General features: G+C 31.3%; 3 protein-coding genes across 3 annotated transcripts; all 3 read left to right on the top strand.

The window, feature by feature from the left end:
• The first annotated feature begins 834 nt into the window (after nucleotides 1-834).
• On the top strand, nucleotides 835-3,902 carry LOC115696871 (pyruvate dehydrogenase E1 component subunit beta-3, chloroplastic). The gene is made up of 4 exons (XM_030623757.2): nucleotides 835-1,258; nucleotides 1,338-1,435; nucleotides 1,579-1,622; nucleotides 2,616-3,902. Exons 1-4 carry the CDS (start codon nucleotides 1,147-1,149, stop codon nucleotides 3,586-3,588), a joined length of 1,227 nt encoding a protein of 408 aa, XP_030479617.2. The 5' UTR covers nucleotides 835-1,146; the 3' UTR covers nucleotides 3,589-3,902.
• Nucleotides 3,903-36,448: 32,546 nt separating this feature from the next.
• On the top strand, nucleotides 36,449-40,853 carry LOC133039919 (uncharacterized). The gene is made up of 2 exons (XM_061119046.1): nucleotides 36,449-37,826; nucleotides 38,430-40,853. The coding sequence occupies exon 2, from the start codon at nucleotides 39,536-39,538 to the stop codon at nucleotides 40,211-40,213; it is 678 nt and encodes a 225-aa protein (XP_060975029.1). The 5' UTR covers nucleotides 36,449-37,826; nucleotides 38,430-39,535; the 3' UTR covers nucleotides 40,214-40,853.
• A 15,945-nt stretch (nucleotides 40,854-56,798) lies between these two features.
• LOC115710521 (uncharacterized) lies at nucleotides 56,799-57,323 on the top strand. Its single transcript, XM_030638884.1, has one exon. It carries the CDS (start codon nucleotides 56,799-56,801, stop codon nucleotides 57,321-57,323), a length of 525 nt encoding a protein of 174 aa, XP_030494744.1.
• Nucleotides 57,324-72,089: the final 14,766 nt, after the last annotated feature.

Raw genomic sequence — 72,089 nt, 5'->3', positions numbered from 1 at the left:
TTAAAAACAAAAATTTTACTTTCATTTTGTGATTAAAAAATTAAAAAACAAAAGTGTTACCAAACGGCACCATAGTTTGATGTGCTTTTAAAAATAGAACATTACTATTAGTTATTAGTAGTGTCTAATACTTTTCATAGGTGACGTCTTACAATTAGTTAACAATATTTTTTAAAAATTATTTTTTCAAGTTATATGGACTCGATACTTAATTAACAATTAGTTAACAATACTTAATTACATACTATAATACCTAAAAAAAGGTACTAGACACAGTAGCTTTTAGCAATTCTAAAAATTGAGTACTCTCTAATGATTAAAAATAGTTCGATTAATGAATTGGTTGTACGAATGACCTATGAACAAAATTTATTTCCTATTTTTATATAAATAAAAAATATATAGAAATAGCTTAGTTGGTGGAATTTCCCAAATGCCAAAATTAATTAACCATTTCCTCCAACTACAACACAGCAATCAAAATTAAGTAAAGGCAAATCAGTCGGGTCGGGTCGGATCTAAGCTGGAGATGATCAGATACACAGACCACCCACTAAGCTAAACTAACCAATTACATACCAGCATGAGTCCACATCAGCAGATTAACGGACCCCACAAAGACATTACATTTACAACGACCTTTTCTTGTTAGGGTTGGTCCCAGGTAGGCTACCTAGTCCCAACCAACTTGTATCCTTTCACCCAATCAAAACCTTCCACGTATTCTCACAAAAACCATTACCTGACGTGGCAAACTTTCATTGGTTTTAATTTTTAGCTGCACGTAGTTACGGAAACACTGTTAACTGATCAAAATTTCAAAAAAAAAAAAAAAGAGAGAGAGAGAGATGGAGGCGATGGAAACTATGTGAGAAAGCTTTTGTTAATATGTGGCAGCTAAGGGCTTTCTCTCTCCTTCTCTCTGTATCGACTTTCTCTCTCCTCTTCCCATTCTTCTTCTTCTTCTTCAATTAAATCGCCTAAAAGCTAAGTGGAGCAACGTGAATAAATCCACAACACCCATTTCTTGCTTCCTCAGTTTCTCCGTCCTCTCTTTCTCTCTCTATATCTATATATATATTGTTATATAAATATACAGAGAGAGTTCAGTTTGGTTGCTCTGCTCTGCTCAATTCCCATTTCGAAATGGCAACCATTTTTCAGGGTATTGGTGCTGCCACGGCTTTATCAGCTACCTCAAAGTCTAACACTTTGGATTCGACAAAATTCCATCTCCAATCTCGTAGATCTCTCTCAGGTACGACTGATTTTCGGCATTTGGGTTTTTGTTATTATTGCTTTTTCTGAGATGGGTTTTGTTTAATTCTTTGATTCAGAGAGGAAAGCTAGCTTCTTTTGTGTCAGATCCCAGCTGAACTCTGGTTTGAATCCGAAAGCTCGACGGGCTGATCACCTTGTTATGAACGCTGTTGCTGTATAACATTCTTGCCCCTTTTCTCTTTCGATTTTTGTTTTGGGTTTGCGTTTTTCTCTTAGTTTTTTTTTTATTGAATTGAGTTTGTGGAATGCTTTGTTTGGGTTTTCATTGTTTGTTCTTTTGATTTTGGTTTTTTGTAGACCAAGACAGATAACTCTGCGGCTTCGACAGCATCGAAACCAGGGTATGATTCTCTTTCGTTAAATTAAAGCTCAAACATATTGCAATGTTTGTTTATTATGTTATTTTCATCATTTCTTGCTTTAAAATTGTTATTATAAGGACATGCATAAACTTCAATTTTAACCAGTTTTTTGTGCTTGATTTTGCTATAGAAAGATAATTGGTATGATGTGTGTTGTTACTGTTTAATATGTTGTTTAATGATATCTAGTTGTTGGTGAAAAGTGGTTTGGTTTCCTAAGTTCTGTGATTTGTAAGAAAATTATATTTTCTTTTAAAAGGAAAAGCTTTTTCTTTTTCTAGTTATTTTAATATTTCTCTCTGAGATCCATTATTAAGCTCTGCTATGTGTGATTACTTAGAATGTCATAAGTAAAATTTTAACTACTTTTCTTATTTATTTGTTTACATACTAAAGAAATGGTGTAGAATACTGACTTTTAGGTCAACAGTTTTTATTGGTTGAGAAACTAAATTTGATAAATGGTACTAAGCTTGAATAGTTAAATAAGACTCTGAGTAATTATGTTAGAATCTCTGCTATGTGTGATTACAAATATATATTTGAATCTCATTACTAAAGTTTTTTTTAACTACTTTTATTTGTTTATATACTAGAGAAATGGTGTAGAATACTGACTTTGAGGTTAACAGGTTATATTGGTTGAGAAACTAAATTTGATATATGGGACTAAACTTAAGTAGTTAAATAAGACTCTGAATAAACATGTTAGAAAATTGTATGCAGCATTTTTCAAATAAGCCACCATTAAAACTATTTTATCGGCCAAATTTTTACCATATGTTTGATGTGTTGTGTTCTTAGATAGATGTATGTTCTATCTTAATGTTTATGATATCTCTGGAATTATTCATAGTGATGTGGTCCTCGGTAATTTCTTTCTACCAATTATATTATGCTAATCCTAAGTTGTAATAACATTTGATTAATTAAGCCAGGTGTTAACTATGCTTCTGTGTAATTTTCATTCAGCCATGAACTTCTACTTTTTGAAGCCTTAAGAGAAGGTTTGGATGAAGAAATGGAAAGGGATGCTACTGTTTGCGTTATGGGCGAAGATGTTGGGCACTATGGAGGTTCTTACAAGGTGACTAAAGGTATGGCTGAAAAGTATGGGGATCTCAGGGTTCTTGACACCCCTATTGCTGAGAATTCCTTTACAGGTATGGGAATTGGAGCTGCCATGACTGGTCTGCGACCAGTTGTTGAAGGTATGAACATGGGATTTCTGCTCCTGGCTTTTAACCAGATCTCTAACAACTGTGGTATGCTTCATTACACATCTGGTGGTCAGTTCAAGATACCAATAGTTATTCGAGGACCTGGTGGAGTGGGTAGGCAGCTTGGGGCTGAGCACTCGCAGCGTTTGGAGTCCTATTTTCAATCTATTCCTGGAATTCAAATGGTTGCATGCTCGACCCCATATAATGCTAAGGGCTTAATGAAAGCCGCTATTAGAAGTGAGAACCCAGTGATTCTCTTTGAGCACGTGTTGCTTTACAATCTCAAGGAAAGAATTCCAGATGAAGAATATATCTGTAATCTCGAAGAAGCTGAAATGGTAAGGCCTGGAGAGCATGTCACCATACTAACATACTCCCGAATGAGGTATCACGTGATGCAGGCTGCGAAAACTTTGGTAAACAAGGGTTATGATCCCGAAGTGATTGATATCAGGTCATTGAAGCCATTCGATCTTCACACAATCGGTAACTCTGTGAAGAAGACACACCGCGTGCTGATTGTAGAGGAATGCATGAGAACTGGTGGCATTGGTGCCAGCTTAACAACAGCAATCAACGAAAACTTCCACGATTATCTGGACGCCCCAATTATTTGTCTGTCTTCGCAGGATGTTCCAACCCCATATGCCGGGTCACTAGAGGAATGGACTGTGGTTCAGCCTGCCCAAATCGTCACTGCAGTCGAACAACTCTGTCAGTAATTTGAAGCACCCGAAATGAGCATAAAATGGTTCCCACCTGAGAAACTTTCAGCTTAAAGTTATGAATTTTTTGTTGTAATTGAGTTCAGGTATTAGTTATTTGGTGGTGTTATAAGAACTAGTAACTACTACTTATGGTGTCTAAGGTTTCCTTCCTACGTTGGTTTTGCTTTCTTTTTTGTTTTCTTTTTTTGGTTTAGTTAAATGAAATGTAAGGCTCAGTCCCTTGGCCAAGGAAGAGTGAAATCACCATTTTATTAGAACGACAAACTAACTACTACTTGTTGCGTTCAACTAAAACGACTTTGAAGCTAGCAATATGGCTTACTTTATGAGCTGCAACATGTTTCAATTAAATTATCCTTTATACTATTTTTTTTTCCTTTCAAATTTACGGTTTAGGTTGTTCCGGTGATTTTTATGTAAATTTTACTTGTGATTTATGTTGCTTTATGTGAATTTTCGTAAAAATGCAAAAAAGAAAAATAAAAAAAAATAACTGCTTTGAAGTATAAAAATAAAAAAAATTCTTATTTTTATTTTGAGAAAAGTACAACTTAACTGAATTTTCTTTGGAAAATTTTCAAAATTAGGAAACAAACCATTAGTGATAATTAAATTATAAAGCTATATTAAATTTTAAATTTTAATATTTTTTCTAATAATGAGTCCTAAACTTTTTTTTACTCTTAGTAACACAAGAAAACAAATTAATATTGTAGAATGTTAAGTGTTCTAATTATTTTGACCTTAATAAATAATAATTTTAATTTATTTATTTATTTTGCGATTAGTTTTCTAAATGCATATTTTGATTGAATAAATTACATTGGAATTCAAAAGAAAAATCTATAAAAGAAAATTCATATAATTTTAAATTTACTGTCATCACCGTATTTAATTATTTTTATACAATAAAGAGTCATGATTCTTTTGTTAGTTATTAGAAAAAATAAAATAAAAAAGAGAAAATTAATAATAATAATAACAATAATTGTAATCCTTGTTCCCGGACAAGGAAATATGTGACATAAGAAGAGAAGTACGACTTAAAACAATCTTTCAATAAGTATCTTCCGTGAAACCAGATCATGGAGAGGAGCGAATCCAAAGATAAATCAAGGATAAAGGATACACGAAGATTTACCTAGCCTCAGCATGCCATCCGAGACACAGGAGGCTTACCCTTACTCTGGGATCCGAGGTTGCCCAGGATCAAAGTTTGCCCAAAGCGATACCTGAAGGGTTACTCGAAGGGCCTATCGTGGATGCTGACCACCTAAAAGAAAGACGGACGTCTACCTTGAGGATAAACCCAGACCGCCCAGCGACAATTATGCTTTTTTTTTTACACGGGATCAGATCTTGTCTTTTGTGTCAGGCTATGGTAGTGCGCACACCCCTACACTTTTTTTCCAGACAATTATTTCAGGGATTTACTTTTCAAGGTTTTACTTTTTTAGGTTTCTGAAGTGGTTGCAGTGCTAGTTGCAATAGGAGTTTCTATACGATTTTTTGTTGCAATTTAGGTTGCAGCGCTAGTTGCAATAGAGGTTTCTATGTAGAATTTCGTAAAAAAAAAAAAAAATTGTTTTGAAGTGTAAAAATAAAAAAAAAAAACCCAAAAAAAAAGAAAGAAAGGTAAGAAAAAACCCTAAAATCTCTCAATTCTCTTTCTCTGAAAATTATCCGTTGAGACTTGAGAGAGAGACGTTAGGGTTTCCATGGCAATAACAATCACAATCGCAATCTAATAGGACCACCATCGACTGCCGAAACCTAAGGACGGAGGCTGCTTAAATCTGGTTTCCATCCACGTCATGGAAAGGAGAAGAGATTTCAATTTCAATTAGAATTACATTGAATTAGAACATATATATAGTAATTGTATGGGGGATTAAATGGTCCCTTAGGTTTTCAATAGACCAATTGCTCAAATATTGATCTTCCGTTTGAATTTGTCTTTTCTCTGTACATTTTTGTTTGAGGTCTTGAATTTATTTTAGTCTAGAGTCAACTACTGATGATGTGAATTTGATTGATGAAAAGACCAGAAATTCTGAATCTCCAGATAAGAAAGAGTCCTCTCCTCCAAATTTGGATTGGATCAAATTCAAGACAACAGTCCATGGCATTTGATTTGATCTTACTCCATAACAGAATTACTATTTGGATTGATTCTTCTTTTTCAAAGAAGGGTGTGTGTATTGATATTTTAGTCTAACTAAGAGGTAGAGCAGTTTATATTGAAAATGTGATTTGTTGGATTTTAAAATGAAGTGAGAAAAGACGGAACTGTGTTGTTGCGTCTGCAAACATCTCGAGTAGCTTGGTAAGTTTCAAATAGAAATATGCTTATGTATTGTTCAGGCCAATCTCTAAAGAAGAACCACTAAACACCATAATCATTCCAAACACATTTGATGGAGAAGAGAAAATCTGGATTGTGTTAAAGGCTAATTTCCAAGAAAGAACCATTGAACACCATAATCATTCCAAACACACATTTGTGTGTGGAATTTCTTGTCTGTTATTGAATGAGTAAAATAATCATTGACTTCATGTTGTGTGGGTAGGTACGTAGGTCCATTATTAATTTTCACAACAAGGCATACCAATATGACACTTCCAATGTAATATAGGCAACACTTTTGATTCATCTAATGAAGTTAGAAAATGAATTGATATTATTGAAAACAAATTAGAACAAAAAAAGAAGAATTTTTTTTGAAGAAATTAAATTATACAAATCTTCTTAACATGTAATGACCAAGAGCTTTAAGTTTATCTTTTATTTATGAATGCTATTTTCAAAAATAAAAATAAAAATGGTCCATGCTTAACCCAATCATCACATCCTCTTTGAATTTCACTTAGCAATTTAGCAATATAATAATAGAACAGTGCTATAATGCTTATCTATAAAAAAATTTTCTTAGTACAATTATAAGGTAATATATTTTACGATAATTAACAATATTTTATAATAATTACTAAATTAAATTATGAGTTCTAATATTTAATAAAATATATTGTAGTGTACAAAACACTACTAATGGGTTTTAGCACAATCAAACATTACAATAAGAATCAATTCTTGATTCTTCTTTTGAAACAAATTCTCTTATTCCTTTGGCCACTCAGTTCTTTCTCCCTTTCTATTACAATTAACTCTCAAAATACAACAATTTTAATTTCTCAACTCTCAAAGTTCTATCTTTCTTGCATTACATTTTTCTTATATTATAAATAAAGAGTTAAGACTACATATATATAGTAGTTAAGTTTAGCTATCAAACCAATAAGAAAATTAAAGAATTGTATAAATTATGATTAGTAATTTATGCCTTTAAAAAAAAGGTAAATTGATTAGTAATAGTAAATATGTCAAATAATTTTGTATTACATTATAAGAATGTATAATTGTTCTTGTGTCTATGATATAAACATATTTTGAAATTAAATACATGAAGTAAGAATTAATTATTGAATCTTCATTTGTGAAATAATTATATATATGAAATTGTAGCATCCTTTGATTTGAGTTGCATTTGTTGGATGATTTGAGTACATCCCAACTAGGTTGGCACCCATTCAAACCACCAATCATTTGCAAAATTATCACTTTGTTCATTTAACGTCTATACCACAAGCATCGCCCCTTAGTCTGAATAAAAAAAAAATAATAATAAGTATTAATGTATTAATTTTATCAAGTAAGAAAGCATTAGTAATGAAATTGTACAAGTTGAATAAAATTTGTACCTCTGTTGTCTTGGGCAAATCTTTTACCTCAAGCACTTGAATTGTCTTATGCTTCTTTTGCTCTATTTTTTGGTAATTGTTGTGCAGTTTCTTTTTTGTAGACTCTAATTTCGCTTCAAGATTAACATTTTGCTCTTGTTTCATGCATATTATATGCTTCTTTTGCTCAATTTGTTTCATTTTTGTGGACTCTAGTTTTGTCTCATGGTCAACACTTTCCTGTTTCATGCATATTATAATCATATAGTAAGAACATCAATGGAACAACTTATAATTTTTAATTCTTTGGCTAATAAATATAAATATATGTACCTTTTTAGATTTATCTTGCTTAGGCACATAATCAGGAAGTTTGAGAGTGTTTTGTTTTACTTGCAAGGAACTTCTGATAATCTTTGGTACCTCCATCTTTTTGGAGTAATCTTTCACCTCAGAAAGTAGGATCGATTGGTGTTTCTTTTTTTCAATTTTTTGATAACTTTCGTGGAGTTTTTGTTTTGTAGACTCTAGTTTCGCTTCAAGATTAATACTTTGTTGCTGTTTCGTGCATATTATAATTATCAAGTTAGAACATTAATGTAAAAAAAAATATGAATGTAATAAATTATAATTTATGTGTTTGTCTAATAAGTGTAAATATTATATACCTTTTCATCGGGTTTGTTCTTAGGGAGATGATCAAGAAACTTTTGGGTGTTTGGTTCTATTGCTGGGGACCTTTTGTCACACAAGTGCTCACGAGCCTTGTTACTTTCTGGTACCTTGATTTTTTTGGAAAAATCATTTACCTCAGAAAGTTTTATCGATTTATGCTTCTTTTGCTCTATTTTTTGGTAACTGTTGTGGAGTTTTCGTTTTGTAGACTCAAGTTTTGCTTCAAGGTCAACACTTTGCTGTTTTATGCACATTATAATTATAAAGTAAGAACATCAATGTAAAAAAAGGAACATAAATGCAACAAATTATAATTTATGTGTTTATCTAATAAGTATAAATATAATATACCTTTTCGAGTTTGTTCTTAGGGAGATGACAAAGAAGCTTTTGGGTGTTTGATTCTACTGTTTGGGACTTTTTGTCACACAAGTGATCACCGGCCTTGTTATTTTCCAGTACCTTGATTTTTTTGGAACAATCTTTTTCTTCAGAAAGTTTTATCGTTGTATGCTTTTTTTGCTCCATTTTTTGGTAATTGTTGTGGAGTTTTCGTTTTGTAGACTCTAGTTTCGCTTCAAAGTCAACACTTTGGGACCTTTTGTGACACAAGTGATCATGAGCCTTGTTACTTTCCGGTAGCTTGATTTTTTTGGAAAAATCTTTTTCATCATAAAGTTTTATCGTTGTATGCTTCTTTTGCTCTATTTTTTGGTAATTGTTGTGGAGTTTTCGTTTTGTAGACTCTAATTTCGCTTCAAGATCAACATATTGCTGTTTCATGCATATTATAATTGTAAAGTAAGAACATCAATGTAATAAATTATAAGTTTTATGTGTTTGTTTAATAAGTATAAATGTATATACCTCTTCGGATTTGTTTTGCTTAGGCAAATAATCAAAAAGCTTAGGAGTGTGGAGTTCTTGTTCGGAATGTTTCTCACTCAATCTACCACCAACTTTGATTATATTTTCTTTTTCATTTTCATAATGTATCTTGAAATGTTGATCTAATACACATTCATTATACGTTGTTAAATATTCTTCGTCCATTGGGGGAGTTGGAAGTCCCATGATGTCATTGTCATCACTCTCCTTAATTCCATTAAATATGGAAGGTAAGCTATGTATCATGTCTTTATCCATCTATAATCAAAATTAAATTAAAGTATTAATAAACAGAATAAAGAAATAATAAATTTAATGATAATTAATTTGGAAAAATATATATATATATACCATTTGCAAATTTTGTAATGTAAGATGATGAATTGTTATAGTATAGGCGGAAGAAGAGAGATTAAGAGTAAGAGAGAGTAATTAATTTTGAGTGTGAAAATGAGATTGAAAACGTAATTATTACTTATATATATAAGCTTTAAAGATATACTATTAGCATTAGAATTAGGATATTATTAGATAATTATTAATAATTTGTAACTAATTTTTTTCTATTTTTACGTTATTATTATTTTATACTTTCTATTTTTATAAAAGTACTTATTTTGCATAAATATAAATTAATAAAGTTTTCACTATAGGTTTTGACTTTGTGTAGGTTTTGACTGGTGCGATGGCAATGGAACACCTGTTGTTACATCGTCATAGCCTTTCCCGGCGGTATCTTCTTCTTCTCCGGCACCGGCATCGGAGACGGTAACAACAGGAAGGGAATAACTTCGGACACTGGACCAGAGTTTGCCTTGGAAAAGCTGCTTTTCTTGAGGAAAGATCTGTTTCGTTGTTATGTACAAGAATCTGGTCGAAGGGGTTGTAAAGACTCAACCTTTAGTCGAAACAGTCAGACTCCATGAACTCCGACCGGTGCCTCCGCCGTCGGCACCGGAGAATGATTAGAAAGAGTTTGAGTACCTTGAGGTGGATAATGATGGTTCGTTGGTTAAATATAATTATATAATAATATCTTTCTTTTTAAAAATTAAGATGATTTATTCCTTAGTGTTATATAATTTCCTTTTTTAATAGTTAATTAGTACATGTAAAATACTTAAAATTTTTCCATTTATATATTACATGATTATATCAAATAGGTATATACCATCTTTTTTTTTGTGCTTACAGTCTAGTAGGATTAGATGTGAAAGTCTTAAAGTTATAGTCTAGGGACTTATTATATATAGTGTGAGATATTTGATGTTTTGAATTTCTTATTTGTGTGTCTTGAATTTTCATTTGATTTCTTAGTTGACTTATACTAAAATATATATGCACAAACATCATCTTATATATGGGTACAAACTTTTGTTTGATTTCTTGGTTATTTGGATTTGTTTATTTACGCATATACCATTAGCAGCAATAATTTCTATTGATGTTTACTCATTAGTTAGCAACAGAAATATGGTACTTACTCACTTATACTATCTTTTTCAAAAAACTCGCAATAAATTATATTGTCTATTCCGAGATTATGTTATTTTCATTCCGCAATGATGAGAATCATGGAGTTCCATCTCAAAACTAATTGGTAATGAGTACTGTAACCCATGCTAAATTATATTAAATCCATGTGTGACAATGTTTTCCAATACGCAACAAGCTATGAAAGATATTGCTACAAATTTTGTTTTAGAACATATCCCTTTTTGCGAATGATCTCGTCTTGTTGTGGCTTTCTGTGTGGAAGTGGATGTGATGGCCCATTTTCTACTATCCCTCCATGTGAAACGGCAAGCTTCAGATGAGCTCCAGAAACTCGACAACATTGAATTTTTCAATCGCGAAAAGCCACTTCTTCTCTGTACGTATCTAGGATTGGAATGCTTTGGATGAACAGCTTCACTGCCTAGTTTATAAGAACAGCAGAATTTGTTATCAAAATATCAATAATTTTGGTAACTTGTGACTAGTTTTGAATTTTACTAGTATATTGCTTACTTGCCAATGTATGCATATTGCAACTTTGTGTGGGATCAACTAGAAGTAGTAGTGATAATAACAGAAATATCTATCAACAGAAAGTGAGAAAGATATGTAACATTAACATATATATATGTTGATATATAAGATAAAATTTACTAGTAAAATTAAGGTACCATAAGGGACTGACATGCAATGGTTTTGCCATGGAATCAGATTTTGGGTTGAGAATAAATCTCACTTTTTCACCCATGGAGTATTGGTTACCTGCTCCAAAAATGTACAACTAATTAATCTCCATTGGGAAATAATCTGCTTCCTTTTACTCTAGATTACCAAAAAGAAATAGTAATCAATCAATCTGAAAATGTAAATTTAATTATATCATTTATAAAAACAAAAAAAAAATGGATAATTAGATCTTATTTGGGTAACCAATGTGACAATTGAAGAAGATCATGATTTAATAAGTTTTCCCATTATCTTATATTAGAACCCGATTACTTGTCATTTATTAGAGGACCGATTATTTCGAGTTTAGTGGCTCAACAAAACTAGTCACTACCTGACTCAGGATGACCAGTTTAAGCCTTTTCGTGTGATTGTATTATAAACATTTGACACTATTATCAGGCCGGCCTTGAAACACCGCAGTAAAAAAAAATTGGGAAATTTTCATGAGGCACCTAAATTTAGAAATTATTTACAAAAATAACTTTGTTTTTGTGAGTAAAAGGGATTTTTACATATTGTTGACCGAGGTTTTCGGCAACTAGTAAAATATGATTATAATAATGAGCTGTAAGAAAGCGAGATGAAGACTTTTTACGTGGTTGGGGCGTTAATGAGCCTTAGTCCACGAGCCACTGCTATTAATGGATATCTTTAATACAGATTCTACACTTGGGAGAATGTTTCTCTCTTTAATACAAAGAATGTTCTTGGTGAGTTTTTTCTCTTCTTGCTCTTTAGCAACCAAGATTCTCCGACCTCCTTAAATGAGCTTTGAGGGGGTATTTATAGTGTTTTGGTGGGGTAATCCCTAGAATTGTTCTTACACATGTACCTGTAAGTATCCATAAAGTTGGGCATTTCCGATGAATATACCATGGGTGATGCATGGTCAAATCCCTAGGTGTTGTAGGGCTTTTATGGAGAATGTCCTTTTTGTCTTATGATTGACGTGACTCTTCGCAGAGTAGCCGTCGCTAGACTTAAATGATCATTACTGTAGCGCTGCTGTTTGGGGGTTGTGTCGTCAGACTTTATTGCGTGTTACAGTCCCAACACGCTTCCTCCCATGCAGCATTAAATGCGACTTGACTTCTCGGGAGAGACCTGACACATCCCGGAGAGCTTTCACGCTATACTAGCTTCCGGGAGTAGCTTATACTCCGGGTGTCTCCTCCGGGACCCATGTTAATAGCGCTTCCTGGTGGCATAAAAAGACTTAGCAAATCTTTCCAAGTTATCTGATCCACGTGTTCCCTCTTGACTAGTCCACGTATATTGGGCGAATTTAGGAGCAACATTTACCCCCCAAGCCTTGTTTACTTAGTAAAAATAAACCAAGGCTTGTTCAAGTGTCTCCAGTTGGCCCCTCGTTTCCCTAGCTCGAGCCTCGAGCGCGTGGGGGCACATTAAATGATGTTATTTAATGCGACAATATGCTTGTTCGCAGGAATGTTTCCAGCCGCCTCCTCGGTCTTATGATACGACTTGGGGGCGCGTGAAGGTGTGTCTAATAATGGCATTAAATGCAGTGATTCACTTTTGCAGAGGTCGATTCGTTTCACGCCCCATGATTGATGCGGCGCATTGATGGTGTCAGGCGGATACTCAAACGTTTGCACCGCCTTAATGGTAGATTGATCTAGCCCGTTGATCTTTTGGGAATTCGAATCGTGCGTTTCCCCTGCCGTACGATTGGTAGGTGAAGACGCCTGTTCCTCATGCACTTTTGCCTATAAAAGCCACCACCTTTCCTTCATTTCGGTTACTTTCCATTCCTTACCATTTTTGCTTGAATTTCTCAGAGAGAAAATTCCTCAAAGTAGCACAAACCACCTTAACACTTAAACACTTCCTGTAATTTTCCAGTGTTCGGTTTTGCCAGTGCTTCTCAACTCCCGCTCAACCATATCCAGTACCCCCAGTTCAACAATCAACTGTAAGTTTTTTGCAATGCTTACATTTATTTTGTTTGTTTTCTGGGTTCGCACTTAGAGATTTCTGGAGTGTGAGTGTTTGAGTTCTTCGAGTTCTGCTTTACGTTTTACTGTATTAGTTGTAGAGTCGCCATTGTCATGCCTCTGTCGTAGGCGTACAGTTTTGTTTGAAGAAGGCCGTGTATCCTTCGTTTAGCAATTGCTTAGGGCATAGGAAGACTTTTCTCTTTTCTTTTCCTTTTTGCAAAACCACTTTTACTGCGATTTTACTGCACCCGACACTTGTTCAGGGATTCTCTTTTGAGTTTCCCAGGTGACACGTGTCCGGAGGGGGCCTCTTTCCAGCGGTTAGGGGACCCCCACTCCCTTTTTTCTGATTTAGGGTTTGGTATGGGGCCTAACTGCTGGGTTTTTTTTTATTTCTTTTTGTTTTTCTCAGAGCATAACATGTCTGCTTCTGGCTCGAAGTCTTCGAAGAAGAAAGGGAAAAACATTGCCACCCTGGAGGAGGTTTCTCTGGGACCTGTTGCCCAGGAAGGGTACAAGTCCCGCGCCACTGGTTGGGAAGCGGCCGAGCTTCGATCGACCCTGACCTGCCCTCACCAGCTGGAGAACATCATTAATGTGGCTGGAATCAAACCCTCTACCTCAGGGACCTTCCACCGGCCTCCTCGTGACTCGGAGACGCCCAACCTCAACTATGATGGCTTCGGGGCTTGGAGTCAGACCCATCTGATGGCCGGTGCAATGCTCCCGCTCCAGGATTATTTTGTTAATTTTCTTGTATTTGTCGGCCTTGCGCCATACCAACTTATTTCTCAAGCTTACCGCCTGCTCTCAGGCTTATTTATTTTTTACACCGCGCGCGGCTGGGGGTCTCCCAGCCCGGCGGAGATTTTATATTTTTATGAACTTGTATCCGTCCCCAAGAAAGGGGACAAACTTAAGGATGGTTTTTATGGGTTCCGGATCCACCCTGCTAACGAAGGGGTGGTTCCGTATAATAGGCAGACTCATGTTAAGGAGTACCGCCACCGATTTTTCTTCTCCTCCGGGTTTAGGGACGTGGACCATCCGGAGCTTCTCACGGAGTGGGTGCGGATCCCACCTTACCAGCGGACGCTCCCCACTCAGGCTTTCCTTCGAAGGGCCCAAGCCTTCGCCTCCTACGACCATGCTGATCTTGATGTCGGAGGCCTGGTCACCACGGAGAATTGCAGAAAGGCTAAACTTATCCTTTCTCACCAATCCGTGGATGACTCCAACCTCTCCAAGGTCATCTGCCCTAACGTGAGGGCGCCGGTTGCGGAGAAGGCCTTCCGGGATGAGCTCATTGCTACGGCAGAGAAGAAGTACCAAGATTATCTCTACCGGAAGCCCAGGAGAAGGCGTATTCTAATGCCCAGCCGCCTCTGGGAGAGGGCTTCGCGTGGGGAGCCCGGTGGTGCGAAGGAGCCAAGCCATTGGCGGGAAGTCCGAAGCAAAATTTTTTGACAAGATTCTTCAAGAAGAGATTGGGGGTCCTTCCGCCAGGGGGCCCCTTCGTCTTGAAGGTTCTTCTGAGAACCAGACTTCCCGGCCTCAGCCTTCAGCCCCCGAACCAAACTCGGGTGCTCCCGGTGCTAGCACTTCCGGTGCTGGTGGTAAGTCTCCCTTGATAATTCACTATGTCCCTTCCGTTGATGAATATACCAGTCGTAGGTCCATAGGGTTCGACGAGCGTCTCCGTAGGTTTAAGATGCCGTCGACCCGGTGGGGGGATCATTTGAAGGAATTTTATTTTACAAACTTAGGAGATTACCTAGGTCGGTCCCGGATGGGTCCCGGCCCTCCGGAACCTATTCCCTTAGGTCCGTCGGCTTACATAGCGTCCAGCTGGTTTCGGCCCTCGGACAGTTATCTTGGAGATGATGCTGCCAGCATTAAAGTTCGGGACTTTGCTAGGGCCGAATTAGGAAGTCCGGGTAGGAGTAGTTTATTTGCTGCACCTTTCGTAAGCAGTTTTTCACGAACTTCTAACACTTGCTTATTTTATTGGAACAGGTACCTCCATGGATGCCATCCTGGAACAGCTTGCCGGGGTCCATACTCCGGTGGCTCCTCCGGCTTTCACCCTGCTCCCCGCCCCCTTCCTTGAAGGTTTCTTCCGGCGCCCCTCCCGAAACCATTGACTTAGTGGATGACGAGGAGGTGCTTCCGGGAGAAGGCCAGGGGAAAGGGTGGGACTTCTCGGAGGAAGCCGCCGAGGGTGCTGGAGAGCCTCAAGCCCTTCCAGTGGTAGCAGAGGAGGACGAGGAGGAGCCTGAAGTGGCTCTGATTCGCAAGCGTAAGGGCAAGATGATTGCCCAGGATGAGCCGAAGAGGCCTCGGAGGACCGACACTCCCGCTCATGGCCTAGACGGCGGGGTTTCTCCGATGGAGGAAAATCCTGCTCCTCCTCACATTGAGCTTACCCCGATTCCGGGGGATGAGGCAAGGCAGGAGCTTCGCATAGCCAAACACAACTACGCTATGGATGAGTACTCCCGGGGATATGCCGAGGTGGAGGCCCTTAGGAGGATTCTACGAGCGGAGGTTGAGGCGAGCATCAGCCATCCGGACTATCATGATCCGTGGAACCTCAACCTGGATCCTCTAGCCGACTGGTTCCGTCCCCTCCTAGGGCCCACTTTGGCTCCCTTTGCCGCGGAAATGACCGGTGAGTTCGCTTCTCAGCTTACACGCTGTGCGCCCAAGCGGTTTGCCACTTGCGCTTCCCTGAACTCCATCTTCCAGGTCCAGGATCTCAGCCATTCCCTCACAGTGGTAAGTACTTTGCAATTTCTTGCGTTTCCTTTTTGGTGTTTGTATTTTGTTTTCTTCCTTTGGGAAATTTTTCCTTATACCCCGTTATGGTTCAGCTTGCAGCTGAGGCTGGTCGTCTCTCCAAGAACATTATAAACCATGGCTTCGCTCTGTCCGATTTTGGGGACATGAACGACGTCAAGAAGGTCCTCCAAGACCTTACAGCGGAGAGGCAGATCTACCAGGAGGCTGCCGAGCGCCAGGAAGCAGCGGCCAAGGCCAAGGAAGAGAAAGCCAAGGCTAAGGAGGAGGAGGCCATCCGGAGGGAGGCTCAGGCGGAGGACATGATCCAGGCCGAGGCTCAGCGGAGAGGCAGGATGGAGGCCCATCATCAGGAGGAGCTAAGGGCTCAAACCGAGGCTGCCGAGAAGGCTAGGCGAGATCTTCGGGAGGCCAGGGAGGCTTTGGATGAAATGGCCGCCAAGGTGAGGTCTCTAGAGGAGACTCACCAATCGGATATCGAATCCAAGGCCGCTCTAGCTGCGGAGTTGAAGGAGCTTCGGGACTACAAAGATCAGTCTATCAGGAAGGCCAAGAGGGCCGAGCTCCTTTCTCCCGTCTCCTGTGCCCGGTGCCCGAAGCGCTTTGATGATGGTGTCTACATGGCTTGGGCCACCAACGATCAGAGTATCAAGCTTTCTTTTTATCCCAAACCCGAGGACATGATTGCCAAATTTCGGGAAAAGAAGAAGAGGCTTGATGCTGAGCTTGAGGCACGGATCGGACCTCGTCTTCCGCCGCGGGCTGACTGAGCTGCCATATTATTGACCCAGATTGTACCCGTTCTCTTTATAACTCCTTTTTTTTTTCTTCTTTGCACATACTTGCTGCTGCCTTAGAACAATTTACATACAGGCGGCAACTTTTATTTGAAGGGGAGACAATTTAAGGCCTGTCCCCGGGCCATTTATATGTGTATGACCTACCCTTCGGGCTAGGGTATATTTTTTTTTTATTTATATATATATGCGATCTTTTTTCACACTTATATATTTCAACCTGTCCTTTGGCTCAGGGTTTTCATACTTACGCTCTTTATTTTTGCGCATGTTTTTTGACCTGCCCTTTGGGTCAGGATATTTTACTTAGCTTGACCTGCCCTTTGGGTCAGGATATTTTACTTAGCTTGACCTGCCCTTTGGGTCAGGATATTTTACTTAGCTTGACCTGCCCTTTGGGTCAGGATATTTTACTTAGCTTGACCTGCCCTTTGGGTCAGGATATTTTACTTAGCTTGACCTGCCCTTTGGGTCAGGATATTTTACTTAGCTTGTTTTTGTTTGTCCGTGCGGTATACCCTAGTACCCCCCTGAGTGGCATAGAAACTTTGTTTTTAAGGCACTCAGTTTTTATTTAATATAGAGGAGGCATACATTTGGACGGTACAAACCCTTTGAACAAAATCTAAGTTTAATTCGCTACTGGTAATATTTTCTGAGGTGATCGGCATTCCAGGCTCTTGGGACAGTAGTTCCGTCCATTCTTTTCAGTTTGTAAGTGCCAGAACCGATTTCGTCCTCGATTTCATATGGTCCTTCCCAATTTGGTCCAAGTACCCCCACTCCGGGTTCTTGGATGGCTGGGAAGACCCTTCTTAGGACCATATCCCCAATAGCGAATTTTCTGTTTTTAACCTTGGAGTTAAAATACTTGGTCACCTTCTTTTGATAAGCGGCCATACGTATTTGGGACTCATCCCGGAGTTCTTCGACTTGATCCAGAGCTTCTTGGAGCAGGGCCTGATTAGTGGCCGGATCGTAGGTCGTTCTCCTGTGGGATGGGAATAATGTTTCCACCGGGACCATTGCTTCACAACCGTATGCCATTGAGAACGGCGAGTGACCGGTTGTGGTTCTGGAGGTCGTCCGGTAGGCCCACAATACCCTTGGCAATTCTTCAGGCCAGTTATTTTTACAAGCCATCAGCTTCTTTTTCAAGGTGACCTTTAGGATTTTATTGACTGCCTCCGCCTGGCCGTTTGTTTGAGGCCGGGCTACCGCGGAGAAGCTTTTCACTACTCCGTGTTGGTTGCAGAAGTCAGTAAATTCCTCGCAATCAAATTGCTTTCCATTGTCCGAGACTATTTTGTGAGGTAAACCGTATCGACACACTATGTTTTTGATAACAAAGTCCAACGCCTTCTTAGCGGTTATTGTCTTCATAGGCTCAGCCTCTGTCCACTTGGTGAAGTAGTCCACTGCTACTATTGCATACTTTACTCCTCCTTTTCCCGTAGGGAGAGACCCGATGAGATCTATGCCCCAGACCGCGAAGGGCCAGGGGCTTGTCATCAGCGTGATCTCATTTGGAGGAGCTCTCGGTATGTTCGCGTACCTTTGGCACGAGTCACACTTTTGGACATAGTCTATACAATCTTTTTTCATTGTTGGCCGAAGTATCCCCGCCTCAATATTTTCTTTGAGAGGCCGGGTCCTCCCGTATGATCTCCACAACCCTTCGTGGACCTCCCGCATGATTTGTCCGGCTTCGTGGTCCGATACACACCTTAAATAAGGCATGCTGAGTCCTCTCCGGTAGAGAATTTGATCCATCATTACATAACGATGAGCTTGATACTGAATCTTTCGAGACAGTGCCCTCTCTTGGGGCAACTCACCCGTGGTTATGTATTTTATGATGGGGACCATCCAGCTGGGTTCTTGCCCAACCGTTTGTGTGGTCTCTTTTATTTTGATGCTTGGCTCTGCCAAGCGTTCCACTGGTACTACCCCCAGCTCTTCGATCTCACTGTCCGAGGCTAACTTAGCCAGACAGTCCGCGTGAGCGTTCTTTTCTCGGGGGATTCTTTCTATTTTATAGTCTGTGAACTCGTGGAGCAGTTCTCGGACTATTGTTACGTACGCGGCCATCCTTTCGCCGCGGGTTTGGTATTCTCCGGATACTTGGTTTACGACCAGCTGGGAATCGCTGTAGACTTCCACCCTCTTGGCTCCTACAGCTTTAGCCAATTTTAGCCCTGCTATTAGGGCCTCATATTCGGCTTCATTGTTCGAAGCTGTGAAGTTGAATCGGAGTGTTGCCTGGAGCCGCAACCCGGTAGGCGATATCATAGCCACTCCGGCTCCTGAACCGTTTTCATTTGAAGCTCCATCCACAAATACTCTCCAGGTGGGGATGGGTGGCTCCGGAGTATTGGCTGTTGCCTCGGCTTCATTACATTCGGTGATGAAGTCCGCCAAGGCTTGGCCTTTTACGGAAATCCGGGGCACGTAATGCAAGTCGAACTGACTCAGTTCCATTGCCCATTTGAGGAGTCTTCCGGAGGCTTCAGGTTTCTGGAGAACTTGCCGGAGTGGATGATTGGTCAAAATTCTGATCGGATGGGCTTGGAAGTATGGTCTCAACTTCCGTGATGCCATCAGGAGGCAGAATACTAGCTTTTCAATGACCGGATACCTTGTCTCGGCCCCTATCATGCGTTTACTAACATAGTACACGGGGTGCTGAATCTTTTCTTCCTCCCGGACCAATGCAGCGCTGACCGCATGCTCGGAGACGGCCAAGTAAAGGAACAAGTCTTCTCCAAGGACGGGCTTTGATAGGATAGGAGGTTGGGCCATATGGTCTTTTAACCTTTTGAATGCCTCCTCGCATTCATCCGTCCATTCGAACTTTTGGCATTTCTTCAGTATATTGAAGAAGGGTATGCACTTGTCCGTGGATCGTGAGATAAAACGGCTCAGTGCGGCTACTTTTCCGGTCAAACTTTGCACGTCCTTATGTTTCTTGGGGGATGGCATGTCCAGGAGAGCTTGGATTTTCTCCGGGTTCGCCTCGATCCCCCTTTGGCTGACTATGAAGCCCAGGAATTTTCCCGACTTGACCCCGAAGGTACATTTTTTCGGATTGAGCTTCATGCCGTATGTCCGGACGACTTCGAAACATTCTTCTAAGTCGTTTGCATGGCTATTGCATGCTTTGGATTTGACGAGCATGTCGTCTACATATACTTCCATGTTTCGTCCCAGGAGGCTTTTAAACATCCGGTTAACCATTCTTTGATAGGTTGCTCCGGCATTTTTCAGTCCGAAAGGCATGACTAGGTAACAGTATACCCCCTTATCGGTCCTGAAGCTAGTGCACTCCTGGTCTGCCGTATGCATTTTTATTTGATTGTACCCAGCATAGGCATCCATGAAAGATAGCAGTTTAAATCCGGAGGTGGCGTCCACCATCTGGTCGATCCTGGGCAGCGGAAAGCAGTCCTTTGGGCAGGCTTTGTTTAGATCTGTGAAATCTATGCAAACCCGCCAAGTCCCGTTTGGCTTGGGCACCAGGACCGGATTGGCCAGCCATTCCGGATAGTATACGTCGCGGATCATGCTATTGGACAAAAGTTTATCCACCTCTTTCTCTAAGGCCTCGGCTTTCACCGAGTCGAGCGGGCGTCTCTTTTCTTTGTATAGGAGGCATGTCCGGTTGACGTTGAGGACATGGGTGATGACATGAGGGCCGATGCGGTCATGTCCTCTTGGCGCCATGCAAAAATGTCAATGGCGCCCTTCAGTGTTTTTATTATTTTATCCTTTTCCTCCGGATCTAGGCCTCTCCCTATCCGGAGTACTTTGGTGGAGTCGTCGTCGCACACTGGTATCTCTTCGACGTCCTCCATTGGTTCTACGACCCTTTCGGATCCTATACGAGGATCCAACTCGTCTTCTTCAGCCTTCTCTACTTCAGGGGGCCCCCGGACCATGAGCACTGGCAAGTGGGTGGCAACGTTGTAACATTGCCTGGCCTCTCCTTGATTTCCCCTCACCGTTCCGACTCCGGCTTCCTGGGTAGGAAATTTTAGGCATAGGTGTCGGATAGAAGTTATTGCACCAAAGTCGACGAGGGCCGGTCGGCCTAAGATCGCGTTGTAGGCTGTTGGACAGTCTACTACCACGAAGGTGCAATACTTGAACGTGCTCTGGGGAGTATCCGGGCACAGGGTAACTGGGAGCCTGACTTTTCCCATCGGGATTAGAGTTGTCCCGTTAAACCCTGTGAGCTGCGATCCGCTAGGAGAGAGGTCCCGGTCGGTCAACCCTATCGCAGTGAAGGCCTCTTTGAAGAGCAAGTTCACGGAACTTCCATTATCAATCAGGACCCTAGCCACTACTTTATTTGCAATGGGGGTCTCTATGACCAGCGGGTCGTGATGAGGAAAACGCACCGTCTTGGCGTCTTCTTCCGTGAACGTTATGGGCTGGTCCATTAGCCGAGGCCTTTGAGCTGGGAGTTGAGTGACCTCCCACACCTCACTGTGCCTTGCGGCCTCGGCATATCTCTTCCGCTCCTTTCGAGTGTTTCCTCCGATATGGGGACCTCCGGAGATCATGGCTACCCGTCCATTAGGCCGGGGCGGTAGTCCGGGTATATGCTGGGCGTCACCTGCGGGAGCAGCTGGAGGCAATGCTCCTGCTGTACCCCCTGGTGTTCCCGAAGGCATGCCCCCTGCCACCTGCCCCGGGTTAAGGTGGGGTAACCTATTTTTGATCCACTCATAGAGGTGGCCCAAACGGATCAGATTCTCAATCTCATCTTTGAGATTTTTACACTCGTTGGTGCTGTGGCCAATGTCGTTGTGATATTCGCACCTTTTACTCGGATCTCTCCGGGAGCTGTCCCTGTACAATGGCTGGGGTCTCCGGTAATGCGTATTCTGCCTTGTGGCAAAATAGACACGCTCCTGAGAGTTCGTGAGCTCTGTGTACTGGGTGTATTGGGGTGTGTACCCCTTCTTTTGGCGCTTCTCTCCCGTTCGGGTGCTGCCCTTGGAAGACCTCTTGCTTCTAGACCCTTGGGTAGGGCCTGTTAAGCTAGCGGTTGGGGCAGCCTGTGAAGGAGTCCGTCCGTTCACCCCGGACGGGTTGCCGTAATGGGAAGATGCCGGGGGCAAAGCTTGGCCCTGGCTGTATCCGGGAGTAGCAGAAAACTGTATGCCACTTATCGGAGGGGTCGCGGTCGGGACAGTACCCGAGGGCGAAACTCCTGGTATGTATCCTGCTATTCCGGTGGGATAATAGCCTCCATAAGCCACGATCTGGGCTTCTTCGAGGTTAATATATTTTTGGGCTCGCTTCTGGAAGTCTTGAAGGCTAGCAGCGCCTTCTTGCTGTAATTCGTTCCAGAAGGGAGTTCCAGTGCGGATTCCTGCTTGGAGAAGCGCAAGCTGTTGTCCGTCGTCGACCTTCTTGGTTTTCGAGGCTTCCTCTCGGAACCTCTTGATGTAATTCTTCAGGGTTTCGGTGGGTAGTTGCTTGATGTTGGTCAAGGCACTAACCTCCAAGTTGACCTTCCTGGCGGCGACAAATTGTCTCCGGAAGTTGGTTTGGAGTTTGTTCCAACATCCCACCGATCTTGGTTCCAGTTTCTTGAACCATTCCTCTGCCGAACCGCTCAGAGTGAGGGGGAAGCATAGGCATTTGGCGTCATTGCTGACCCGCATGACTGTCATGACTCGGTTGAATCGTGACAAGTGATCACTGGGGTCGGAGTTCCCAGTATATGCCGCCATTTCGGGCATCTTGAAGTTTTTAGGGAGCTCCGCCTCCAGGATATGCTTGGCACAAGGCTCCCGGTCCTCACTGTCCGAGTCGGAGTCATCTCCCTTCTGCCTCCGGGAGACTCGGGCAATATCTTTTCGAAGGATGGCAAGCTCTGCCATAATCCCTTCGTTTACGCACCCGAGGAGACTTCGGGTCCGTATCTTTTTGATCCGGAGTGATCCCGGAGGTCACCTTGATTCCCATTGATTTGATTTCTCAGATCAATGGGTGGACATCTCTGTCCTCCTCTTCCTCTACCCCCTGGTCCCTGGTGCACGGAAACGCTTTTCCGGTCCCCTCGATCCTGAGGGCCAAGACTCCCTCTTTGGGGCTTGCCCCTCTGCGGACCTTTCCCTTTAAGGAAATCTGAGCGGACCTTACGCGGATCCTGCGCCTTTTTCTTTCGACCAGGGGCAGAAGTAGGGTTTTTTGTTTGGTTTTCCTCAGCAGGGTGCCTTATAGGGCTAGGTTCCCTAGGCCTTTGCTGCTGGGAATTAGGCGAAGACGTAGCTGGCTCCTCGTCGAGTCCAGCGGCCATTGCCTTGGGATGCACGTGAATGCCGAGTTTGCCTCCATGGCTTTCTGCATGGCTAGCATCACCTCATGCATCTTTTGATTTTGCACTTTCTGAGCTTCGATCTCAGCTTCGTGATCGATAGCTTTTTGTCTGAGGAGCACCAGCTCTTGGTAGCTTCCATCATCGTAAGCGTACTCGTCGAGGTGCTCCTCGTGGTTTTCATCTGGAACTTCTTCCTCGGACTCCTCTGCTGCCCTTGAGGCTACATCCTCTTCATTGGGATCTTGAGCGTCTTCTAGAGGGCGAGGGTGACGTGTAGCTCTTGTCTCCACCATTATCGTGAAGTTAAATGCTTGTTGTGAAGCAGCTTTCCTCAGCTCTCAATGAAAGCACCAAAATGTTGACTGAGGTTTTCGGCAACTAGTAAAATATGATTATAATAATGAGCTGTAAGAAAGCGAGATGAAGACTTTTTACGTGGTTGGGGCGTTAATGAGCCTTAGTCCACGAGCCACTGCTATTAATGGATATCTTTAATACAGATTCTACACTTGGGAGAATGTTTCTCTCTTTAATACAAAGAATGTTCTTGGTGAGTTTTTTCTCTTCTTGCTCTTTAGCAACCAAGATTCTCCGACCTCCTTAAATGAGCTTTGAGGGGGTATTTATAGTGTTTTGGTGGGGTAATCCCTAGAATTGTTCTTACACATGTACCTGTAAGTATCCATAAAGTTGGGCATTTCCGATGAATATACCATGGGTGATGCATGGTCAAATCCCTAGGTGCTGTAGGGCTTTTATGGAGAATGTCCTTTTTGTCTTATGATTGACGTGACTCTTCGCAGAGTAGCCGTCACTAGACTTAAATGATCATTACTGTAGCGCTGCTGTTTGGGGGTTGTGCCGTCAGACTTTATTGCGTGTTACAGTCCCAACACGCTTCCTCCCATGCAGCATTAAATGCGACTTGACTTCTCGGGAGAGACCTGACACATCCCGGAGAGCCTTCACGCTATACTAGCTTCCGGGAGTAGCTTATACTCCGGGTGTCTCCTCCGGGACCCATGTTAATAGCGCTTCCTGGTGGCATAAAAAGACTTAGCAAATCTTTCCAAGTTATCTGATCCACGTGTTCCCTCTTGACTGGTCCACGTATATTGGGCGAATTTAGGAGCAACACATATCATACTCTTTTTTCTATCTTAATATCATATATACCTTACTCAATCTAATAAGCTATTTCTTTGCCTTATATACATGTTTAATAACGTTTTTTTTTATTATTTTTAGATGTAGTATTTGAAATTTTCTTTTTTCTTCCTTTTCTCACTCTCTTTTTATTTTATATTTTCTTTTAGGCTTAGCCTACTTTTCTTTCTTTTTTTTTTATGCCTTCATCCCATGATATATATATTTTTTTTCATTTATTTGTTTTTTTTTTATCATTCAACATTTTATCTTTCTTTTCTCACATTTTAAAAAAATATTTCTGATCACATTACTACTTACTTGAATTTAAAAATGATATTATTATAATCTAATCTTCAATATGATTATTTCAAGACAAAGGAAACATATATATTCTTTTTTATTTCCAAAATAAAAAAAATAATAATTGAATTGCTCATAATACCAATAAAATTTTATTTTTATTTAAGTTAACAACTTAAGTTTATTTTTAAAATTTAATTCATTGGACAACTAATTAGTTTCTACCATAAAATATAATAGTATCAATCAATCAATATATATATATAAAGGAAAGCATTAGAAGAGTTGAGGTGGCTTTCTATATTTTATTTAGTCTAACTTATCTATTTTGTGAGAATTTTTTATTATTTTCTTAGAAAAATACACATATATTAAATTCTCAAGTGTGACTTTTTATTTTTATAACTTCTACATATAATATTCATTATTATTATTATTATTATTAACATTAATGATAATGTCTCTTCATTTTCATAACTTACACAATATAAACTATATATAATGTTGCTATAGAAAATATAATGTAATTATTTAAGGAATGCTAATATTTTTTTTTCTCTCTTTTCAATTCATTTTTATCTTTAGAAATATAGAACTTAAAATTGAATATGTTAAAGTTTATGAAGAACTTGAAGATGACAATCATATTGAAGATTTGATGATCTTGAAATTTATAGTCGCATGGATGATGATAGTAAAAGTAAAGGTGCTTAAAAGCTTCATTTTTGGGATTTCTTCATGTATTTATTTTTTTTTTTATTTCTATTTATATTTTTTTTTTACTTTTTTTTTTAATGTAAGTTTGCTTAGTTTTACCATTCTTCTTATATTTTTTATATGAATTTTACTTTTGTGTTGTATAGGTTTAGAATTTTAGTAGTTGTTTCTTAATTACAAAAAGTGATGAAGTGAGAGGTTATGTAAAAAAATTTACATTGTTTCTTTTATTTTTTTTTTATTCATTTATGTTTTTATTTTATTTCATATTTATTATTTATTACTATTTTATATTCTCTATTTTTATTTTTTGTTTCATTATGTTTCAGTTTTAGTTGTGAGTTTTATATATTTATTTTAATTTTATTTTTTTATTAGTAATAATTTAAAATTAAAATCATTTATTTTGTGATACTTAGTTCTAATCCTAATATTTCAATACAAATTCAAAAATAGTTTAATCATCATTTTTTTTTGTTCATTCTTTAGTTTTGACTAATAAAATGTATGGTTCTATGTATATTAATATGTATAATAATGACAATTTTTTTTTTAAGAATATGAAAAATTTATTAATCATTATGTCTTAATCGAATTATTAAGACAATCGATCAATATTTGAATGTTATAATAAATCTTCATTATAATAAATATTCAAGAATTTAATTATTAATTAAAAATGTAAATTTCTATATTAATTAAATTGATAGTATTGTGTAGGAATATGAGTAATCTTACAGCTTGAAATAAATAATTTACAAACACTATTCTTATACTAAACGTTTGTATATTTTCATTACTAAAGAATTTATTAAATTTTAATAACACTATATATATGTGAATTGTACATATAGAAGATGTATCATGTAGTTCATAAGAGTTTTTTTTTTTATTGATCTTTCTTCTCTATTTTGTGTTAATTTGATTAACTATTTATTTTATTTTTCTCATTTAATTTGTGCATGTTTTTTCTATCTATTTATTGATAGAGATGGATGTAACCATTATTTTATTTTATTATTATATATGACATATATGTATTAAAATAGCAGTTACATGTATTAGTTTTATTGTCATTATAAAGTCTAAAATTCAATATGATAAAATATTAATAGGTAGTGGTGGTGACAAATATCTTGGAAATAGAAGGTTTCAATTGTTCTTTGATAATTATAAGAAATAAATGGAACTTGCTAAGGAAGATACGAGACTGAACTGTAAATAAGTCAATGAGATTTGGACTTCAAGGATGGATAAAAAAAAGGGGTAAATACTATTTTGGACCCTGTGTTTTGTAAAAGTTACAGATTGGACCCTGTGTTTTGTTAAATGACAAAGTAGACCATGTATTTTCTAAAATAGTAAAAATAGGACCCTGAGCTTAATTTTTGTTAGCTTTTTTTTTTTTTTTTGAATACAACCAACTTGAAGACAATGCTTAATACGAACAGATACAAAAAATGTAAACAGTTTTGTCATAGCACTTTTAGATCGGATTATAATTAAACTTTATTTTGACAAAAAATCAATTCAAGGTCCTATTTGTACTATTTTAAAAAATACAGGGTCTATTTTGTCATTTAACAAAACACAGGGTCCAATTGGTAACTTTTGTAAAACAGATGGTCCAAAATGGTATTTACCCAAAAAAAATTAAGATTAATACACTTTTTTTTTTTTTAAAAAAAAAAAAACACCTTCAGTAGCATTCTACTCAAAGAGAGAAAGAAAAAAACAACTTAAATAGAATTTAAAAGACTATAACTTGAGCATTAGTATGTGAAACATTTAATTAGAAAGAAGTTACTCAAAAGTTTAGAAGACTTTTTGTTTTGTCTATTACACCAAATACACATGATCAATATCAATCAATATATAATATAAAGGAAAGCACAAAACATGTTAAGTGGCATCCTAATCTTCTTCTATTCTCTATTCTCTATTTTTTCCTATTTCTATTTTTTAATGCATATTTTTAGTTTTAGGTAATTAATTCATTTCAAATTCATGTCTAGCCTTAATACTATTAGCTCTTTAATTATTATGTATACTATTCTTAATTATATGTGTTATTTGAAAGGACTACCTATCATTAATTATGTAAATATTTTTTTTTAATTATATATTATTGGTAATTTCACACTAATGTTTATAGAGGTATTCTTTATTTTTCTCATTTTTTTTAACTTTTTTAATTATTTATTAAATAATTAAATATAAAAGAGAATCAATATATATATATATCTGAGAATTTTAGGGAAAGTGATGTCACATCATATATGAGAGTTTTTCTATTTTTTAGTTTTTTCAAATTTTTTAATTTTTCTTATATATTTAGAGTTTTTAATGCTACTTAAAACAAAATTTTATAACTAAAAACTATTTGTATTCTTTGTATAACTCCTATATTTATGTTTATATATTAAGTCTATAATTAATTACTAAAACTATTTATATTTTTCTATTAAAAAAAAAAACTCTTTGTATTCTAGCTCTTATTCCTTTGTCTATATATATAAGTTAAAATTTTGTTGACATTCATAATTTTTAAGTTTTTCTTATGTTTTGTTTTGCTTTCTAACTTTTTATGCTTTATTTTTATATTTCTTAATATGGCTATTAATTTTTGAAGATTTTATTATGTTTTTCTTTTCATCTTTTTTCTAATTCTTAATGCTCTATTTTCAGGTTATTTATTGGCAAATCTCTCAAATAGATATTTTGCACCAAAAACTATTAGGTAATTTTTTTCTTGCTTTGAAAGATTATCACTAATCTTTATTTGTTTTTATTTTCATCATATATCTCTCTTTCTACTATTTTTTTTTTTTTGCTCCATTCTACTCTTTCTTATAAATTTGATTTTCATAAGTTTAAATTTTTCATTTTCATCTTCTATTTTGATTTTTTGTTATTTATAGATACATATATATAAACTATCCGAATCTCATCTCATAATAAGACATAAAACCATAATATCTTTAATTTGGATAACAATTGGAAGTAGTATTACAAATTCTATTTAGTTTATGAGGAAGATTTTCAATCTTTAAAAATAAAAAAGTCATAAAATTTAAGCAATTTATCAATATAATTAATATATAATGCCACATTACTTTTTTTAAAAATTTTCTTTACAGATATATATAGATAGATTGTAATAAAAATCTGCATACATTATTTAAATTTCTATATTCATTATATATTATATTATATAATTATATAAAAAAAAGACAAATAAAAGTGACATGGCGAACTTTATGATTTTTTTTTTCTTATTTCTTGACATCTCAATTTTTCTTATTATTTAATTATTTTTTTAATAAATTTTTACTAAGTGTCCGTTTTAATTTAATTCCTTATTATTAGCCTACATAATTTACTTAATTTATAATGGGTTTATATGAAAATAAAGTTTAACATTATTTCATTATTATTAGCCTACGTTTTAATATAAATTTTCAACGTTAAATGACTAACCCTTTCTCATTCCCACTGTTTCATTTATTAAGAATGAAATATTTATGTTTTATCAATTATTATGATAAATTTTATCTAAGAAAGAAAATTATAACTGATTAATAATGAGTAATTACACATTTTGATTTAGATATATAAATATGTATAAAAATATAAACATTGTATACTTGTATATGGATATGTATGATATGGCAATGGCATCCTAAATCTTCTACAACTATTTATTTATTTCTAATTTTTAATTTTTATAGTATTGTCTTCCTTTTTTTATTATCTTCAATTTTTAATTTTTAATTATTACTTTTTATTTATTATCTTCAATTTTTTATAATAATAAATTAAAAATAATAATATTTTACTAATTCATTAAAAAAATAGTAACATGATAATAATAATTTATAATAATGAACTAATGTTTTATACCAAGTTAACAATGGTAATAGTTAACTAATAAATAAAAAATTATTGACAAATAATATTAATTCATACTTTGCTATATATTAAAACATTGTCATTTGTCACTATAGAATTTATTGTCTTTCAAATTTCCTTAATTTTAATTTACATTATTTCTCACTCTTCCTCTCTCTCTCTCATTCTTATACATATTTGTAAGTCTTAACATTTTATTGCCAATTAATTTTCTAGCTTTTCTCTTTGTTTCATTTTGTTATTGTAAAACCATTTTGATGTTTATTTGTGTCATTTGTCATTTTTTTTTTGTTCCCACTCCTTTTAATTAGTTTCTAAATAATAGTATTTTAATAATATTGTTCATATGTGTAAGATAGTCAATAATTTTTATTTTTTAATGTGTTTATTATAAATTATTACTTTCAACGACTTATAATTTAATATTTTCTTAGATGGATGCAAAAAAAAAAAAAAAACGAATTTAGTTAATGTGATGAAGATAATAATTAATAATTTTCTAATTTTAGAGTGGAATAAAATTTCAAAAAACATATCATATATATTTTTTTATAAATACTTTACTAAATTTTGGTATTTTTATTTTTGATACTAATACTATATACACAAATGAGTCTGAATTATTTATGTTGAGAATTTCATGCATTAATTATCTATCACTCAAAAAAACTTCAAATGTAATTATTATACATTAAGAAACATCATCTTCAACAAATTTTATAATTTTGTAACTCATTTGAATCATTTTACCTCTTATATCAGTACCATAATAATGAGTTATATTTTGCCAATTTTAATATGGGAGTAGATTTCAAAAGACAAATCATATATATATTTCAAATATTTGCGCTACTTTTTGGTATTTTTATTCTCTATACTAATACGATATACATAAATGACTATGAATCATTTTCATGCAATAATTCTTTCACTAAAAAAAAACTTCAAATATACTTATTCAAAATTAAGTAACATCATCTCCAACAAAATTCATAATTTGGTAATTACTCATTTGAATCATTTTTCTCTTATATCAATGCCATTTAAATCCATAACCTTTTATACTTATCTATGTTTTTTTTTCTTACAATATTTCTTTAATCTTACTTGACTTTTGAATTCCACTAACAAATTGCCAATCTCATATGATTCAAAGAAAATATTTATTGGAAGTAAAAAAATATATATTAATGACAAATATTATTACTTTTTTGTAATAATTAATATTCAGCTTAATTGAAACATAAATATAAAAGAGGAAAAAAAAAAAAAAGACAAAGATACTGATGTTATTATATTCCAATATTTTTTCATATAACAATTAAAACAACATTAGACATATTATATATATAATATATATAAATATAACTGAATATATATATAAATATTTCCACAAAGGTATTTTTTTTTTAAAAAAAGAAATATAAGAATTAAAAGTGCATAAATCTCATATCATATATATTTTTAAAAATATTATTAACTAAATAAATATAATTTAATAAAAGTGAGAAGATGAGAGATACAATCAAAAAAAAAAAAATCAATCAATTTACATATATCCTTTAAAGAAAATAAAGATACATTTTATAATTAGTAACATAATAATTTTATATTTCAATTTTATACCTATCTATAAGTTAATACCAAACAAATATAAAGAGAGTTACTATCATCTCTATTCATCATTGTCCATCATTCTCAAACTCTTGATCTTTCTACTATATATTTTTATTACATGTAAGCACAATATTTTTCTTTCCTAATTCTAAAAAAGAAAAACAAATAAAATTCTAAACATACAAGCAATTTGATTTTTGATTTTTTAGAAAGTACAAATTAATTAATAAGGTGGCATCCTACTTTTTATTTTGTGGTATTTATTTATTTTATTAAACTCTTAGTGAGTTTGTGGTTTTTTTATATAATTTTGTATACATCGAATATTAATATATCATCTTAGTAATTTGTTTAAGTAAAAATCTTACATATTTACAAATTATGTTAGGGTTATAAGTAGTATAAATCATTTCTTTATTGATCAGTTCAATTTGTCCAAAAATTAGTAGTATTTTTCTTTTATTTTATATAAGTGATTGAATACTTAAATCTTGCTCAATTAAGTGATTAAATTTAATAGATATCTAAAAAATTATTTTTACATTTTTTTTATACACTTGATAATTTTTCTTAATTATTTATAATTTTGTTATTTAATAATTAGTTTCTATATACATTAATTAGTGTATGTATATAAGTAAATAATTAAAAAAAATTGAAAAGTATTAGATTTAATTTTATTGATAATTAAGAAATAAATTTTAAAATATATAATTTCAAAAAAATTTATTAAAACCGCGCGAAGCGCGGATCCATTCCCTAGTATATATATAAAGGAAAGCATTAGAAGAGTTGAGGTGGCTTTCTATATTTTATTTAGTCTAACTTATCTATTTTGTGAGAATTTTTTATTATTTTCTTAGAAAAATACACATATATTAAATTCTCAAGTGTGACTTTTTATTTTTATAACTTCTACATATAATATTCATTATTATTATTATTATTATTAACATTAATGATAATGTCTCTTCATTTTCATAACTTACACAATATAAACTATATATAATGTTGCTATAGAAAATATAATGTAATTATTTAAGGAATGCTAATATTTTTTTTTCTCTCTTTTCAATTCATTTTTATCTTTAGAAATATAGAACTTAAAATTGAATATGTTAAAGTTTATGAAGAACTTGAAGATGACAATCATATTGAAGATTTGATGATCTTGAAATTTATAGTCGCATGGATGATGATAGTAAAAGTAAAGGTGCTTAAAAGCTTCATTTTTGGGATTTCTTCATGTATTTATTTTTTTTTTATTTCTATTTATATTTTTTTTTACTTTTTTTTTATTAATGTAAGTTTGCTTAGTTTTACCATTCTTCCTATATTTTTTATATGAATTTTACTTTTGTGTTGTATAGGTTTAGAATTTTAGTAGTTGTTTCTTAATTACAAAAAGTGATGAAGTGAGAGGTTATGTAAAAATTTTTACATTGTTTCTTTTATTTTAATTTTTTTTATTCATTTATGTTTTTATTTTATTTCATATTTATTATTTATTACTATTTTATATTCTCTATTTTTATTTTTTGTTTCATTATGTTTCAGTTTTAGTTGTGAGTTTTATATATTTATTTTAATTTTATTTTTTTATTAGTAATAATTTAAAATAAAAATCATTTATTTTGTGATACTTAGTTCTAATCCTAATATTTCAATACAAATTCAAAAATAGTTTAATCATCATTTTTTTTTTGTTCATTCTTTAGTTTTGACTAATAAAATGTATGCTTCTATGTATATTAATATGTATAATAATGACAATTTTTTTTTAAGAATATGAAAAATTTATTAATCATTATGTCTTAATTGAATTATTAAGACAATCGATCAATATTTGAATGTTATAATAAATCTTCATTATAATAAATATTCAAGAATTTAATTATTAATTAAAAATGTAAATTTCTATATTAATTAAATTGATAGTATTGTGTAGGAATATGAGTAATCTTATAGCTTGAAATAAATAATTTACAAACACTATTCTTATACTAAATGTTTGTATATTTTCATTACTAAAGAATTTATTAAATTTTAATAACACTATATATATGTGAATTGTACATATAGAAGATGTATCATGTAGTTCATAAGAGTTTTTTTTATTGATCTTTCTTCTCTATTTTGTGTTAATTTGATTAACTATTTATTTTATTTTTCTCATTTAATTTGTGCATGTTTTTTCTATCTATTTATTGATAGAGATGGATGTAACCATTATTTTATTTTATTATTATATATGACATATATGTATTAAAATAGCAGTTACATGTATTAGTTTTATTGTCATTATAAAGTCTAAAATTCAATATGATAAAATATTAATAGGTAGTGGTGGTGACAAATATCTTGGAAATAGAAGGTTTCAATTGTTCTTTGATAATTATAAGAAATAAATGGAACTTGCTAAGGAAGATACGAGACTGAACTGTAAATAAGTCAATGAGATTTGGACTTCAAGGATGGATAAAAAAAAGGGGTAAATACTATTTTGGACCCTGTGTTTTGTAAAAGTTACAGATTGGACCCTGTGTTTTGTTAAATGACAAAGTAGACCATGTATTTTCTAAAATAGTAAAAATAGGACCCTGAGCTTAATTTTTGTTAGCTTTTTTTTTTTTTTGAATACAACCAACTTGAAGACAATGCTTAATACGAACAGATACAAAAAATGTAAACAGTTTTGTCATAGCACTTTTAGATCGGATTATAATTAAACTTTATTTTGACAAAAAATCAATTCAAGGTCCTATTTGTACTATTTTAAAAAATACAGGGTCTATTTTGTCATTTAACAAAACACAGGGTCCAATTGGTAACTTTTGTAAAACAGATGGTCCAAAATGGTATTTACCCAAAAAAAATTAAGATGAATACACTTTTTAACACCTTCAGTAGCATTCTACTCAAAGAGAGAAAGAAAAAAACAACTTAAATAGAATTTAAAAGACTATAACTTGAGCATTAGTATGTGAAACATTTAATTAGAAAGAAGTTACTCAAAAGTTTAGAAGACTTTTTGTTTTGTCTATTACACCAAATACACATGATTACATTTATGCAATTAATAATGAACAATATTATGAAGAAAAAAAATGACATATGAAAATGAGTTTATTATTTCTATTTGTTAGCAGGGTTAAAAATGAGTTTGAAAGATATTTTTGGTCTTTTAGCATCAATTTGAAGTTTCTCTTGCACACATCTTAACTTAGTTTAGCCTCTCATTAATAAAGTGGAGTATCTTTGTATATAATGAGAAACAAAGAGCGAGAGAAATACGCAAGAAATAGAAATAATTTTTTTTTATTATTATGCTTAACTAAAGATGTTTTGGTACCGTATACCTTAATATAGACAGCAAATAAAGACCACGATTAGTTAGATAAAACTAACTAAAGTTCTAACAACCTAATGAAACAACCTAATGAGTACCTCAACTAAATTAATCAAATATAACTAATTTAATTAAAGTTAATTCTAATATGTGTAGAAAATAATTACTATTTATTTCTATTAATTAATTTAATTAATTAAAATAATAGAAATTTGTACATTTTATTTTTTTTTTCGTTAGAATGATTCTAATAAGAAATTTGAATTGATTTTTTTTTTTCACATGTAGGATGTTCTTACTATGAAAATTCAAAGAAAAATAAACATAATATAAAATTGTTGTTCGAATACTTCTTTCATCCATTAAGTATTTTATTCATTTTATTAGTTAATTTAATATAATATTTTAATAATATTATTATAATTCATAATTCACAGTAATCAAATATCTATATAATTTTTCAATATTTTAAGTTTATATTTATTTATATGATTTTTTAATTAGTATAAAAATGTAAATCAATTAAAAAAAATTATAAAATTTGACAACACCGCGCGAAGCGCGGCTTAATTCCCTAGTTTTTTATAAACTAAATTTAATACAACAAACTTAAAGTTACTAAAAATATATCTTAATTGGCAACATAGATATTAAAAATTTAGCTAATAAATTATGTAAATTATTTTATTTAATTGTAACACATTAGTTTTTTTTTAAGAAAAATTGTGACGCATTAGTTTCTTAAATAAGTTTAAAGGTAATAAAAATATTGCTTAAAAAAGTAATTTAAAAGTTTCTTAAACAACAAAACAACATAATATAATATGAAAATAAATATATAATTTTATTTTAATGCATTAGTTTCTTAAATACCTTTGAAAGTAACACATATGTTGCAAAAAAAAGTAATGTAAATTTTTTAAGTCATTTAGTTACTCTTTAGATATTAAGCCTAAAAAAATTCACTCGTTAACTAAATAAAAATTAGAAACTAAAAGGATATTTTTATTTTATTTTTTTTTAATGACAAAAAAATATATGTTTCCTACATATTAAAATGATCATTTTAAGGAGTGGGTTGCAATTGTATTTTTGAGCCAAAATAATTAGGGTGTAATTGGAATTTTTTTTTTTAAAAAAAAAAACTATGAAAGAAATAAAAATATTTTTTTTTGAAGAAAAAGACACATGTTTTAGTTTAAAAAAAAAAAAGTAAATTTAAATAAATAGAGTGGAAGGAGTGCACGTGTTTTTTTGATTTTCAAAATAGAGAAGTTTGAATATATATATACAGTACTTGGAACGTTAGTATTAAATAATTATTTGTGTAAGGTTATTTTTGTAAATAATTTGATAATAAAGTATATTATTGAAAAAATCCCAAAAAAATTTGGGGCCCTTATATTAAAAAAATATGGTATTTCTCAAAATCAGTAAAAAAATTGTATAATTTTAAAAGTGAAAAAAAAAATTTGGGTCCCTAGGCTAGGTGGGCCCTAGGCACAGGCCTAGCCCGCCTACGCCCAGGGCCGAGCCTGACTATTATAAACAAATAGAAAGAATATGAAGCACTGAAGCAGTACTACCTTTCCAAACTCTAGGGCTCTCATTAGTGATTACTCAAATACAGTCACACCACAATTTTTATTTGCCAAATAAAAAGTAGAAAAATAATTATTAGTATTTCGTAATAATCTTTGTAGGACGATACTCATAATTATAGAGCATCTGTAATAGTAGTACTTTTTAAAAGTGTTATATATATCCACATCATCCAAGATATAATATTTTATTTTATCTTTCTTCAGCGTTATTTTTGACACATGCATTTACTTCTAAACACTTTAATAGTATAACACATTTTAAAAATACTATAATTATGATCTTATACATTATTATAATATCTTTTTTCTATTAAACTATTATATGTATATTGCACCTTTAATTTTTTATTAAAACAAAAAAACATAGCACCAATGTCATTATATGGCATCAATGCAAATTTCAAAAATAACATTTTTTTTTATCTCTAATGGTATCATATTTATATATTTTGCCACCTAAATTTTCCACCTCATTAAACATTCTTCAAAATACTACCATTGAAAATGCTATTTATATTTATGTTATAAATTTTCTTTATCAATAAAGTATAAATAAAATAAAAAATTACTAACTGTTAGAGAGTCTCACATTGCTAATGTGTGGAAAGATAATAGAATATATAAGAGGAATGAGTTACTCCTCCCATAGCCAATTGATTTTGAGATGGAACCTCATTTACCTTATCCCAAATTTTAACATGGTATCAGAGCAAAAATAATAATAAAAAAAAAATCCCCAGGGACTATCCAACCCCCAAAAAAAAACCCCGATCGAAGTAGAGCCAAAAAAAAAGAGCCACCAAAAATCCAAAAAGAACTGATCCAAGAGCCAAAAGTCAAAAAATGTCACTTGTGAATTGGGGATAGTGAGCGAAAAAAAAAGAGCCACAAAAAATCCAAAAATACTGATCCAAAAAGTAGAGCAAAAGAGTCACTTGTGATTAGGGATAGTGATCAGCTAAAAAGGAGTCGCTTATGATCGAGTTGTCTAAGATAATAAGCATATAAAATCGCCACCATCTTGAGGGGGGATGTTAGACAATCTCACATTGTTAATATGTGGAAATAATAAAATATATAAGAGGAATGGGCTACTCCTCTCGTAGCCAATTGATTTTGAGATAAAACCTCATTCACCTTATCCCAAATTCTAACACTAATTAATTAATAATAAAATATAACATGAACACACAATATATAAGTTTGGTTAAGGAGCTATGTAATATATAAACCCGAGACATACCAAATTCTCCACAACAGCATAAATTCTCATACTCAAATTTTCTCATAATTCATAAACAAGTAAAAGTATATGTATAAGGAGGAAATGACATTATTGTAGCAACACAAAAATTATTGTACCAAACAATGCTAAAATGACCCATCAAAACACCTAATCTAATGCTCTCACTTCTGCTCTAAAACTAGTACAATAATACAAGATGTTATAATAAACAAGATTTGCCAAAGTCAATGCAGCTAATACCCAATAATACTTATCCAAACGACTTTGGTTTATGTCTTCTTGAAACCAACTAGACCTAGTCCCACCCACCATTTCACTAACCTTTTGAGCCACAAATACCAACAAGTTATGTAAAGATCGCATATGACAAATACCTTAAATTATTAAATAATTAGGATTTATGCATGAGATTTTATTATTATTGATAATAATACAATTATGTGAATTTATTTGAGTTCGTATATATTTATTATGCTATTTATGTAAATTTCTCAATTACTGTGATTGTGTTCGGAAGCTGTGGAAAGCGGCGTTGGGCCTTTAGAGAGTCATATTGTATATTTTAATCTATGTTATTAGCTCGGGGTTTTGTGTTATGTATTGAATGGTCGGGTCTAGAATGACCAAATTACCCTTGGGTTAGTAGCTAATTAGTAAATAGCTAGAGGGGTAAAGTAGTCTTTTTGGGTTTAGCCTTGTTTTGTCTTATTTTGGTGATATATGCTGAATATAGGTTTAATATTATTTAAAAGAAAAAGAAAGAAGGAACCTAATGGCTAAAATAGAAAATTGAGGAAAAACCTAGACTTTTCCTAAGTCTTTCTCTCCTTCTCTTTTGAATCACCAAGCTTTGCAAGGAAAGGGGGATTTCTTTGCTGTAATTCTCAAAGTTCTAGCAAGAATTTGATACTCCAATCAAAGTATGCACCCCTAGGTATTTTATTGAGTTTTAACTAAAGTTTAGGTTGTGTATAACATAACTTTTGGTGTTTAAGTTGCTGTATGTTCTAAGGGGGGTTTGATTTGGTAATCTGGAGATTGTTTGAGATTGGTTAAATTAGTTTGAACTAGAATTATGGATTGAATTGAGAGTGAGCTAAGTTTGAGCTTAAGAACTCAAATATAGCTCTCTAATGGTGGAATTGGATTTTGTGTGTTTTGATGATTTCTATTGCTTGGGTTTGGTTTAGTATAATGCATACAGGGATTTTGGAAGTTATTGTGAAGTTTGGGGTTGTTTTGAATTAAGGGGAAGAATTTTTGGGTTCCCAGCTTAGAACCGGAATTCCGGTTCCTGGGGCCCTGTTGCAACCGGTCGACCGGTTGGTCCCAGGAACCGGACTTCCGGTTGGGAACCGGCCTGCCGGTTGGGGCTTTTTCCCGAGCCCTAGTTTTTCCCGTTTTTAAGTAATTTAGGGTGTTGGCATCCCTTTTATCGATAGGGTTAAGTTTAGTTTCTATTTTAAATCCCCGATAAGTGTTTTAGCGAGTCTCTCACCGGATTTTTTAACATTATGGTTTAGGGCCCTGTAAAACGTCGAGCTGCACTTCCACTCAGGCTGACCGGCACACTTGAGCAAGGAACGAGGTAAGATAGCGTAAGAATATATATATAAATGTATATGCTTGTTTTGAATGTTAATGTGGTTACGGTGTTACCAACACGAGTACCCAGGGTACGTCGTGTTCGTGGTACAACACTTAGTAATTTCTGGGAGTACAGTTAGGGCTCTACCAACACAAGTACAGAGTTAGTACTTTAGTGCATTTGGTATAGCAGTCGTACTACCCTTAAGAACGTTCTTAATCATTTGGTGAGCTTCGTTGTTAAGCTCAGGGCAGCTTAATCATAAAGATGGCTGCGTGCTACTTTTATATATTTCTTGCATATCTTACTGAGTCTGTTGACTCATCAGTTTGCTACCTTATGTAGGTAAAGGAAAAGCAAAGCTGGAGGAACAATGAGGTGGAACTCGGCATGATTGTACATATCGCGGCAGTGCAACCTGGAGGGTTTCGGTTTATTAGTATTTTGGAGTCTGTATTTTGAGGATGCTTGTCCGCTAAATTAAAAAAAAATATATATGTACATATTAGTAAAATACTTTTAACTAGTATTTTGATACTCGGGATCCCGATCCATATGATTATTAATGTATTAATTATTAAAATTAGATTTCGGATTTATTATTATAAAATACGGGCGTTACAGTTTGGTATCAGAGCCACTGGGCTGTCCAATGAAGACCGTCAAGATATGTACAATCAAGGCCAGTGTCGAGTTCGACTCACGGTTCCGTAAGCTTTATTTCTTTTTGCAAACTGTTTTAAGATATGTCGTGTTGTATATATGATTAATTGAGATGTTTTAAATTTTAATTGCGGTCTTGAAAATATTTTGACCACTGTCTGACCTACGTGCCTTGTGGGTTCGCAGGCTAAGTCCTAAATAATGGACGACCAGCGAAACGTTAGAAGGCAGGGTGAATTGGTTGAGACCGGAGGTGGTCGGGGTGGTAGAAATCCCCAAAACCCCCGTGGGCGCGGTAGAGGCCGCGGTCGTGGTCCGAGAGGTGGACAGTAGAATCCACCTCAGGCCCCGGTTGATTGGGAACAAAGGTTTGCTGAGATGCAAACTAGAATTGAGCAACAAGAAGAAGAGATCCGACGACTCAGGCAACGGGATGCTCCTGTTGAGCCTCCCCCGCAACCGCCTGCTGCGGCTCCTATAGCTCCTGCAGCCCCTGTGGTGCCAGCTGAGCAAAATATTGCTGGTAACCGCATGGAGCCTTTATATGAAAGGTTCAGAAAGCAAGCGCCTCCAGTATTTCTGGGAGGCCCTGATGTTTTAAAAGCTGAGCAGTGGTTGACCGTTATTGAGAAAATATTGAATTTTATGGGAGTGGTCGGAAATGATAGGGTGGCATGTGCCACATTTCAATTTCAAGAGGATGCCCTGATTTGGTGGGAAATGGTATCCCTCACCAGAGATGTGACCAGAATGACCTGGGAAGAGTTCCGGGAATTATTCAACGCCAAATATTACAATGAGGCGGTCCGCAGTGCAAAGCGGAAGGAATTTGTTGAGTTGGTACAAGGTGAGGGTATGTCAGTAACTGAATATACAACCAAGTTTGATCGCTTGGCCAAGTTAGCCTCCGGAATCGTACCAACAGACTTCAGCAAGAAAGAAAAGTATTTGGCTGGGCTGAATGCCAAAATCAGACATGACCTGGTTATTACAACGAGTGATACAACAACTTATGCAGAAAAGTATTTGTGTGTGGAATTTCTTGTCTGTTATTGAATGAGTAAAATAAATATCATTGACTTCATGTTGTGTGGGTAGGTACGTAGGTCCATTATTAATTTTCACAACAAGGCATACCAATATGACACTTCTAATGTAATATAGGCAACACTGTTGATTCATCTAATGAAGTTAGAAAATGAATTGATATTATTGAAAACAAATTAGAACAAAAAAAGAAGAATTTTTTTTTGAAGAAATTAAATTATACAAATCTTCTTAACATGTAATGACCAAGAGCTTTAAGTTTATCTTTTATTTATGAATGCTATTTCCAAAAATAAAAATAAAAATGGTCCATGCTTAACCCAATCATCACATCCTCTTTGAATTTTACTTAGCAAGTTAGCAATATAATAATAGAACAGTGCTATAATGCTTATCTATAAAAAAATTTTCTTAGTACAATTATAAGGTAATATATTTTACGATAATTAACAATATTTTATAATAATTACTAAATTAAATTATGAGTTCTAATATTTAATAAAATATATTGTAATGTACAAAACACTACTAATGGGTTTTAGCACAATCAAACATTACAATAAGAATCAATTCTTGATTCTTCTTTTGAAACAAATTCTTCTTTCTCCCTTTCTATTACAATTAACTCTCAAAATACAACAATTTTAATTTCTCAACTCTCAAAGTTCTATCTTTCTTGCATTACATTTTCCTTATATTATAAATAAAGAGTTAAGACTACATATATATATATATATAGTAGTTAAGTTTAGCTATCAAACCAATAAGAAAATTAAAGTAATTGTACAAATTATGATTAGTAATTTATGCTTTTAAAAAAAAAGGTAAATTGATTAGTAATAGTAAATATGTCAAATAATTTTGTATTACATTATAAGAATGTATAATTGTTCTTGTGTCTATGATATAAACATATTTTGAAATTAAATACATGAAGTAAGAATTAATTATTGAATCTTCATTTGTGAAATAATTATATACATGAAATTGTAGCATCCTTTGATTTGAGTTGCATTTGTTGGATGATTTGAGTACATCCCAACTAGGTTGGCACCCATTCAAACCACCAATCATTTGCAAAATTATCACTTTGTTCATTTAACGTCTATACCACAAGCATCGCCCCTTAGTCTGAATAAAAAAAAAATAATAATAAGTATTAATGTATTGATTTTATCAAGTAAGAAAGCATTAGTAATGAAATTGTACAAGTTGAATAAAATTTGTACCTCTGTTGTCTTGGGCAAATCTTTTACCTCAAGCACTTGAATTGTCTTATGCTTCTTTTGCTCTATTTTTTGGTAATTGTTGTGGAATTTCTTTTTTGTAGACTCTAATTTCGCTTCAAGATTAACATTTTGCTCTTGTTTCATGCATATTATATGCTTCTTTTGCTCAATTTGTTTCATTTTTGTGGACTCTGGTTTTGTCTCATGGTCAACACTTTCCTGTTTCATGCATATTATAATCATATAGTAAGAACATCAATGGAACAACTTATAATTTTTAATTCTTTGGCTAATAAATATAAATATATGTACCTTTTTAGATTTATCTTGCTTAGGCACATAATCAGGAAGTTTGAGAGTGTTTTGTTTCACTTGCAAGGAACTTCTGATAATCTTTGGTACCTCCATCTTTTTGGAGTAATCTTTCACCTCAGAAAGTAGGATCGATTGGTGTTTCTTTTTTTCAATTTTTTGATAACTTTCGTGGAGTTTTTGTTTTGTAGACTCTAGTTTCGCTTCAAGATTAATACTTTGTTGCTGTTCGTGCATATTATAATTATCAAGTTAGAACATTAATGTAAAAAAAAATATGAATGTAATAAATTATAATTTATGTGTTTGTCTAATAAGTGTAAATATTATATACCTTTTCATCGGGTTTGTTCTTAGGGAGATGATCAAGAAACTTTTGGGTGTTTGGTTCTATTGTTGGGGACATTTTGTCACACAAGTGCTCACGAGCCTTGTTACTTTCTGGTACCTTGATTTTTTTGGAAAAATCATTTACCTCAGAAAGTTTTATCGATTTATGCTTCTTTTGCTCTATTTTTTGGTAACTGTTGTGGAGTTTTCGTTTTGTAGACTCAAGTTTTGCTTCAAGGTCAACACTTTGCTGTTTTATGCACATTATAATTATAAAGTAAGAACATCAATGTAAAAAAAAGAACATAAATGCAACAAATTATAATTCATGTGTTTGTCTAATAAGTATAAATATAATATACCTTTTCGAGTTTGTTCTTAGGGAGATGACAAAGAAGCTTTTGGGTGTTTGATTCTACTGTTTGGGACTTTTTGTCACACAAGTGATCACCGGCCTTGTTATTTTCCAGTACCTTGATTTTTTTGGAACAATCTTTTTCTTCATAAAGTTTTATCGTTGTATGCTTTTTTTGCTCCATTTTTTGGTAATTGTTGTGGAGTTTTCGTTTTGTAGACTCTAGTTTCGCTTCAAAGTCAACACTTTGGGACCTTTTGTCACACAAGTGATCATGAGCTTTGTTACTTTCCGGTACCTTGATTTTTTTGGAAAAATCTTTTTCATCATAAAATTTTATCGTTGTATGCTTCTTTTGCTCTATTTTTTGGTAATTGTTGTGGAGTTTTCGTTTTGTAGACTCTAATTTCGCTTCAAGATCAACATATTGCTGTTTCATGCATATTATAATTGTAAAGTAAGAACATCAATGTAATAAATTATAAGTTTTATGTGTTTGTTTAATAAGTATAAATGTATATACCTCTTCGGATTTGTTTTGCTTAGGCAAATAATCAAAAAGCTTAGGAGTGTGGAGTTCTTGTTCGGAATGTTTCTCACTCAATCTACCACCAACTTTGATTATATTTTCTTTTTCATTTTCATAATGTATCTTGAAATGTTGATCTAATACACATTCATTATACGTTGTTAAATATTCTTCGTCCATTGGGGGAGTTGGAAGTCCCATGATGTCATTGTCATCACTCTCCTTAATTCCATTAAATATGGAAGGTAAGCTATGTATCATGTCTTTATCCATCTATAATCAAAATTAAATTAAAGTATTAATAAACAGAATAAAGAAATAATAAATTTAATGATAATTAATTTGGAAAAATATATATATATATACCATTTGCAAATTTTGTAATGTAAGATGATGAATTGTTATAGTATAGGCGGAAGAAGAGAGATTAAGAGTAAGAGAGAGTAATTAATTTTGAGTGTGAAAATGAGATTGAAAACGTAATTATTACTTATATATATAAGCTTTAAAGATATACTATTAGCATTAGAATTAGGATATAATTAGATATTATTAATAATTTGTAACTAATTTTTTTCTATTTTTACGTTATTATTATTTTATACTTTCTATTTTTATAAAAGTACTTATTTTGCATAAATATAAATTAATATTTTATACAACAGCAAGGGAATAACTTCGGACACTGGACCAGAGTTTGCCTTGGAAAAGCTGCTTTTCTTGAGGAAAGATCTGTTTCGTTGTTATGTACAAGAATCTGGTCGAAGGGGTTGTAAAGACTCAACCTTTAGTCGAAACAGTCAGACTCCATGAACTCCGACCGGTGCCGCCGCTGTCGGCACCGGAGAATGATTAGAAAGAGTTTGAGTACCTTGAGGTGGATAATGATGGTTCGTTGGTTAAATATAATTATATAATAATATCTTTCTTTTTAAAAATTAAGGTGATTTATTCCTTAGTGTTATATAATTTCCTTTTTTAATGGTTAATTAGTACATGTAAAATATATACTTAAATTTTTTCCATTTATATATTACATGATTATATCAAATAGGTATATACCATCTTTTTTTTTGTGCTTACAGTCTAGTAGGATTAGATGTGAAAGTCTTAAAGTTATAGTCTAGGGACTTATTATATATAGTGTGAGATATTTGATGTTTTGAATTTCTTATTTGTGTGTCTTGAATTTTCATTTGATTTCTTAGTTGACTTATACTAAAATATATATGCACAAACATCATCTTATATATGGGTACAAACTTTTGTTTGATTTCTTGGTTATTTTGATTTGTTTATTTACGCATATACCATTAGCAGCAATAATTTCTATTGATGTTTACTCATTAGTTAGCAACAGAAATATGGTACTTACTCACTTATACTATCTTTTTCCAAAAACTCGCAATAAATTATATTGTCTATTCCGAGATTATGTTATTTTCATTCCGCAATGATGGGAATCATGGGGTTACATCTCAAAACTAATTGGTAATGAGTAGAGTAACCCATGCTTAATTATATTTAATCCATGTGTGACAATGTTTTTCAATACGCGACAAGCTATGAAAGATATTGCTACAAATTTTGTTTTAGAACATATCCCTTTTTGCAAATGATCTCGTCTTGTTGTGGCTTTCTGTGTGGAAGTGGATGTGATGGCCTATTTTCTACTTAGCATCCCTCCATGTGAAACGGCAAGCAAGCTTCAGATGAGCTCGACTCAATGATGCACCTGCTTCACCTTCATCCATGTGAAACGGCAAGCTTCAGATGAGCTCCAGAAACTCGACAACATTGAATTTTTCAATCGCGAAAAGCCACTTCTTCTCTGTACGTATCTAGGATTGGAATGCTTTGGATGAACAGCTTCACTGCCTAGTTTATAAGAACAGCAGAATTTGTTATCAAAATATCAATAATTTTGGTAACTTGTGACTAGTTTTGAATTTTACTAGTATATTGCTTACTTGCCAATGTATGCATATTGCAACTTTGTGTGGGATCAACTAGAAGTAGTAGTGATAATAACAGAAATATCTATCAACAGAAAGTGAGAAAGATATGTAACATTAACATATATATATGTTGATATATAAGATAAAATTTACTAGTAAAATTAAGGTACCATAAGGGACTGACATGCAATGGTTTTGCCATGGAATCAGATTTTGGGTTGAGAATAAATCTCACTTTTTCACCCATGGAGTATTGGTTACCTGCTCCAAAAATGTACAACTAATTAATCTCCATTGGGAAATAATCTGCTTCCTTTTACTCTAGATTACCAAAAAGAAATAGTAATCAATCAATCTGAAAATGTAAATTTAATTATATCATTTATAAAATAAAAAAAAAAATGGATAATTAGATCTTATTTGGGTAACCAATGTGACAATTGAAGAAAATCATGATTTAATAAGTTTTCCCATTATCTTATATTAGAACCCGATTACTTGTCATTTATTAGAGGACCGATTATTTCGAGTTTAGTGGCTCAACAAAACTAGTCACTACCTGACTCAGGATGACCAGTTTAAGCCTTTTCGTGTGATTGTATTATAAACATTTGACACTATTATCAGGCCGGCCTTGAAACACCGCAGTAAAAAAAAATTGGGAAATTTTCATGAGGCACCTAAATTTAGAAATTATTTACAAAAATAACTTTGTTTTTGTGAGTAAAAGGGATTTTTACATATCATACTCTTTTTTCTATCTTAATATCATATATACCTTACTCAATCTAATAAGTTATTTCTTTGCCTTATATACATGTTTAATAACGTTTTTTTTTTTATTTTTAGATGTAGTATTTGAAATTTTCTTTTTTCTTCCTTTTCTCACTCTCTTTTTATTTTATATTTTCTTTTAGGCTTAGCCTACTTTTCTTTCTTTTTTTTTATGCCTTCATCCCATGATATATATATTTTTTTTCATTTATTTGTTTTTTTTTTTTATCATTCAACTTTTTATCTTTCTTTTCTCACATTTTAAAAAAATATTTCTGATCACATTACTACTTACTTGAATTTAAAAATGATATTATTATAATCTAATCTTCAATATGATTATTTCAAGACAAAGGAAACATATATATTCTTTTTTATTTCCAAAATAAAAAAAATAATAATTGAATTGCTCATAATACCAATAAAATTTTATTTTTATTTAAGTTAACAACTTAAGTTTATTTTTAAAATTTAATTCATTGGACAACTAATTAGTTTCTACCATAAAATATAATAGTATCAATCAATATATATATATAAAGGAAAGCATTAGAAGAGTTGAGGTGGCTTTCTATATTTTATTTAGTCTAACTTATCTATTTTGTGAGAATTTTTTATTATTTTCTTAGAAAAATACACATATATTAAATTCTCAAGTGTGACTTTTTATTTTTATAACTTCTACATATAATATTCATTATTATTATTATTATTATTAACATTAATGATAATGTCTCTTCATTTTCATAACTTACACAATATAAACTATATATAATGTTGCTATAGAAAATATAATGTAATTATTTAAGGAATGCTAATATTTTTTTTTCTCTCTTTTCAATTCATTTTTATCTTTAGAAATATAGAACTTAAAATTGAATATGTTAAAGTTTATGAAGAACTTGAAGATGACAATCATATTGAAGATTTGATGATCTTGAAATTTATAGTCGCATGGATGATGATAGTAAAAGTAAAGGTGCTTAAAAGCTTCATTTTTGGGATTTCTTCATGTATTTATTTTTTTTTTATTTCTATTTATATTTTTTTTTTACTTTTTTTTTTTAATGTAAGTTTGCTTAGTTTTACCATTCTTCTTATATTTTTTTATATGAATTTTACTTTTGTGTTGTATAGGTTTAGAATTTTAGTAGTTGTTTCTTAATTACAAAAAGTGATGAAGTGAGAGGTTATGTAAAAAAATTTACATTGTTTCTTTTATTTTTTTTTTTATTCATTTATGTTTTTATTTTATTTCATATTTATTATTTATTACTATTTTATATTCTCTATTTTTATTTTTTGTTTCATTATGTTTCAGTTTTAGTTGTGAGTTTTATATATTTATTTTAATTTTATTTTTTTATTAGTAATAATTTAAAATAAAAATCATTTATTTTGTGATACTTAGTTCTAATCCTAATATTTCAATACAAATTCAAAAATAGTTTAATCATCATTTTTTTTTTGTTCATTCTTTAGTTTTGACTAATAAAATGTATGCTTCTATGTATATTAATATGTATAATAATGACAATTTTTTTTTTAAGAATATGAAAAATTTATTAATCATTATGTCTTAATCGAATTATTAAGACAATCGATCAATATTTGAATGTTATAATAAATCTTCATTATAATAAATATTCAAGAATTTAATTATTAATTAAAAATGTAAATTTCTATATTAATTAAATTGATAGTATTGTGTAGGAATATGAGTAATCTTACAGATTGAAATAAATAATTTACAAACACTATTCTTATACTAAACGTTTGTATATTTTCATTACTAAAGAATTTATTAAATTTTAATAACACTATATATATATGTGAATTGTACATATAGAAGATGTATCATGTAGTTCATAAGAGTTTTTTTTTTATTGATCTTTCTTCTCTATTTTGTGTTAATTTGATTAACTATTTATTTTATTTTTCTCATTTAATTTGTGCATGTTTTTTCTATCTATTTATTGATAGAGATGGATGTAACCATTATTTTATTTTATTATTATATATGACATATATGTATTAAAATAGCAGTTACATGTATTAGTTTTATTGTCATTATAAAGTCTAAAATTCAATATGATAAAATATTAATAGGTAGTGGTGGTGACAAATATCTTGGAAATAGAAGGTTTCAATTGTTCTTTGATAATTATAAGAAATAAATGGAACTTGCTAAGGAAGATACGAGATGAACTGTAAATAAGTCAATGAGATTTGGACTTCAAGGATGGATAAAAAAAAGGGGTAAATACTATTTTGGACCCTGTGTTTTGTAAAAGTTACAGATTGGACCCTGTGTTTTGTTAAATGACAAAGTAGACCATGTATTTTCTAAAATAGTAAAAATAGGACCCTGAGCTTAATTTTTGTTAGCTTTTTTTTTTTTTTGAATACAACCAACTTGAAGACAATGCTTAATACGAACAGATACAAAAAATGTAAACAGTTTTGTCATAGCACTTTTAGATCGGATTATAATTAAACTTTATTTTGACAAAAAATCAATTCAAGGTCCTATTTGTACTATTTTAAAAAATACAGGGTCTATTTTGTCATTTAACAAAACACAGGGTCCAATTGGTAACTTTTGTAAAACAGATGGTCCAAAATGGTATTTACCCAAAAAAAATTAAGATTAATACACTTTTTTTTTTTTTTAAAAAAAAAAAACACCTTCAGTAGCATTCTACTCAAAGAGAGAAAGAAAAAAACAACTTAAATAGAATTTAAAAGACTATAACTTGAGCATTAGTATGTGAAACATTTAATTAGAAAGAAGTTACTCAAAAGTTTAGAAGACTTTTTGTTTTGTCTATTACACCAAATACACATGATCAATATCAATATATCAATATAAAGGAAAGCATTAGAAGAGTTGAGGTGGCTTTCTATATTTTATTTAGTCTAACTTATCTATTTTGTGAGAATTTTTTATTATTTTCTTAGAAAAATACACATATATTAAATTCTCAAGTGTGACTTTTTATTTTTATAACTTCTACATATAATATTCATTATTATTATTATTATTATTATTAACATTAATGATAATGTCTCTTCATTTTCATAACTTACACAATATAAACTATATATAATGTTGCTATAGAAAATATAATGTAATTATTTAAGGAATGCTAATATTTTTTTTTCTCTCTTTTCAATTCATTTTTATCTTTAGAAATATAGAACTTAAAATTGAATATGTTAAATTTTATGAAGAACTTGAAGATGACAATCATATTGAAGATTTGATGATCTTGAAATTTATAGTCGCATGGATGATGATAGTAAAAGTAAAGGTGCTTAAAAGCTTCATTTTTGGGATTTCTTCATGTATTTATTTTTTTTTTTATTTCTATTTATATTTTTTTTTACTTTTTTTTTTATTAATGTAAGTTTGCTTAGTTTTACCATTCTTCCTATATTTTTTATATGAATTTTACTTTTGTGTTGTATAGGTTTAGAATTTTAGTAGTTGTTTCTTAATTACAAAAAGTGATGAAGTGAGAGGTTATGTAAAATTTTTTACATTGTTTCTTTTATTTTAATTTTTTTTTATTCATTTATGTTTTTATTTTATTTCATATTTATTATTTATTACTATTTTATATTCTCTATTTTTATTTTTTGTTTCATTATGTTTCAGTTTTAGTTGTGAGTTTTATATATTTATTTTAATTTTATTTTTTTATTAGTAATAATTTAAAATAAAAATCATTTATTTTGTGATACTTAGTTCTAATCCTAATATTTCAATACAAATTCAAAAATAGTTTAATCATCATTTTTTTTTGTTCATTCTTTAGTTTTGACTAATAAAATGTATGCTTCTATGTATATTAATATGTATAATAATGACAATTTTTTTTTAAGAATATGAAAAATTTATTAATCATTATGTCTTAATTGAATTATTAAGACAATCGATCAATATTTGAATGTTATAATAAATCTTCATTATAATAAATATTCAAGAATTTAATTATTAATTAAAAATGTAAATTTCTATATTAATTAAATTGATAGTATTGTGTAGGAATATGAGTAATCTTATAGCTTGAAATAAATAATTTACAAACACTATTCTTATACTAAATGTTTGTATATTTTCATTACTAAAGAATTTATTAAATTTTAATAACACTATATATATGTGAATTGTACATATAGAAGATGTATCATGTAGTTCATAAGAGTTTTTTTTTATTGATCTTTCTTCTCTATTTTGTGTTAATTTGATTAACTATTTATTTTATTTTTCTCATTTAATTTGTGCATGTTTTTTCTATCTATTTATTGATAGAGATGGATGTAACCATTATTTTATTTTATTATTATATATGACATATATGTATTAAAATAGCAGTTACATGTATTAGTTTTATTGTCATTATAAAGTCTAAAATTCAATATGATAAAATATTAATAGGTAGTGGTGGTGACAAATATCTTGGAAATAGAAGGTTTCAATTGTTCTTTGATAATTATAAGAAATAAATGGAACTTGCTAAGGAAGATACGAGACTGAACTGTAAATAAGTCAATGAGATTTGGACTTCAAGGATGGATAAAAAAAAGGGGTAAATACTATTTTGGACCCTGTGTTTTGTAAAAGTTACAGATTGGACCCTGTGTTTTGTTAAATGACAAAGTAGACCATGTATTTTCTAAAATAGTAAAAATAGGACCCTGAGCTTAATTTTTGTTAGCTTTTTTTTTTTTTTGAATACAACCAACTTGAAGACAATGCTTAATACGAACAGATACAAAAAATGTAAACAGTTTTGTCATAGCACTTTTAGATCGGATTATAATTAAACTTTATTTTGACAAAAAATCAATTCAAGGTCATATTTGTACTATTTTAAAAAATACAGGGTCTATTTTGTCATTTAACAAAACACAGGGTCCAATTGGTAACTTTTGTAAAACAGATGGTCCAAAATGGTATTTACCCAAAAAAAATTAAGATGAATACACTTTTTTTTTAAAAAAAAAAAAACACCTTCAGTAGCATTCTACTCAAAGAGAGAAAGAAAAAAACAACTTAAATAGAATTTAAAAGACTATAACTTGAGCATTAGTATGTGAAACATTTAATTAGAAAGAAGTTACTCAAAAGTTTAGAAGACTTTTTGTTTTGTCTATTACACCAAATACACATGATTACATTTATGCAATTAATAATGAACAATATTATGAAGAAAAAAAATGACATATGAAAATGAGTTTATTATTTCTATTTGTTAGCAGGGTTAAAAATGAGTTTGAAAGATATTTTTGGTCTTTTAGCATCAATTTGAAGTTTCTCTTGCACACATCTTAACTTAGTTTAGCCTCTCATTAATAAAGTGGAGTATCTTTGTATATAATGAGAAACAAAGAGCGAGAGAAATACGCAAGAAATAGAAATAATTTTTTTTATTATTATGCTTAACTAAAGATGTTTTGGTACCGTATACCTTAATATAGACAGCAAATAAAGACCACGATTAGTTAGATAAAACTAACTAAAGTTCTAACAACCTAATGAAACAACCTAATGAGTACCTCAACTAAATTAATCAAATATAACTAATTTAATTAAAGTTAATTCTAATATGTGTAGAAAATAATTACTATTTATTTCTATTAATTAATTTAATTAATTAAAATAATAGAAATTTGTACATTTTATTTTTTTTTTCGTTAGAATGATTCTAATAAGAAATTTGAATTGATTTTTTTTTTCACATGTAGGATGTTCTTACTATGAAAATTCAAAGAAAAATAAACATAATATAAAATTGTTGTTCGAATACTTCTTTCATCCATTAAGTATTTTATTCATTTTATTAGTTAATTTAATATAATATTTTAATAATATTATTATAATTCATAATTCACAGTAATCAAATATCTATATAATTTTTCAATATTTTAAGTTTATATTTATTTATATGATTTTTTAATTAGTATAAAAATGTAAATCAATTAAAAAAAATTATAAAATTTGACAACACCGCGCGAAGCGCGGCTTAATTCCCTAGTTTTTTATAAACTAAATTTAATACAACAAACTTAAAGTTACTAAAAATATATCTTAATTGGCAACATAGATATTAAAAATTTAGCTAATAAATTATGTAAATTATTTTATTTAATTGTAACACATTAGTTTTTTTTTTAAAAAAATTGTGACGCATTAGTTTCTTAAATAAGTTTAAAGGTAATAAAAATATTGCTTAAAAAAGTAATTTAAAAGTTTCTTAAACAACAAAACAACATAATATAATATGAAAATAAATATATAATTTTATTTTAATGCATTAGTTTCTTAAATACCTTTGAAAGTAACACAGATGTTGCAAAAAAAAGTAATGTAAATTTTTTAAGTCATTTAGTTACTCTTTAGATATTAAGCCTAAAAAAATTCACTCGTTAACTAAATAAAAATTAGAAACTAAAAGGATATTTTTATTTTATTTTTTTTTAATGACAAAAAAATATATGTTTCCTACATATTAAAATGATCATTTTAAGGAGTGGGTTGCAATTGTATTTTTGAGCTAAAATAATTAGGGTGTAATTGGAATTTTTTTTTTTTAAAAAAAAAACTATGAAAGAAATAAAAATATTTTTTTTGAAGAAAAAGACACATGTTTTAGTTTAAAAAAAAAAGTAAATTTAAATAAATAGAGTGGAAGGAGTGCACGTGTTTTTTTTTATTTTCAAAATAGAGAAGTTTGAATATATATGTGTATATATACAGTACTTGGAACGTTAGTATTAAATAATTATTTGTGTAAGGTTATTTTTGTAAATAATTTGATAATAAAGTATATTATTGAAAAAATCCCAAAAAAATTTGGGGCCCTTATATTAAAAAAAATATGGTATTTCTCAAAATCAGTAAAAAAATTGTATAATTTTAAAAGTGAAAAAAAAAAATTTGGGTCCCTAGGCTAGGTGGGCCCTAGGCACAGGCCTAGCCCGCCTACGCCCAGGGCCGGGCCTGACTATTATAAACAAATAGAAAGAATATGAAGCACTGAAGCAGTACTACCTTTCCAAACTCTAGGGCTCTCATTAGTGATTACTCAAATACAGTCACACCACAATTTTTATTTGCCAAATAAAAAGTAGAAAAATAATTATTAGTATTTCGTAATAATCTTTGTAGGACGATACTCATAATTATAGAGCATCTGTAATAGTAGTACTTTTTAAAAGTGTTATATATATCCACATCATCCAAGATATAATATTTTATTTTATCTTTCTTCAGCGTTATTTTTGACACATGCATTTACTTCTAAACACTTTAATAGTATAACACATTTTAAAAATACTATAATTATGATCTTATACATTATTATAATATCTTTTTTCTATTAAACTATTATATGTATATTGCACCTTTAATTTTTTATTAAAAAACAAAAAAACATAGCACCAATGTCATTATATGGCATCAATGCAAATTTCAAAAATAACATTTTTTTTTATCTCTAATGGTATCATATTTATATATTTTGCCACCTAAATTTTCCACCTCATTAAACATTCTTCAAAATACTACCATTGAAAATGCTATTTATATTTATGTTATAAATTTTCTTTATCAATAAAGTATAAATAAAATAAAAAATTACTAACTGTTAGAGAGTCTCACATTGCTAATGTGTGGAAAGATAATAGAATATATAAGAGGAATGAGTTACTCCTCCCATAGCCAATTGATTTTGAGATGGAACCTCATTTACCTTATCCCAAATTTTAACATGGTATCAGAGCAAAAATAATAATAAAAAAAAAATCCCCAGGGACTATCCAACCCCCCAAAAAAAACCCCGATCGAAGTAGAGCCAAAAAAAAAGAGCCACCAAAAATCCAAAAAGAACTGATCCAAGAGCCAAAAGTCAAAAAATGTCACTTGTGAATTGGGGATAGTGAGCGAAAAAAAAAGAGCCACAAAAAATCCAAAAATACTGATCCAAAAAGTAGAGCAAAAGAGTCACTTGTGATTAGGGATAGTGATCAGCTAAAAAGGAGTCGCTTATGATCGAGTTGTCTAAGATAATAAGCATATAAAATCGCCACCATCTTGAGGGGGGATGTTAGAGAATCTCACATTGTTAATGTGTGGAAATAATAAAATATATAAGAGGAATGGGCTACTCCTCTCGTAGCCAATTGATTTTGAGATAAAACCTCATTCACCTTATCCCAAATTCTAACACTAATTAATTAATAATAAAATATAACATGAACACACAATATATAAGTTTGGTTAAGGAGCTATGTAATATATAAACCCGAGACATACCAAATTCTCCACAACAGCATAAATTCTCATACTCAAATTTTCTCATAATTCATAAACAAGTAAAAGTATATGTATAAGGAGGAAATGACATTATTGTAGCAACACAAAAATTATTGTACCAAACAATGCTAAAATGACCCATCAAAACACCTAATCTAATGCTCTCACTTCTGCTCTAAAACTAGTACAATAATACAAGATGTTATAATAAACAAGATTTGCCAAAGTCAATGCAGCTAATACCCAATAATACTTATCCAAACGACTTTGGTTTATGTCTTCTTGAAACCAACTAGACCTAGTCCCACCCACCATTTCACTAACCTTTTGAGCCACAAATACCAACAAGTTATGTAAAGATCGCATATGACAAATACCTTAAATTATTAAATAATTAGGATTTATGCATGAGATTTTATTATTATTGATAATAATACAATTATGTGAATTTATTTGAGTTCGTATATATTTATTATGCTATTTATGTAAATTTCTCAATTACTGTGATTGTGTTCGGAAGCTGTGGAAAGCGGCGTTGGGCCTTTAGAGAGTCATATTGTATATTTTAATCTATGTTATTAGCTCGGGGTTTTGTGTTATGTATTGAATGGTCGGGTCTAGAATGACCAAATTACCCTTGGGTTAGTAGCTAATTAGTAAATAGCTAGAGGGGTAAAGTAGTCTTTTTGGGTTTAGCCTTGTTTTGTCTTATTTTGGTGATATATGCTGAATATAGGTTTAATATTATTTAAAAGAAAAAGAAAGAAGGAACCTAATGGCTAAAATAGAAAATTGAGGAAAAACCTAGACTTTTCCTAAGTCTTTCTCTCCTTCTCTTTTGAATCACCAAGCTTTGCAAGGAAAGGGGGATTTCTTTGCTGTAATTCTCAAAGTTCTAGCAAGAATTTGATACTCCAATCAAAGTATGCACCCCTAGGTATTTTATTGAGTTTTAACTAAAGTTTAGGTTGTGTATAACATAACTTTTGGTGTTTAAGTTGCTGTATGTTCTAAGGGGGGTTTGATTTGGTAATCTGGAGATTGTTTGAGATTGGTTAAATTAGTTTGAACTAGAATTATGGATTGAATTGAGAGTGAGCTAAGTTTGAGCTTAAGAACTCAAATATAGCTCTCTAATGGTGGAATTGGATTTTGTGTGTTTTGATGATTTCTATTGCTTGGGTTTGGTTTAGTATAATGCATACAGGGATTCTGGAAGTTATTGTGAAGTTTGGGGTTGTTTTGAATTAAGGGGAAGAATTTTTGGGTTCCCAGCTTAGAACCGGAATTCCGGTTCACAGGGCCCTGTTGCAACGGTCGGCCGGTTGGTCCCGAAACCGGACTTGGGTTGGGAACGGCTTTCTTGGGTTGGGGCTTTTTCCCGAGCCCTAGTTTTTCCCGTTTTTAAGTAATTTAGGGTGTTGGCATCCCTTTTATCGATAGGGTTAAGTTTAGTTTCTATTTTAAATCCCCGATAAGTGTTTTAGCGAGTCTCTCACCGGATTTTTTAACATTATGGTTTAGGGCCCTGTAAAACGTCGAGCTACACTTCCACTCAGGCTGACCGGCACACTTGAGCAAGGAACGAGGTAAGATAGCGTAAGAATATATATATAAATGTATATGCTTGTTTTGAATGTTAATGTGGTTACGGTGTTACCAACACGAGTACCCAGGGTACGTCGTGTTCGTGGTACAACACTTAGTAATTTCTGGGAGTACAGTTAGGGCTCTACCAACACAAGTACAGAGTTAGTACTTTAGTGCATTTGGTATAGCAGTCGTACTACCCTTAAGAACGTTCTTAATCATTTGGTGAGCTTCGTTGTTAAGCTCAGGGCAGCTTAATCATAAAGCTGGCTGCGTGCTACTTTTATATATTTCTTGCATATCTTACTGAGTCTGTTGACTCATCAGTTTGCTACCTTATGTAGGTAAAGGAAAAGCAAAGCTGGAGGAACAGTGAGGTGGAACTCGGCATGATTGTACATATCGCGGTAGTGCAACCTGGAGGGTTTCGGTTTATTAGTATTTTGGAGTCTGTATTTTGAGGATGCTTGTCCGCTAAATTAAAAAAAAAATATATATGTACATATTAGTAAAATACTTTTAACTAGTATTTTGATACTCGGGATCCCGATCCATATGATTATTAATGTATTAATTATTAAAATTAGATTTCGGATTTATTATTATAAAATACGGGCGTTACAGTTTGGTATCAGAGCCACTGGGCTGTCCAATGAAGACCGTCAAGATATGTACAATCAAGGCCAGTGTCGAGTTCGACTCACGGTTCCGTAAGCTTTATTTCTTTTTGAAAACTGTTTTAAGATATGTCGTGTTGTATATATGATTAATTGAGATGTTTTAAATTTTAATTGCGGTCTTGAAAATATTTTGACCACTGTCTGACCTACGTGCCTTGTGGGTTCGCAGGCTAAGTCCTAAATAATGGACGACCAGCGAAACGTTAGAAGGCAGGGTGAATTGGTTGAGACCGGAGGTGGTCGGGGTGGTAGAAATCCCCAAAACCCCCGTGGGCGCGGTAGAGGCCGCGGTCGTGGTCCGAGAGGTGGACAGTAGAATCCACCTCAGGCCCCGGTTGATTGGGAACAAAGGTTTGCTGAGATGCAAACTAGAATTGAGCAACAAGAAGAAGAGATCCGACGACTCAGGCAACGGGATGCTCCTGTTGAGCCTCCCCCGCAACCGCCTGCTGCGGCTCCTATAGCTCCTGCAGCCCCTGTGGTGCCAGCTGAGCAAAATATTGCTGGTAACCGCATGGAGCCTTTATATGAAAGGTTCAGAAAGCAAGCGCCTCCAGTATTTCTGGGAGGCCCTGATGTTTTAAAAGCTGAGCAGTGGTTGACCGTTATTGAGAAAATATTGAATTTTATGGGAGTGGTCGGAAATGATAGGGTGGCATGTGCCACATTTCAATTTCAAGAGGATGCCCTGATTTGGTGGGAAATGGTATCCCTCACCAGAGATGTGACCAGAATGACCTGGGAAGAGTTCCGGGAATTATTCAACGCCAAATATTACAATGAGGCGGTCCGCAGTGCAAAGCGGAAGGAATTTGTTGAGTTGGTACAAGGTGAGGGTATGTCAGTAACTGAATATACAACCAAGTTTGATCGCTTGGCCAAGTTAGCCTCCGGAATCGTACCAACAGACTTCAGCAAGAAAGAAAAGTATTTGGCTGGGCTGAATGCCAAAATCAGACATGACCTGGTTATTACAACGAGTGATACAACAACTTATGCAGAAAAGTATTTGTGTGTGGAATTTCTTGTCTGTTATTGAATGAGTAAAATAAATATCATTGACTTCATGTTGTGTGGGTAGGTACGTAGGTCCATTATTAATTTTCACAACAAGGCATACCAATATGACACTTCTAATGTAATATAGGCAACACTGTTGATTCATCTAATGAAGTTAGAAAATGAATTGATATTATTGAAAACAAATTAGAACAAAAAAAGAAGAATTTTTTTTTGAAGAAATTAAATTATACAAATCTTCTTAACATGTAATGACCAAGAGCTTTAAGTTTATCTTTTATTTATGAATGCTATTTCCAAAAATAAAAATAAAAATGGTCCATGCTTAACCCAATCATCACATCCTCTTTGAATTTTACTTAGCAAGTTAGCAATATAATAATAGAACAGTGCTATAATGCTTATCTATAAAAAAAATTTCTTAGTACAATTATAAGGTAATATATTTTACGATAATTAACAATATTTTATAATAATTACTAAATTAAATTATGAGTTCTAATATTTAATAAAATATATTGTAATGTACAAAACACTACTAATGGGTTTTAGCACAATCAAACATTACAATAAGAATCAATTCTTGATTCTTCTTTTGAAACAAATTCTTCTTTCTCCCTTTCTATTACAATTAACTCTCAAAATACAACAATTTTAATTTCTCAACTCTCAAAGTTCTATCTTTCTTGCATTACATTTTCCTTATATTATAAATAAAGAGTTAAGACTACATATATATATAGTAGTTAAGTTTAGCTATCAAACCAATAAGAAAATTAAAGTAATTGTACAAATTATGATTAGTAATTTATGCTTTTAAAAAAAAAGGTAAATTGATTAGTAATAGTAAATATGTCAAATAATTTTGTATTACATTATAAGAATGTATAATTGTTCTTGTGTCTATGATATAAACATATTTTGAAATTAAATACATGAAGTAAGAATTAATTATTGAATCTTCATTTGTGAAATAATTATATACATGAAATTGTAGCATCCTTTGATTTGAGTTGCATTTGTTGGATGATTTGAGTACATCCCAACTAGGTTGGCACCCATTCAAACCACCAATCATTTGCAAAATTATCACTTTGTTCATTTAACGTCTATACCACAAGCATCGCCCCTTAGTCTGAATAAAAAAAAATAATAAGTATTAATGTATTGATTTTATCAAGTAAGAAAGCATTAGTAATGAAATTGTACAAGTTGAATAAAATTTGTACCTCTGTTGTCTTGGGCAAATCTTTTACCTCAAGCACTTGAATTGTCTTATGCTTCTTTTGCTCTATTTTTTGGTAATTGTTGTGGAATTTCTTTTTTGTAGACTCTAATTTCGCTTCAAGATTAACATTTTGCTCTTGTTTCATGCATATTATATGCTTCTTTTGCTCAATTTGTTTCATTTTTGTGGACTCTGGTTTTGTCTCATGGTCAACACTTTCCTGTTTCATGCATATTATAATCATATAGTAAGAACATCAATGGAACAACTTATAATTTTTAATTCTTTGGCTAATAAATATAAATATATGTACCTTTTTAGATTTATCTTGCTTAGGCACATAATCAGGAAGTTTGAGAGTGTTTTGTTTTACTTGCAAGGAACTTCTGATAATCTTTGGTACCTCCATCTTTTTGGAGTAATCTTTCACCTCAGAAAGTAGGATCGATTGGTGTTTCTTTTTTTCAATTTTTTGATAACTTTCGTGGAGTTTTTGTTTTGTAGACTCTAGTTTCGCTTCAAGATTAATACTTTGTTGCTGTTCGTGCATATTATAATTATCAAGTTAGAACATTAATGTAAAAAAAAATATGAATGTAATAAATTATAATTTATGTGTTTGTCTAATAAGTGTAAATATTATATACCTTTTCATCGGGTTTGTTCTTAGGGAGATGATCAAGAAACTTTTGGGTGTTTGGTTCTATTGTTGGGGACCTTTTGTCACACAAGTGCTCACGAGCCTTGTTACTTTCTGGTACCTTGATTTTTTTGGAAAAATCATTTACCTCAGAAAGTTTTATCGATTTATGCTTCTTTTGCTCTATTTTTTGGTAACTGTTGTGGAGTTTTCGTTTTGTAGACTCAAGTTTTGCTTCAAGGTCAACACTTTGCTGTTTTATGCACATTATAATTATAAAGTAAGAACATCAATGTAAAAAAAGGAACATAAATGTAAAAAAAGGAACATAAATGCAACAAATTATAATTTATGTGTTTGTCTAATAAGTATAAATATAATATACCTTTTCGAGTTTGTTCTTAGGGAGATGACAAAGAAGCTTTTGGGTGTTTGATTCTACTGTTTGGGACTTTTTGTCACACAAGTGATCACCGGCCTTGTTATTTTCCAGTACCTTGATTTTTTTGGAACAATCTTTTTCTTCATAAAGTTTTATCGTTGTATGCTTTTTTTGCTCCATTTTTTGGTAATTGTTGTGGAGTTTTCGTTTTGTAGACTCTAGTTTCGCTTCAAAGTCAACACTTTGGGACCTTTTGTCACACAAGTGATCATGAGCTTTGTTACTTTCCGGTACCTTGATTTTTTTGGAAAAATCTTTTTCATCATAAAATTTTATCGTTGTATGCTTCTTTTGCTCTATTTTTTGGTAATTGTTGTGGAGTTTTCGTTTTGTAGACTCTAATTTCGCTTCAAGATCAACATATTGCTGTTTCATGCATATTATAATTGTAAAGTAAGAACATCAATGTAATAAATTATAAGTTTTATGTGTTTGTTTAATAAGTATAAATGTATATACCTCTTCGGATTTGTTTTGCTTAGGCAAATAATCAAAAAGCTTAGGAGTGTGGAGTTCTTGTTCGGAATGTTTCTCACTCAATCTACCACCAACTTTGATTATATTTTCTTTTTCATTTTCATAATGTATCTTGAAATGTTGATCTAATACACATTCATTATACGTTGTTAAATATTCTTCGTCCATTGGGGGAGTTGGAAGTCCCATGATGTCATTGTCATCACTCTCCTTAATTCCATTAAATATGGAAGGTAAGCTATGTATCATGTCTTTATCCATCTATAATCAAAATTAAATTAAAGTATTAATAAACAGAATAAAGAAATAATAAATTTAATGATAATTAATTTGGAAAAATATATATATATATACCATTTGCAAATTTTGTAATGTAAGATGATGAATTGTTATAGTATAGGCGGAAGAAGAGAGATTAAGAGTAAGAGAGAGTAATTAATTTTGAGTGTGAAAATGAGATTGAAAACGTAATTATTACTTATATATATAAGCTTTAAAGATATACTATTAGCATTAGAATTAGGATATAATTAGATATTATTAATAATTTGTAACTAATTTTTTTCTATTTTTACGTTATTATTATTTTATACTTTCTATTTTTATAAAAGTACTTATTTTGCATAAATATAAATTAATATTTTATACAACAGCAAGGGAATAACTTCGGACACTGGACCAGAGTTTGCCTTGGAAAAGCTGCTTTTCTTGAGGAAAGATCTGTTTCGTTGTTATGTACAAGAATCTGGTCGAAGGGGTTGTAAAGACTCAACCTTTAGTCGAAACAGTCAGACTCCATGAACTCCGACCGGTGCCGCCGCTGTCGGCACCGGAGAATGATTAGAAAGAGTTTGAGTACCTTGAGGTGGATAATGATGGTTCGTTGGTTAAATATAATTATATAATAATATCTTTCTTTTTAAAAATTAAGGTGATTTATTCCTTAGTGTTATATAATTTCCTTTTTTAATGGTTAATTAGTACATGTAAAATATATACTTAAATTTTTTCCATTTATATATTACATGATTATATCAAATAGGTATATACCATCTTTTTTTGTGCTTACAGTCTAGTAGGATTAGATGTGAAAGTCTTAAAGTTATAGTCTAGGGACTTATTATATATAGTGTGAGATATTTGATGTTTTGAATTTCTTATTTGTGTGTCTTGAATTTTCATTTGATTTCTTAGTTGACTTATACTAAAATATATATGCACAAACATCATCTTATATATGGGTACAAACTTTTGTTTGATTTCTTGGTTATTTTGATTTGTTTATTTACGCATATACCATTAGCAGCAATAATTTCTATTGATGTTTACTCATTAGTTAGCAACAGAAATATGGTACTTACTCACTTATACTATCTTTTTCCAAAAACTCGCAATAAATTATATTGTCTATTCCGAGATTATGTTATTTTCATTCCGCAATGATGGGAATCATGGGGTTACATCTCAAAACTAATTGGTAATGAGTAGAGTAACCCATGCTTAATTATATTTAATCCATGTGTGACAATGTTTTTCAATACGCGACAAGCTATGAAAGATATTGCTACAAATTTTGTTTTAGAACATATCCCTTTTTGCAAATGATCTCGTCTTGTTGTGGCTTTCTGTGTGGAAGTGGATGTGATGGCCTATTTTCTACTTAGCATCCCTCCATGTGAAACGGCAAGCAAGCTTCAGATGAGCTCGACTCAATGATGCACCTGCTTCACCTTCATCCATGTGAAACGGCAAGCTTCAGATGAGCTCCAGAAACTCGACAACATTGAATTTTTCAATCGCGAAAAGCCACTTCTTCTCTGTACGTATCTAGGATTGGAATGCTTTGGATGAACAGCTTCACTGCCTAGTTTATAAGAACAGCAGAATTTGTTATCAAAATATCAATAATTTTGGTAACTTGTGACTAGTTTTGAATTTTACTAGTATATTGCTTACTTGCCAATGTATGCATATTGCAACTTTGTGTGGGATCAACTAGAAGTAGTAGTGATAATAACAGAAATATCTATCAACAGAAAGTGAGAAAGATATGTAACATTAACATATATATATATATGTTGATATATAAGATAAAATTTACTAGTAAAATTAAGGTACCATAAGGGACTGACATGCAATGGTTTTGCCATGGAATCAGATTTTGGGTTGAGAATAAATCTCACTTTTTCACCCATGGAGTATTGGTTACCTGCTCCAAAAATGTACAACTAATTAATCTCTCCATTGGGAAATAATCTGCTTCCTTTTACTCTAGATTACCAAAAAGAAATAGTAATCAATCAATCTGAAAATGTAAATTTAATTATATCATTTATAAAAAAAAAAAAATGGATAATTAGATCTTATTTGGGTAACCAATGTGACAATTGAAGAAGATCATGATTTAATAAGTTTTCCCATTATCTTATATTAGAACCCGATTACTTGTCATTTATTAGAGGACCGATTATTTCGAGTTCAGTGGCTCAACAAAACTAGTCACTACCTGACTCAGGATGACCAGTTTAAGCCTTTTCGTGTGATTGTATTATAAACATTTGACACTATTATCAGGCCGGCCTTGAAACACCGCAGTAAAAAAAAATTGGGAAATTTTCATGAGGCACCTAAATTTAGAAATTATTTACAAAAATAACTTTGTTTTTGTGAGTAAAAGGGATTTTTACATATCATACTCTTTTTTCTATCTTAATATCATATATACCTTACTCAATCTAATAAGTTATTTCTTTGCCTTATATACATGTTTAATAACGTTTTTTTTTTTATTTTTAGATGTAGTATTTGAAATTTTCTTTTTTCTTCCTTTTCTCACTCTCTTTTTATTTTATATTTTCTTTTAGGCTTAGCCTACTTTTCTTTCTTTTTTTTTATGCCTTCATCCCATGATATATATATTTTTTTTCATTTATTTGTTTTTTTTTTTTATCATTCAACTTTTTATCTTTCTTTTCTCACATTTTAAAAAAATATTTCTGATCACATTACTACTTACTTGAATTTAAAAATGATATTATTATAATCTAATCTTCAATATGATTATTTCAAGACAAAGGAAACATATATATTCTTTTTTATTTCCAAAATAAAAAAAATAATAATTGAATTGCTCATAATACCAATAAAATTTTATTTTTATTTAAGTTAACAACTTAAGTTTATTTTTAAAATTTAATTCATTGGACAACTAATTAGTTTCTACCATAAAATATAATAGTATCAATCAATATATCTATATCTATATCTATATATAAAGGAAAGCACAAACATGATGATGTGTAGGTCTATATGAGTTTTCCTTCATCATTTTTATTTTCTTAATTTTTCAATTTTTTTCAAACTTAATTTAGTTTTATAACTCCTATTATTAATAATGTAACATTCTCCATTAATTCAAATCTTTTTATCTTCTTATATATAATTAATTAATAAATAAGAATTTTAATGTTTAATTAAGAAAAAAAAAATTTAATAATTTCATTTTTACTCATTTTTTTAAGTGACTTTTGGTATACTTGAAAATAAATAAATAAATTACAATAATAATATGTAGATAACAATTGAATTGGTGATAATAGAATATGAACCATCTTTTGAGCTATTTAACTTCTCACTATCACTAATTTTTTCCTATATATATAGGTTCTCATCATCTAATTTCTTGCAAAAAAAAAAAAAAATAGAAAAAAAATCATCTTTTTAATTAGTATGTGTTGCCAGTAGATTATCTTCTAACTAATTGGGAAGACGAACTAACAACTATGGAGATGATAATGGTCAATGTTGAATCAAGATAAATTTATATTGGTATGTGTGTTTTGGTGTATAATGGAAGAGTTTTGTTCATTAGTTTTAAATTTTAGATATTGCAATTAAGTAATATATATAAATATATATATATATATATAAATATTTAGTTTTGATGTTGTCATCCAGTAAAAGAGGTCATACATTTTTTGAAAATAAAAAAAAAAAATATTTTTTCATGTATTTCGTTGATATTCGACACTTGATGTCTTGATATTTTTTTTGACATATATTTATTTTATTTGAGAAAAAATAATATATATTTCTAAATATATATATATTGGATTCTAATTATGTAAAAGTGTTTAGAATTGTTTAAAAAAATTTAAAGTCAGCATGTAATAATGTTAATACTGAATCTATTATAGTTAATTGTGTTTTATAATTTATATTGATATATATAATTTTATATTACATTAAATTTTATTTAAGTTCATAAATAAGATTTATTGATGTTGTGATTTTTTTTTTTAAAATAGTTGATAGTATATTTTTAGTTGTGTATGTAATAATATTATATTAATATTACACGATGTAACATTTAAGATGTGTATATATGTGCTCTCTTTAGGGATTAAATCATTTTCTTTTCAACTTATTTCTAATTATGAAAATTTGTGTCAATTACTGTTTCAATAATAATAATAATAATAATAATAATAATTGATAGTTATAATAATCATAATGAACTTATATTGTTGTTATAAATTGTATAAAAAAATGGGGTCAAACCCGCGCGAAGCGCGGCTTAGTCCCCTAGTATATATATAAAGGAAAGCATTAGAAGAGTTGAGGTGGCTTTCTATATTTTATTTAGTCTAACTTATCTATTTTGTGAGAATTTTTTATTATTTTCTTAGAAAAATACACATATATTAAATTCTCAAGTGTGACTTTTTATTTTTATAACTTCTACATATAATATTCATTATTATTATTATTATTATTAACATTAATGATAATGTCTCTTCATTTTCATAACTTACACAATATAAACTATATATAATGTTGCTATAGAAAATATAATGTAATTATTTAAGGAATGCTAATATTTTTTTTTCTCTCTTTTCAATTCATTTTTATCTTTAGAAATATAGAACTTAAAATTGAATATGTTAAAGTTTATGAAGAACTTGAAGATGACAATCATACTGAAGATTTGATGATCTTGAAATTTATAGTCGCATGGATGATGATAGTAAAAGTAAAGGTGCTTAAAAGCTTCATTTTTGGGATTTCTTCATGTATTTATTTTTTTTTTTTTATTTCTATTTATATTTTTTTTTACTTTTTTTTTTATTAATGTAAGTTTGCTTAGTTTTACCATTCTTCCTATATTTTTTATATGAATTTTACTTTTGTGTTGTATAGGTTTAGAATTTTAGTAGTTGTTTCTTAATTACAAAAAGTGATGAAGTGAGAGGTTATGTAAAAAATTTTACATTGTTTCTTTTATTTTAATTTTTTTTATTCATTTATGTTTTTATTTTATTTCATATTTATTATTTATTACTATTTTATATTCTCTATTTTTATTTTTTGTTTCATTATGTTTCAGTTTTAGTTGTGAGTTTTATATATTTATTTTAATTTTATTTTTTTATTAGTAATAATTTAAAATAAAAATCATTTATTTTGTGATACTTAGTTCTAATCCTAATATTTCAATACAAATTCAAAAATAGTTTAATCATCACTTTTTTTTTGTTCATTCTTTAGTTTTGACTAATAAAATGTATGCTTCTATGTATATTAATATGTATAATAATGACAATTTTTTTTTAAGAATATGAAAAATTTATTAATCATTATGTCTTAATTGAATTATTAAGACAATCGATCAATATTTGAATGTTATAATAAATCTTCATTATAATAAATATTCAAGAATTTAATTATTAATTAAAAATGTAAATTTCTATATTAATTAAATTGATAGTATTGTGTAGGAATATGAGTAATCTTATAGCTTGAAATAAATAATTTACAAACACTATTCTTATACTAAATGTTTGTATATTTTCATTACTAAAGAATTTATTAAATTTTAATAACACTATATATATATATATGTGAATTGTACATATAGAAGATGTATCATGTAGTTCATAAGAGTTTTTTTTTTATTGATCTTTCTTCTCTATTTTGTGTTAATTTGATTAACTATTTATTTTATTTTTCTCATTTAATTTGTGCATGTTTTTTCTATCTATTTATTGATAGAGATGGATGTAACCATTATTTTATTTTATTATTATATATGACATATATGTATTAAAATAGCAGTTACATGTATTAGTTTTATTGTCATTATAAAGTCTAAAATTCAATATGATAAAATATTAATAGGTAGTGGTGGTGACAAATATCTTGGAAATAGAAGGTTTCAATTGTTCTTTGATAATTATAAGAAATAAATGGAACTTGCTAAGGAAGATACAAGACTGAACTGTAAATAAGTCAATGAGATTTGGACTTCAAGGATGGATAAAAAAAAGGGGTAAATACTATTTTGGACCCTGTGTTTTGTAAAAGTTACAGATTGGACCCTGTGTTTTGTTAAATGACAAAGTAGACCATGTATTTTCTAAAATAGTAAAAATAGGACCCTGAGCTTAATTTTTGTTAGCTTTTTTTTTTTTTGAATACAACCAACTTGAAGACAATGCTTAATACGAACAGATACAAAAAATATAAACAGTTTTGTCATAGCACTTTTAGATCGGATTATAATTAAACTTTATTTTGACAAAAAATCAATTCAAGGTCCTATTTGTACTATTTTAAAAAATACAGGGTCTATTTTGTCATTTAACAAAACACAGGGTCCAATTGGTAACTTTTGTAAAACAGATGGTCCAAAATGGTATTTACCCAAAAAAAATTAAGATGAATACACTTTTTTTTTTTTAAAAAAAAAAAAAACACCTTCAGTAGCATTCTACTCAAAGAGAGAAAGAAAAAAACAACTTAAATAGAATTTAAAAGACTATAACTTGAGCATTAGTATGTGAAACATTTAATTAGAAAGAAGTTACTCAAAAGTTTAGAAGACTTTTTGTTTTGTCTATTACACCAAATACACATGATTACATTTATGCAATTAATAATGAACAATATTATGAAGAAAAAAAATGACATATGAAAATGAGTTTATTATTTCTATTTGTTAGCAGGGTTAAAAATGAGTTTGAAAGATATTTTTGGTCTTTTAGCATCAATTTGAAGTTTCTCTTGCACACATCTTAACTTAGTTTAGCCTCTCATTAATAAAGTGGAGTATCTTTGTATATAATGAGAAACAAAGAGCGAGAGAAATACGCAAGAAATAGAAATAATTTTTTTTATTATTATGCTTAACTAAAGATGTTTTGGTACCGTATACCTTAATATAGACAGCAAATAAAGACCACGATTAGTTAGATAAAACTAACTAAAGTTCTAACAACCTAATGAAACAACCTAATGAGTACCTCAACTAAATTAATCAAATATAACTAATTTAATTAAAGTTAATTCTAATATGTGTAGAAAATAATTACTATTTATTTCTATTAATTAATTTAATTAATTAAAATAATAGAAATTTGTACATTTTATTTTTTTTTTCGTTAGAATGATTCTAATAAGAAATTTGAATTGATTTTTTTTTTCACATGTAGGATGTTCTTACTATGAAAATTCAAAGAAAAATAAACATAATATAAAATTGTTGTTCGAATACTTCTTTCATCCATTAAGTATTTTATTCATTTTATTAGTTAATTTAATATAATATTTTAATAATATTATTATAATTCATAATTCACAGTAATCAAATATCTATATAATTTTTCAATATTTTAAGTTTATATTTATTTATATGATTTTTTAATTAGTATAAAAATGTAAATCAATTAAAAAAAATTATAAAATTTGACAACACCGCGCGAAGCGCGGCTTAATTCCCTAGTTTTTTATAAACTAAATTTAATACATCAAACTTAAAGTTACTAAAAATATATCTTAATTGGCAACATAGATATTAAAAATTTAGCTAATAAATTATGTAAATTATTTTATTTAATTGTAACACATTAGTTTTTTTTTAAAAAAAATTGTGACGCATTAGTTTCTTAAATAAGTTTAAAGGTAATAAAAATATTGCTTAAAAAAGTAATTTAAAAGTTTCTTAAACAACAAAACAACATAATATAATATGAAAATAAATATATAATTTTATTTTAATGCATTAGTTTCTTAAATACCTTTGAAAGTAACACAGATGTTGCAAAAAAAAGTAATGTAAATTTTTTAAGTCATTTAGTTACTCTTTAGATATTAAGCCTAAAAAAATTCACTCGTTAACTAAATAAAAATTAGAAACTAAAAGGATATTTTTATTTTATTTTTTTAATGACAAAAAAATATATGTTTCCTACATATTAAAATGATCATTTTAAGGAGTGGGTTGCAATTGTATTTTTGAGCTAAAATAATTAGGGTGTAATTGGAATTTTTTTTTTTTAAAAAAAAAACTATGAAAGAAATAAAAATATTTTTTTTGAAGAAAAAGACACATGTTTTAGTTTAAAAAAAAAGTAAATTTAAATAAATAGAGTGGAAGGAGTGCACGTGTTTTTTTGATTTTCAAAATAGAGAAGTTTGAATATATATGTGTATATATACAGTACTTGGAACGTTAGTATTAAATAATTATTTGTGTAAGGTTATTTTTGTAAATAATTTGATAATAAAGTATATTATTGAAAAAATCCCAAAAAAATTTGGGGCCCTTATATTAAAAAAAATATGGTATTTCTCAAAATCAGTAAAAAAATTGTATAATTTTAAAAGTGAAAAAAAAAAATTTGGGTCCCTAGGCTAGGTGGGCCCTAGGCACAGGCCTAGCCCGCCTACGCCCAGGGCCGGGCCTGACTATTATAAACAAATAGAAAGAATATGAAGCAACGAAGCGATCTTACCTTTCCAAACTCTAGGGCTCTCATTAGTGATTACTCAAATACAGTCACACCACAATTTTTATTTGCCAAATAAAAAGTAGAAAAATAATTATTAGTATTTCGTAATAATCTTTGTAGGACGATACTCATAATTATAGAGCATCTGTAATAGTAGTACTTTTTAAAAGTGTTATATATATCCACATCATCCAAGATATAATATTTTATTTTATCTTTCTTCAGCGTTATTTTTGACACATGCATTTACTTCTAAACACTTTAATAGTATAACACATTTTAAAAATACTATAATTATGATCTTATACATTATTATAATATCTTTTTTCTATTAAACTATTATATGTATATTGCACCTTTAATTTTTTATTAAAAAACAAAAAAACATAGCACCAATGTCATTATATGGCATCAATGCAAATTTCAAAAATAACATTTTTTTTATCTCTAATGGTATCATATTTATATATTTTGCCACCTAAATTTTCCACCTCATTAAACATTCTTCAAAATACTACCATTGAAAATGCTATTTATATTTATGTTATAAATTTTCTTTATCAATAAAGTATAAATAAAATAAAAAATTACTAACTGTTAGAGAGTCTCACATTGCTAATGTGTGGAAAGATAATAGAATATATAAGAGGAATGAGTTACTCCTCCCATAGCCAATTGATTTTGAGATGGAACCTCATTTACCTTATCCCAAATTTTAACATGGTATCAGAGCAAAAATAATAATAAAAAAAAATCCCCAGGGACTATCCAACCCCCCAAAAAAAACCCTGATCGAAGTAGAGCCAAAAAAAAAAGAGCCACCAAAAATCCAAAAAGAACTGATCCAAGAGCCAAAAGTCAAAAAATGTCACTTGTGAATTGGGGATAGTGAGCGAAAAAAAAAGAGCCACAAAAAATCCAAAAATACTGATCCAAAAAGTAGAGCAAAAGAGTCACTTGTGATTAGGGATAGTGATCAGCTAAAAAGGAGTCGCTTATGATCGAGTTGTCTAAGATAATAAGCATATAAAATCGCCACCATCTTGAGGGGGGATGTTAGAGAATCTCACATTGTTAATGTGTGGAAATAATAAAATATATAAGAGGAATGGGCTACTCCTCTCGTAGCCAATTGATTTTGAGATAAAACCTCATTCACCTTATCCCAAATTCTAACACTAATTAATTAATAATAAAATATAACATGAACACACAATATATAAGTTTGGTTAAGGAGCTATGTAATATATAAACCCGAGACATACCAAATTCTCCACAACAGCATAAATTCTCATACTCAAATTTTCTCATAATTCATAAACAAGTAAAAGTATATGTATAAGGAGGAAATGACATTATTGTAGCAACACAAAAATTATTGTACCAAACAATGCTAAAATGACCCATCAAAACACCTAATCTAATGCTCTCACTTCTGCTCTAAAACTAGTACAATAATACAAGATGTTATAATAAACAAGATTTGCCAAAGTCAATGCAGCTAATACCCAATAATACTTATCCAAACGACTTTGGTTTATGTCTTCTTGAAACCAACTAGACCTAGTCCCACCCACCATTTCACTAACCTTTTGAGCCACAAATACCAACAAGTTATGTAAAGATCGCATATGATAAATACCTTAAATTATTAAATAATTAGGATTTATGCATGAGATTTTATTATTATTGATAATAATACAATTATGTGAATTTATTTGAGTTCGTATATATTTATTATGCTATTTATGTAAATTTCTCAATTACTGTAATTGTGTTCGGAAGCTGTGGAAAGCGGCGTTGGGCCTTTAGAGAGTCATATTGTATATTTTAATCTATGTTATTAGCTCGGGGTTTTGTGTTATGTATTGAATGGTCGGGTCTAGAATGACCAAATTACCCTTGGGTTAGTAGCTAATTAGTAAATAGCTAGAGGGGTAAAGTAGTCTTTTTGGGTTTAGCCTTGTTTTGTCTTATTTTGGTGATATATGCTGAATATAGGTTTAATATTATTTAAAAGAAAAAGAAAGAAGGAACCTAATGGCTAAAATAGAAAATTGAGGAAAAACCTAGACTTTTCCTAAGTCTTTCTCTCCTTCTCTTTTGAATCACCAAGCTTTGCAAGGAAAGGGGGATTTCTTTGCTGTAATTCTCAAAGTTCTAGCAAGAATTTGATACTCCAATCAAAGTATGCACCCCTAGGTATTTTATTGAGTTTTAACTAAAGTTTAGGTTGTGTATAACATAACTTTTGGTGTTTAAGTTGCTGTATGTTCTAAGGGGGGTTTGATTTGGTAATCTGGAGATTGTTTGAGATTGGTTAAATTAGTTTGAACTAGAATTATGGATTGAATTGAGAGTGAGCTAAGTTTGAGCTTAAGAACTCAAATATAGCTCTCTAATGGTGGAATTGGATTTTGTGTGTTTTGATGATTTCTATTGCTTGGGTTTGGTTTAGTATAATGCATACAGGGATTTTGGAAGTTATTGTGAAGTTTGGGGTTGTTTTGAATTAAGGGGAAGAATTTTTGGGTTCCCAGCTTAGAGCAAGAATTCGGTTCACGGGGCCCTGTTGCAACCGATCGGCCGGTTGGTCCCGAAACCGGACTTCGGTTGGGAACCGGCTTTCTTGGGTTGGGGCTTTTTCCCGAGCCCTAGTTTTTCCCGTTTTTAAGTAATTTAGGGTGTTGGCATCCCTTTTATCGATAGGGTTAAGTTTAGTTTCTATTTTAAATCCCCGATAAGTGTTTTAGCGAGTCTCTCACCGGATTTTTTAACATTATGGTTTAGGGCCCTGTAAAACGTCGAGCTGCACTTCCACTCAGGCTGACCGGCACACTTGAGCAAGGAACGAGGTAAGATAGCGTAAGAATATATATATAAATGTATATGCTTGTTTTGAATGTTAATGTGGTTACGGTGTTACCAACACGAGTACCCAGGGTACGTCGTGTTCGTGGTACAACACTTAGTAATTTCTGGGAGTACAGTTAGGGCTCTACCAACACAAGTACAAAGTTAGTACTTTAGTGCATTTGGTATAGCAGTCGTACTACCCTTAAGAACGTTCTTAATCATTTGGTGAGCTTCGTTGTTAAGCTCAGGGCAGCTTAATCATAAAGCTGGCTGCGTGCTACTTTTATATATTTCTTGCATATCTTACTGAGTCTGTTGACTCATCAGTTTGCTACCTTATGTAGGTAAAGGAA

This window comes from Cannabis sativa, chromosome 7, assembly GCF_029168945.1.
Source record: "Cannabis sativa cultivar Pink pepper isolate KNU-18-1 chromosome 7, ASM2916894v1, whole genome shotgun sequence".
In the NCBI taxonomy this organism is placed as follows: domain Eukaryota; kingdom Viridiplantae; phylum Streptophyta; class Magnoliopsida; order Rosales; family Cannabaceae; genus Cannabis; species Cannabis sativa.
Note: the sequence above shows the minus strand (reverse complement) of the source record. Positions and strands in the feature narration are given on the sequence as shown.

Coding starts and splice junctions, on each gene's coding strand:
- LOC115696871 (XM_030623757.2), top strand. CDS start 1,147: ATGGCAACCATTTTTCAGGGTATTGGTGCTGCCACGGCTTTATCAGCT. Junction 1,436..1,578: donor TTGTTATGAACGCTGTTGCT/GTATAACATTCT, acceptor GGTTTTTTGTAG/ACCAAGACAGATAACTCTGC. Junction 1,623..2,615: donor TCGACAGCATCGAAACCAGG/GTATGATTCTCT, acceptor ATTTTCATTCAG/CCATGAACTTCTACTTTTTG.
- LOC133039919 (XM_061119046.1), top strand. CDS start 39,536: ATGCAAACTAGAATTGAGCAACAAGAAGAAGAGATCCGACGACTCAGG.
- LOC115710521 (XM_030638884.1), top strand. CDS start 56,799: ATGGAGCCTTTATATGAAAGGTTCAGAAAGCAAGCGCCTCCAGTATTT.